We start from the raw sequence: 71,993 nt of genomic DNA, 5'->3' as shown, positions 1-71,993 counted from the left end.
ATAAGTTTTATGTTCTTTGACACATCTGTGTTTTTGGTGTCTTATCAGTCTGTGTGCCGGGCACATAATGAACACTAATATAATGTAATATGCCTAATAGTTGATTATATAGATAATTGCTGAGTTGGACATTTTGGAAATGTTTTTAATTCCATAACTTTGCCAGTCAAACACAAAGTGGTGCTGACAGACAAATGGATGGGTAGGAAAAGAAGAGAAACAACATCACTGATGTAAAGACTAGCAGCTGTAGCAAACTTTGCGGCCTCAAACAGAAACCTCCATGCTGGCTTATGTTGAAAGCGGGCAGAAAAGGAGGACTAAAAGAAGAAGAAGAAGTAGAGCTCCTGTAAGGATGAGCGTCACCGCTTTCCTCTGATGTTCAATGAGAAACAAATGAGCTGACTTTGCAAAGCGGGCCGCATGAAAAGGCCATGAGGTGAGAGTTTCTCTGTGATCCAGTGCCTTTACTGGCAGAGAGCCTTCCAGTCTGGGTTTTATTCAGACAGACCGGACTGATGAAAAAGATTCCCTCCTGTTTAAATAATATGGTTTTTTTCGATTGCTAAACGACCGTGGGCACAACTGGAGCTACATATGCAAAACTCTAACTACAGTCTGCACAGCAGCAGTTCATGTGAACCAAACTCTATTTCGTTTTTCATTGCTTGAACACACAAACTCTACAGACTTATCCCATGGCTTTAACCACAACCTGCACAACACTGTGGATTTACAGCACTTTGTTCAAATGCTAACACACTGCTGTCAAAACTGTTAACCACGCATTCAAAACAGTATGAATTTCAGCCTGGTGCATTTCAAACACTGCTGATTGCAATGGTTTCTTGTTTTAGACTTGTTAGTGAACACATACTGTATATACAGTATATAGGGAAAGCTCATTACGCCTTTTTTGGAAATAAAGAAACAACAAATAAGAATGAAACAGTTATACATTGTACCGTTTGAGAGAAACAGTGAACAGGTAAAAGAGCAAGGATACCAATATGTCCAGGTAAGATATCTGAGGTTACATACACAGTTGTGAAAACGTGAAAACACTACGTTTACTATAGTAAAACTGCGCACTTACTGTTTTTTAGAACGTAATGGAGGTGGAAGCAATGGCAACACCACATTCATGGCAAGAGAGGACATCCAATGTTCTTTGTTATTACATATCTTTAGTTTTTTACCTTTTTTCCAGTCATTACATAAACTACTACAGGCAAAACAGAATGATATATCTATTGAAGCAAACTGCTGATTTTCATTTCTTTTTGTTTCCTAAAAAAACTGGTATGTTATAAAATAAAAATGTTCATGTGAAAGAATTTCACTCTTTTCTTAAAAGAAACTATGATTAGTGTGAGCACTTAAATTGTTCAAACTGTAAAGATGAAAAGTGTTTAAATTTCTGTATTGGTGTTTGACGCTAGTGTTTTTACTCTCAGTGTGTTCTGAGTGACAGTGTGTTAGAACACGACCAATATATCGGCGGGCCGATATTAGGCATTTTCCAAACTATCGGTATCGGCATTTATAATGGCCGATAAATGAATATTTAAAAATAAAATAAAAACGGACGAAACACCATTCAACCATGTTTGTGTTGCATAGTTTGTCCACCAGAGGGCACTCTACAACGTCCCTGTTGGCAACACTCGTGTTTAACCCTTTAAGTTTAATATCTTAAGTTTGTATTTTTATACATTTTATTTATCAGAACTTTGATATATTTGATGTTCCTCTGTTTTGTTGTGACAATAAAACACACGTTTATTTTTAAACTGCATTATCATATTATTTTAGTGAGGACTCATAAATAACGTTGAAATAACTAATGTTAGGGAAATCTGTTTATGTTTTGTTACGCGTTTCTGGATTTTTTTTTTAATATATACCGGCCGATATATCGGAATATCGGATTTTTAAATCACCAAATATTTGTATCGATATTGGCCTTAGAAATCCTTTATCGGTCGGGCTCTACAGTGTGTGTAATCTCCGTGAGGATTGTCCATAGTGTTTGGCTGCATTGAGCCTGTTTTGAGTGTTGTGTGAAGAGTTGTGTTGCTTGGAATGAGTTTTGCAGGTGATGTGAACTGTTTAGTTCAGGTGACTGTTGGTAATGCAGACTGTAGTTAGAGTTTTGCACATGTGGCTTCAGTTGTGACCACTGTCATTTAAAAAACTGTATTATGATTTAATTATTATGATTAGTAAAAGCACTGAAATATACAGTTCATATGAGTACACATTCTGAGAAACATGAAAACAAGCATCATGGAGAACAGTGTCATTGCTACCTGTAGGAGGCTACAATTTGCATTGACAATGTACCAACAATGTCGAGAGATGAGTACATGACCAGTTTAAACTTTCTGGTAGATGTTTCCATGGCAAACAACGCTCTCTTTAATGAAGCAATAATCCAGCAGGGGACTGAAACAGAGAGACAATATGGCCACTGGCATTTAAGATTTTTAGCACAACATAATGTGTGTGTGTGTGTGTGTGTGTGTGTGTGTGTGTGTGTGTGTGTAATCAATCAGATTGTCAATCACAGCACAAGGCAGGAGAGTCAAAACTTTTTGCTGCAAGGCTCTTACGTCTGAGTTATTTTAAAAGCTGTCTGGCATCTTGCCTCTATAAATCTGTCATGGAGCACATGGAACGAGAAGGGAAATATACATCATATGACTAACAAAAACCACAAATGAAGAACCATGGACTTCCTCAAGATGAAGAACAGACTGAATACATAGAAGTGCATCAGATTCTGCAAGGCAAGCTGTTATAATACCTTAAAACGATACAGTAATACCCCCTCGCTGGTCCAAGGAAAATGCAGTTCTGGGTTGTAGATTTGCAATATTCATATTGCGTATGCATTTTTGACGTGTCTTACCTTAAAATATTAAAAATGTGTTTCACAGTGTGAAAACTTTCAATTTTTAAAAGACATTGGCATGATGATAGACACACAGGCGATCTTTCTGCCAAAAGCAGGCAAAGCACACACACTCACACACACACACACACACACACACACACACACACATGCACACTCACGCACACACACACACACACACACACACACACACACACACACACACACAAACTAACTAAGTGCGTGCGTTTCACTATCTTTGTGGGGACCCGTCATTGACATAATGCAGTCCCTAGCCCCTTACCCTAACCTTAACCATTACAACTAAATGCCTAACCTTAACCCTTACCCTCACCCTAACCATAACCTAATTTTAACCCTAATCCTAAAACCAAGTCTTAACCCTCAAACAGCACTTTAAACTTGTGGGGTCCAGCATTTTGGCCCCACAAAGCTGTATACTGTATTCCCGGTTTTTGGACCCCACGAATATAGTTAAACGAGAACACACACACGCGCGCACACACACACACACACACACACACACACACACACACACACACACACATACACACACACACACACACACACACACACACACACACACACACACACACACACACACCACAATCCCCTGTAGTAGACGTGAAGTGAAAGATACCACAGATCTATTTAGCAGATGCCTGACATCCCACAGTTTGGAGCCTGGAGCCTTGGAATTAGCTTAGTATGTACTCTGTACACTGGAGCGCTCCACATTGTCTCCACTACACAGCTGAAACTGCCTAAATCTTGATAGAAGAAAAAAAATTACGATTTAATAAATTTACTGTAAATACATTTTTGGATTTTAGTGAAATATCTCAAAAACTATTGGATGTTTTGCCATGTCATTTACTAAATACACTGCTCCCCTAAGGATAAATTGTAATACCTTTTCATCAGGTAAAGGTTTGAATTTGTTGGGTAAGACCACATATGTCCAAAATGGCATTCTCATCAGCCTCAACTTTGTGTTTAGTGCTAATTAGCAAATGTTCGCATGCTAACACGCTAAACTAAAACGGTGAACATGGTAATACCTGCTAAACATAAGCATGTTAGCAGTCTTATTGTGATATTGTTAGCATGATGACTTTAGCATTTAGTTTAGAGCAATGCTGAGCAGAGCTGCTAGCAGGATACATGGCTCAGAGGGTTCATCAATAATGTTAAAGTGGATAGATAGATAGCTAGATAGTGATGGTGAGTGAAAACAACAGCAAGGAAGTGATAGTTAAGGCATCGTTACACCCTGAAGCTACTATACACTGTAGTAAATGCTAACAAATATGACAGATGTTTATGGAGGTGGCACTCTAAAATGCAAACTGCTACAGATAATACATGGTGTGTTTATTAATTTCAATCTAAAATCACTACCTCTGATCCATCTGTTTGGCATTGTCCCTGGCTGTTTAGCCTTTAGTCATCCTCTAAATGTAACTTTATAGGCGGAAATAGACTAACAAACAAAGTGTCGCCTTAAGGATCTCTGGGTTGTGGGAAAACAAACTGACAGAAGAGTAACAGGTGGTGTATGAGAGAAACTTAGCAGCAACTGATTCAGTGGATATTCAGCTTGATATTTCCCAGTGTTTACATTCATTTTTAATTACTTTATTCTCTCCTAACTCTCATTAGACACATCAAGCTTTACTGAGATGATGACGATTATTGTGAAGGTGATCTTTTTCCTGGTAAATTTACAAGCTCCATCTAACAAAGTGCAGAGCTATTGCAGTATACTTGAAATGATTTGCATCCTGATGGAGGACAGGGAGGAGACTGTGGTGAATGAAAATAGCGACTAATTCGCTATATCCCAGGACACCTGCAAGGAACAGGAACAGCCTGTGACACGCACACACACACACACACACACACATTCCCACTTATGACATACAGTACGTAAACTTGTTGCCTAAATGATGAAATGGTTTGTTGCAGATATTGATTAGCCTACCAATCACTTGTGTGTGTGTGTTTTTCTCTCCTCATCTCACTGTAATCAGCACACGCAGCTCCCAGGTGGTTGTGTGTCAGTGAAATTGAGATTGACTTTCACTCTCTTGCATCACTGATAGTAAGATAGCTAATGGTTGACATCTCTAGAGGAACAGCTGAAAACCTTATCTACTTGTATATTTGTGTGAATTCTGATTCAGCAGCATTCACAGTATTGTTATCCGATTCTTCTGTACGATTTTTGGTTGCCTACTACTTCTGCATACTTTCAGCTACAAAAAACATTCAAATATCAAAAAGTTCAGCTCTTTAAGGACATTTGTGCTTGTATTCAACTTTTCGCCACCAGTTATAGTTTTTTAAATATTAAGCTTTTTTTCTTTCTACATTGAAAGTCAACGAAGCAATCTATATATCCTCTTCAGGCTTCTTCCACTTCTAAATGCTACTCCTCCCACATACTTTCACCTACAGATGTCATTCAAACTTTAAACTATTTCAAAAATATTCAGCTGTTAGAAAATGATTCAGCTTTTTGATTTCTTTTACAGTTTTTGTGTTATCACTGTTTAGTGCTTCTTTCAGGGTTTTCTGCATTTATAATGTGTGTTTGTCTATGACTTTTTTTTGACAAACTATACTATGACAAACTATACTATGACTTTTTTTGACGTACTATACCATGGCTTTTTTTTCACTTTTTTCGAGATACTATATTATGACTATTTTTGACATAATATCCCATGACTTTTTTATCCCTTTTTTCGACATACATACATTACTATGACTTTTATTGACATACTATACAATAACTTTTTTATCACTTTCTCTAATATACATTGCAATGACTATTTTCGACTTACTATACTATGACTTTTCTATCACATTTTTCGCTATACTATACTATGACTTTTTTTCGACATACTCTACTATTACTTTTTTGTCACTTTTTTTGACAAACTATACAATGACTTTTTAATCACTTTTTTTCGACATGATAAATTGACATTTTTATCACTACTATTCAGTGTCATGTAGGATCAGTGGTTGGCAATGCTGCAAACAGCACCAGCCAGAAGGCAATGCAGACCTTAACCCCTGGATCGATTCCCAGTTGAGGCTTATCCTTTTTGGGTGGAGTTTGCATGTTATTCCAGACTTTCTTTGACAGACTATACTATGACTTTTAATCATGTTTTTGGACATGCTATACTATGACTTTTTGTCTGACGTACTATACTATGACTTTTTATCACTTTTTTTCGACATGCTATTCTATGACTATAACTTTTTTTTACATATTATACTGTGACTTTTTATCACTTTTTCTGACATAATATACTATGACTTTTTTTCGACATACTATACCATGACGTTTTAATCACTTTTTTCTACCTACTATATATTTTTTTTGCTACTATTCGGTGGCTCAGTGGTTAGCAATGCTGCAAACAACACCAGCAAGAAGACATTACAGACACTTACCTCTCAAGGCTTACCCTTTTTAGGTAGAGTTTGCATGTTCGACCAGAATTTCATTGACTCACTATACTATGACTTTTTTAGTCATACTATACTACGACTTTTTCATCACTTTACTCGGCTTACTCCACTATGACTTTTTATCACTTTTGTCGACATGCTATACTACACATTTTTTCGACATAGTATACTACAACATTTTTATCACTGTAATACACTGACTTTTATCACAGTTTTTCGATATGCTATTCTATGACTTTTTTCGCCGTAATATTCTATGACTTTTTTCGACATACCTTGCTACGACTTTTAATCATTTTTTTCCAACATGGTATATGGACTTTTTTAACACTACTGTTCTGTCATGGTAGCTCGGTGGTTAGCGATTCTGCGAACTTTACCAGCAAGAAAGCACTGCAGATGCTGACTGCTGGATCGATTACCAGTCAAGGCTTAACCTTTTTGGCTGGAGTTTGCACGTTCGTCCAGAACTTCTTTGACATCTTATACAATGACTTTTTATCATTTTCTTCGACATGCTATACTATAACCTTTTTTCCGACACACTATACTATGGCTTTTATGACTTTTTTTGACATTGTAAATTGACATTTTTGTCACTACTATCCAGTGTCATGTTGGATCAGTTGTTGGCAATGCGGCAAACAGTAACCACAAGAAGGCACTACAGACACTGACCACTGGATCAATTCCCAGTCGAGGCTTATCCTTCTTGGGAGGAGTTTGCATGTTCTTCCAGACTTTCTTTGACACACTATACATTTTTTATCACTTTTATCAACTTGCTATACTTTGAGTTTTTTATCACATTTTTTTCGACATACTATACTATGACTATTTGCGACATACTATACTATGACTTTTTATCACTTTTTTACGACATGCTATACTATTACTTTTTTTCAACATACTATACTATTTTCGACATACTATACTATGACTCTTTTAATCACTTTTTTTACATGCTATGCTGTCTTTTTTATCACTTTTTTTCGACATGCTGTACTATGACTTTTTATCACTTTTTTCAACATGCTATACTATGACTACTTTCGACATACTATACTGTTACTTTTCATCACTTTTTTCAACATGCCATACTATGACTTTTTATCAAATTTTTTCAACATGCTATACTATGACTTTTTCTATATACTATACAATGACTTTTTAACACTTTTTCGACATCCTATACTATGACTATTTGCGACATACTGTACTATGACTTTTTATCACTTTTTTGACATACTTTACTATGACTTTTTATCACTTTTTTGACATACTATACTATGACCTTTTATCATTTTTTTCAACATACTATACTATGACTATTTTCGACATACTATACTATGACTCTTTTAATCACTTTTCTTTTACATGCTATGCTCTGACTTTTTTATCACTTTTTTTCGACATGCTATACTATGACTACTTTCGACATACTATACTGTTACTTTTCATCACTTTTTTCAACATGCCATACTATGACTTTTTATCAATTTTTTTCGACATACTATACTATGACTTTTTATCACTTTTTTACGACATGCTATACTATTACATTTTTCAACATACTACACTGTGACTATTTTCGACATACTATACTATGACTCTTTTAATCACTTTATTTTACATGCTGTGCTCTGACTTTTTTATCACTTTTTTTCGACATGCTATACTATGACTTGTTATCACTTTTGTCAGCATGCCATACTATGATATTATATCACTTTTTTCGACATGCTATACTGTTACTTTTTTCAACATGCTATACTATGACTATTTTCGACATACAATACTATGGCTTTTCATCACTTTTTTTAACATGCCATACTATGACTTTTTTTAAATTTTTTTTGACATGCTGTACTATGACTTTTTTCGACATGTTATACCATGACTTTTTTATCACTTTTTTTGAAATACTATATTTACTTTGTATGCCCTTTTAAACATACTATACTATGACTTTTTCTATATACTATACAATGACTTTTTATCACTTTTTTTCGACATGCTATTCTATGACTTGTTATCACTTTTATCGACATGCTATACTATGACTACTTTCGACATACTGTACTGTTACTTTTCATCACTTTTTTCAACATGTCATACTATGACATTTTATCACTTTTTTCGACATGCTATACTGTTACTTTTTTCAACATGCTATACTATGACTATTTTCGACATACAATACTATGACTTTTCATCACTTTTTTTGAAATACTATATTTACTTTGTATGCCCTTTTAAGCATACTATACTATGACTTTTTTTCAATTCGTTTTTGACATGCTGTACTATGACTTTTTTCGACATGCTATACTATGACTTTTTTCGACATGTTATACCATGACTTTTTTATCACTTTTTTTGAAATACTATATTTACTTTGTATGCCCTTTTAAACAGACTATACTATGACTTTTTCTATATACTATACAATGACTTTTTAACATTTTTTTCGACATACTATACTATGACTTTTTTTATCACTTTTACGACATACTATAATATGACTATTTGCGACATACTATACAATGACTTTTTATCACTTTTTTCGACATGCTATACTATGACTTTTTAATCACTTTTTTTCGACATGCTATACTATGACTTTTTTTTGACATACTATTCTATGACTTTTTATCACTTTTATTGACATGCTATACTATGACTTTTTATCACTTTGAATTCGACATGCTATATGATGACTTTTTGTCACATTTTGAATTTACTTTTTCAATACCACTATTCAGTTTCCTGGTGGCTCAGTGGTTTGCAATGCTGAAACAAGCACCAGTAAGAATGCACTGTAGTCAATGACCTCTGGGTTGATTCCCAGTGAAGTCTTGTTTGAAGTTTGCATGTTCTTTTAGACTTTCTTTGACAAACTACACCATGACTTCCTATCACTTTTTTGACATGCTATACCATGACCTTTTATCACGTTTTTCAACATACTATACTATGACTATTTTCGACATACTATACTATGACTCTTTTAATCACGTTTTTTACATGCTATGCTCTGACTTTTTTATCACTTTTTTTCGACATGCTATACTATGACTTTTTATCACTTTTTTTGACATGCTATACTATGACTACTTTCGACATACTATACTGTTACTTTTCATCACTTTTTTCAACATGCCATACTATGACTTTTTATCAATTTTTTTTGACATGCTATACTATGACTTTTCATCATTTTTTTCGACATACTATACTATGACTATTTGCGACATACTATACTATGACTTTTTATCACTTTTTTTTCAATATACTATACAATGACCTTTTAATCACTTTTTTCGACATGCTGTACCATGACCTTTTATCAGTTTTTTTCGACATGCTATACTATGACTTTTTATCACTTTTTTCGACATGCTGTACTATGACTTTTTTCGACATGTTATACCATGACTTTTTTATTACCTTTTTGAAATACTATATTTACTTTGTATGCCCTTTTAAACATAATATACTATGACTTTTTCCATATATATTATACAATGACTTTTTAACACTTTTTTCGACATACTATACTATGACTACTTACGACATACTATACTATGACCTTTTATCACTTTTTTCGACATGCTATATTATGACTTTTTATCACTTTTTTTCGACATACTATACTATGACTTTTTATCACTTTTTTCGACATGCTGTACTATGACTTTTTATCACTTTTTTTCGACATGCTATACTATGACTTTTTATCACTTTTTTTCGACATGCTGTACTATGACTTTTTTCGACATGCTATACCATCACTTTTTTCAACATACTATACCATGACTTTTTATCACTTTTCTTCGACATGCTATTCTATGACTTTTTTTCCGACATACTATTCTATGACCTTTTATCACTTTTTTTGACATACTATACCATGAATTTTTATCACTTTTTTTCGACATGCAATACTATGACTTTTTATCAATTTTTTCAACATACTATTCTATGACTTTTTATCACTTTTATCGACATGCTATACTATGACTTTTTTCCGACATACTATACTATGACTTTTTATCACTTTTATCGACATGCTATATTATGACTTTTTATCTCTTTTTTGACATACTTTAATATGACCTTTTATCACTTTTTTGAAACATACTATACTATGACTATTTTCGACATACTATACTATGACTCTTTTAATCACTTTTCTTTTACATGCTATGCTCTGACTTTTTTATCACCTTTTATCGACATGCTATACTATGACTACTTTCGACATACTATATTGTTACTTTTCATCACTTTTTTCAACATGCCATACTATGACTTTTTATCAATGACTTTTTGTCAATTTTTTTCACCATACTATTCTATGACTTTTTATCACTTTTTTTGACATACTATACCATGAATTTTTATCACTTTTTTCGACATGCAATACTATGACTTTTTATCAATTTTTTCAACATACTATTCTATGACTTTTTATCACTTTTATCAACATGCTATACTATGACTTTTTTTCCGACATACTATACTATGACGCTTTATCACTTTTCTCGACATACTATACTATGACTTTTTATCACTTTTTTTCAACATACTATACAATGACTTTTTATCACTTTTTTTGACATACTATACCATAACTTTTTATCACTTTTTTTTGACACACTATACTATGAGTTTTTTTCGACATACTATACTATGACTTTTTATCACTTTTATCGACATGCTATATTATGACTTTTTATCTCTTTTTTGACATACTTTACTATGACTTTTTATCACTTTTATCGACATACTATGCTATGACCTTTTATCACTTTTTTCAACATACTATACTATGACTATTTTCGACATACTATACTATGACTCTTTTAATCACTTTTCTTTTACATGCCATACTATGACTTTTTATCAGTTTTTTGAAATACTATATTTACTTTGTATGCCCTTTTAAACATACTATACTATGACTTTTTCGACATACTATACTATGACTATTTGTGACATACTTTACTATGACTTTTTATCACTTTGAATTCGACATACTATACTATGACTATTTGTGACATACTTTACTATGACTTTTTATCACTTTGAATTCAACATGCTATATGATTCATCCAGACTTTCTTTGACAAACTATACCATGACTTTTTATCACTTTTTTTGAAATACTATATTTACTTTTTATGACTTTTTAAACAGTACTATACTATGACTTTTTTCTATATATTACACAATGACTTTTTTACGACTTTTTTTCGACATACCATACTATGACTTTTTATATCACTTTTTTTGACATACTATACTATGTTTTTTTATCACTTTTTTACGACATGCTGTACTATGACTACTTTCGACATACTATACTGTTACTTTTCATCACTTTTTCTATATACTATACAATGACTTTTTAACACTTTTTCGACATACTCTACTATGACTATTTGCGACATACTCTACTATTACTTTTTATCACTTTTTTCGACATACTATACTATGACTTTTTATCACTTTTTTACGACATATACTATCACTTTTTTTCGACATACTATACTATGATTTTTTATCACTTTTTTTCAACATACTATACAATGACTTTTTATTAATTTTTTTCAACATAATAATTCTATGACTTTTTATCACTTTTTTTGACATACTATACCATGACTTTTTATCACTTTTTTTCAACAAGCTATACTATGATTTTTTTTCGACATACTATACTATGACTTTTTATCACTTTTTTCGACATGCTATACTTTGACTTTTTTTTGACATACTATTCTATGACTTTTTATCACTTTTTTTGACATGCTGTACTATGACTTTTTTCGACATGCTATACCATTACTTTTTTCGACATACTATACCATGACTTTTTATCACTTTTTTTGACATACTATACTATTACTTTTCGTCACTTTTTTCAACGTGCCATAATATTTTTTTTATCACTTTTATTCGACAAACTATAATATACTATGACTTTTTATATCTCTCTTTTTGACATACTATACTACTACTTTTTTTCAACATTCCATACTATGACTTTTTACCATTTTTTTTTGACATACTATACTATGACTTTTTATCACTTTTTTCGACATACTATATTATGACTATGTTTGACATTGTATACTCTGACTTTTTATCAGTTTTTCGACATACTATACTATGACTATTTTTGACATACTATACTCTGACTTTTTATCACTTTTTTTCGACATGCTATACTGACTTTTTATCACTTTTTTCGACACGCTATGCTATGACTTTTTTATCACTTTTTTCAACATACTATACTAAAAGTTTTTAATGTTTTTTTTGTCATGCCATACTATTACTACATATACTATACTATGACTTGTTTTTATCACTTTTTCGATAAACTATATGACTTTTTATTACTTTTTTTGACATACCTACGCTATGACTTTTCGAAAAAAAACTTAAAATATTCCACTTTATCGAATACATTATTGGTATTATTCAACCTTTCAATGAAATTAATTCTAATGAAAACCATTCTCACTTTTTCAACTCTTCTCACTACACACCGTCTTACGCAATTATTCCTGCAATCCAGTTTAGCTTCAGCCATTTACTTTTTCAGCTTCCACAAGCATTTTCTATTTTTTTGTCTATTCCTCAGTACCTCCCCCCCTCTGTTTCTCTTCACACATTTAAAGGTCCAATGTGTAGGAATTTCTCCATCTAGCATTGAGATCTTATATATCGCAATCAACTCTCTCGCACCACGCAGTTCAAAGTACGTATTACACTACAGTAGCCTTCACGCTTCAAAAAGCTAGTCTTTTGCTCTTTTCAATATCCTTTTTCTTTTTCTAGGCGAAGAAGAAGACTCCTGTTCCAGAAATTTTGATTTTGAATACGTGTGGTCCTCCGTGTTTCCTTCTTCAAATTTTCCGTGGCCGGGAAGCTACGATACCCGTTAGCAGCATTAGCAGCACCTGTGAGTTTATCATGTGACAGCGAAAACACGAAAGGCGGAGCAGTATGTCCTGTATGTCAATTACCGGCTAACGTATTTCAAGATGGCGCATGAATATGGAGCGTCTAACCCAATTCATGCAAATGCAAATAAAATTTCAAGCCAAAAGGAATACTTGGAATTGATGGTTGTGGTAAATATTCATGAAAAAGGACAAGTCTGTGAACGGGCAACACAGATTTTGATAATGAACAATTAAACACGTTACACACTGGGCCTTTAAGCAAACATGATTGCAAGTAGATTTCCTGCTGCAGCATTATTCATGGTGTTTAGAGTGGAAGCAATGCAAAATGAACTGTATTGCCACATTTGCCCAGAGGCAGAGCAATTGAACATAATGAACAGATTTGTTGCTTTATTTAGGCTGTACTGAAGAAAGATTGTTGTGTTGTGTGTTGTAGTGCCCCCTCCTGACCAGTATTTGCAAATACAGAAAGAGAAGAACCAGTGAGGGATATATTTTTTTCATTCTCTCTATATAGTAATATGCATACAATATTCCTGCTTCTATATGTTTTTTAAGGTTGACGTTTACTGTTAATGTACTCAATTTTAGAATATTCTTTTCATAACATTCTGTGTTCTAATAATAAAGTACAAAATTTATGTAGCATATGTCCTACACAATATAGCTAGAAGTGCAAAACAGAATAGAGCACATAATTTAAACAACATTTAAAATATTAATGCATTCATAAAGAGGAAGGTAGAGTTTAAAAAAAAATAGAAGAGAGGGTTTTTCACACAAAGTCATACTGTTTCTTATTTGGAAAATGCTCCAAATGTATTTGTAGTATAACCCTCTATATGCTATATATAATCACATTTAGGAAAAATGAGAAAACACAAAAAAAGAAGACAGCAACAAAAAATGTTTGCACAATAATTTACGTTTACTTAAGGATTAGCATGTCTAAACTCACATTTCACATAATGCATAATAGTTCAAGTAGAAAAACAGTAATTTTTTAATGCATACCAAAATATAAAACTTAGCTTTGTACAGTCATGCGATAATATAAATGAAGTAATGGAGATCATATATATGTATATATTCTGTATAAATGTATAGGTTCAGCTAAAGTTCAGAGTCTCAGAGTTTTTGCCAGCTTCCTCTCTGTCTGGGTAAGAATCTCATGCTGAGCTGTTCGGCCTCCTGCTGATGCTCAACTGGCTGCTGGGAGAGGTTGTTGGTCTGTGGGAGGCAGTCCAGGGTCAAGCCCTCATGAGGGCAAACAGAGTACTGGGAAAGCAACGTCACTAGGATGGACTTCATCATCACCATGGCGATGTGCTTGCCAACGCAGGCGCGAGGGCCCGAACCGAACGGCTGGAAGTAACGGCGGGGAGCCTGAAGGAAGACAGAGGGTTACAGATTAGAGAGGTAGTAAAAGCCCCTGAATCAAATTTGTCAAAATAAATAAATTAATTACTAAATAAATAAATATTCAAGAAAGAACAAAACAACCTTCGATATTAGTCATAAAAAAACACTCAAAACTCATCAGGACTGTGTGGGTGTGGTTTGATCAGATTTAACTGACAGTGGCAATATAAACCACCAAGTGTCATCACATTCTGATTCAATTCTGTGACATCAAATTTTTCAGCCAAGCCTTGCCCACTTTAAAGAAGTGAGAAAAGCAAGGACGAAAAAAGAAATGCAGACATTTCTCGTGAAATATCCATAATTGTTCTAACTTTGGTAGAAAATTGTCTGTTCACATGGGTCTTTATTTATTCACTTTAAGTTATTTTATCGGATACTTTCTGAGTCCCAGAACCTCAGTTTGGCAAAACATTATTCATCTACTTACATTTTTTTTAAAGTTTTCCAGACTGAATTCATTGGGTTTGAGAAAAAACTCTGTCCGGTGCATGTGGCCGACGTTCAGAATTATATTTGTGCCCTTCGGTACCCTGTAGCCATCTATGATGTCATCAGATAGGGCTCGACGCATGGTGAAGTCCACCACAGGGTGGAAGCGCAAGCATTCGTTGATGAAGCTTTCCAGCACCTGCAACTTCTGACAGTCCCCGTTCTGAAGCTGTCTTTCACCTGCAACGAGACAATGGCCATGAGATATAATTACGTTGAAATACTCACTAAATCTAGCATTGGTAGACAGCTCTTAATCTCTACAATATTTCATCAGTGTCAGTGTCTTTAAGTCTTGATTTACCAGCTACTTACATACAACAGTGTCTATCTCCTGAAGCAGCTGCAGCTCCACATCTGGATTCTGTTTGAGGAGCAGCAGCATGAAGAACAGGCTGATGGACAGAGTGTCTGGTGCCGCGATCACCATCTCCAGCACACACTGTCTCACATTCTCCGCAGACAGTTCACCATGGTTCTGAAAACACATGCGCACAAACACACACACACACACACACACACACACACACACACACACACACACACACACACACACACACACATACACACACACAAATGTGAATAAGCCGCTTTACTTATTTCACCATTAGAGGATTTCTGACATAAGTGTTGGAGGAACCTGAAAGCCTGAAGAATGAAAAAAGGGCAAAAAAGGGATTGGGTTTTCTTTGAAATTGAAGAACTCTGAGTATTTGCAAAAAGAAGTGGCAAAGATTGAATTTCTCAGACTGACCTGTGCAAATATGAGCTCTGCGGTGAAGTTGATGTTGTCCAGCTTATCTGCCTGCTCCATAGCTCTCCTCTTCTGTTCTACAAGGCTTTCTATTGCATCTTGCAACTCCTGGCTGTGAGATGACAGATATATAACACTTAATTTTTAAACAAATCAAGTCCAATGAAGAAGCATGATAATAAGAATGATAAAGTGATTGAGTGACTCACGCCGCTGCCTTGTGCCTCTGGTGAATCCAGTCAAATTTGAAGTAAATGTCTGGTTTGATCAGCACAGTTTGCCACGTGTCAAAATACTTCTGAATCTTCAGCAGCAGCTCTTTTTCTGGACATAGAGTTAACACAAAGATATCAAGAACACTGTATTTTAACTGAATTAAACCACATGTGCTTGATCCATCTTTCCAGACAAAAAGGTATATCTGATTTACAACTTGCATGATAATATAAATTAAGAGATTAATGCATGCCTACTTACCATTGACAGGTACACCCAGGAAGAGTCTGTTCGAGATGTCGACCACGGTGCAGCGCAGCAAACTGAGAACATCCACATGGTCCAAACTCTCCAGGTCGTCCAGGTGAGTCAGTGTGGAGGAGATGCTAACCTCAACTGTCTGCTGCAAGCCCGGACCTGTCAGCGCTGATACAGAAAATCAAAGTTTTTGTGATTGAGGTTAAATCAAATACTGCAAGATTTCAAGATTTAAGATTTCTTTATTTGTATTTATGCTGCACAAATGTTTCACACATCCACCATGCAGTCAGTAAACAATATATATACAAGCTTATCATTTAAAGCACTTAATAAATCATTTAAGATTATGCTGAAATAGAATAAAATAAGTAGTTTTAATAAAATATTTTAGAGGAACAGTCTTTTTTGTGCAGTTCACATTCTCTGATTGCTATGGGAAAGAAGCTGTTTAACAGCCGAGTAGTCCTTGATCTAATACTTCTGTATCTTTTCCCGGACTGCATGAGTGTGGACATGCCACACAGCCTCCTTGTATCTGAAATCACGGAATAACTGGATCAATCAGTTAATCTGCAAAGCTAAAGGTTGAAATGCTACCTTTGGTGAAGTAGGTGCGAATCTTCTTCCACAGAGGTATGTTGCTGTTAAATATGATGCCTCTTTCATTCATGCCCATGCAGCTGAGTCCCTGCTTGCTCCCAAAACGTGAAGTATAATGTCCATTCTTCAGTACATGGTGCACCGCTGATGCTCTTATGTTGAAAAAAGAAAAAAAATTCAGATTATCAATTTAAATTTAAATTTAAATTAATAAATGGTAACTATATTCATCAGCATTAACAGAGATAACCAACCTGCTGAGAATGAGGGTCTCCTCTCCATTGATCCAGACTCTGACAATGTCTCCGTACTTGTTGTTGTAGTAGTTGCTGGCTGTGCCTATACCGGTCCAAATGAATCTCACATATGACAGAAGTGGCCCCAAACCCAGACAGAAAGAAGGACCTGTCGTTTAAATAAAAATAAATGTGTTTCGGCTTAGACAAAATTCAGTTATGAGTTTAAAATAGTACCAAAATTAGCACCAGCACAAAGAAAGACATTGCAAAGTGTCAAACCATTGAACCTACCTGGCACAGTTTTCTTGTCTTTGTGGCTCCATGCAAACAAGAGAAGACAGACAAGCAGGATAAGGGTTCTGGTTGCCATGGAGATACCCGGAGATCCCACTGCAGTGGCGTTCGGGGACACGGAGACCAGGTCTGCCACTTTGGCACCCAAACCTACAGGAGTCATCGCCCGTTCACAAGCAGAGATCAGATCCATAAGAAGGCAGATTTAAAACAACCTGCACAAACACGACAAACTGTCCGAGTGATGAGAGCTGCCTCAACACTCTGGCTTTCTCTTTATATGAGGTCTGACGCTGAGCTGGTTACGAGCCAGGTCAGGGTAATGCAAAAGCCACAACAGGGAAGGGAAATGGTAAACAATACACTTGGAACCTTGAGGGGTTGGATTTGTGCCTGCGCCCTTGAGCGTACAGGTTTTAGTTGAGTGAGTACATGTGGAGCAATCCAATGGGTTCATGGGTTGTATTTGACATTTTGGTGATGAAAAGCAAGTTTTGCTCTCCCTTTGAACATCAAAAGAATCTGATTGCAGTTCCTATAAATAAAGAGCACCTGGCCTGTGAGAATATGTGAAATCTGGTTATTGTAATTGTAATTGTAATTACGTTTGATCTATCTTGCATGATAAAATTCTGTTTTTTAAAAGAAACATCCATACTTTAATTTACTTTGTTTTTTACTATAAAAGGAAGAAAGACAAGGGAAAGCTGAATTTAAATGCTGCAGTTAAAAATGCAAATACAGTTTTTTTTAAACAATTAGCTCACATTACAATTTCTTCAAATTACAGTATTTGTGATTACTCTTAGATTCCTCCATCAGACCACCAGCAGATGGAGAGGCAGAGCTGTGAGGCATTAAACCAGATCTTTAGATTTACTGCAATGATGAATTAATGAAAACAAAATCATACTATTATGAGATGACTACAACACAAGATCTGTAGCAGCTCCTGTGTCTCACTCAGCACTGAAGCTACCGTTGACACCAGGAAGTTATGTGAATTTGTTAATTAATAGTTAAAATAGTAAAATTATACATACACTTTTGTAGACCCAAGACCATTAAATGTAACTATTTTTGGCCCAAATAAATAAGGAAATACATAAATGAATATATACTGTACATTAATGCAATACGTTTCATCACCAGAATTGAACATCAAGTGAATTGGGGGAATCAGCTTTTTTTAAATTCAATTTTGAATTCAATTTTTTTATGAACTGTTTATGAAGAGAAAAGTTGAATTAAAAAATCAAAACTAATAGGAAATTTTAGAGACTTTTTTCAGGCTCAGATTTATGACCTCAGAACTCTTGTCTACGGTGCTTACACTACTACAACTTGTTATTATGTTTTGGTTATTTTTGGTTTCATCAAACCTTATTATTTGTGTACGTACTCATCTGCTGTATCTTTCTTAACATATCTTACACATGCCCTTGTAACTTGTTTGTGACGGACACATCTGTGTTATTTGTCAACACAACAACTTGCACTATGTTATCCCAGACTTTATTCTGAAGTGTGTAAACAAAACAGAATGTGTGTGTGTAAGAAAAGACATTTAAAGAAATGCATTTTTAAAATATTTTATATGTATATTTAAAGTCTCATTTTTACTTAAGTAATACTGTTAAAGGTATTACTTTTTGTTAGTCTGCCCTTTTTTGCATATTGACTTCTATGATCTATGAGCTCTGTGAACTGTATCTCCTACCTCTACTTCCTTTTAAGCAGGTGGATGTTTTATTTTATTTTATTTTGCAATTTGTGACAAATCCAATTGTGTTTGGCTCTGCCTTTGTTCCATCAGCTCATTCTGTATAAAGGACTCTATGAATTCACTCACCGCCCACATTCAAGTCCAAGAATGTGCATAGTTGAAATGGCCGACTGTGTGCTGAGGCCCTGCCTTGATAACGATGCCCTGTATGAAGGCTCGAACTAGATTGTTCTGCATGATTAAGCAGCAACAACCCCCCCCCCTCTGTTTCTCCCCAAAACAGAAGTTAATGTAACCTTGTCTCTGTGCTTTGTGTTGTGGTCAACCACATCTTTGTCTCCACCACATGTGTAGGGAGTTGTTCAGAAGTGAACAAACACGATTGATAGAAAGCTAAATGGAAAGTGGTTAAATGTCAGAACATGTATGATGTCTGAACAGAATGTATTATGAGGCATAACATGCAGCAAAAGTGAGTGGAGCAGACAATACATATAGGCTTTATGCTATGTGACCTGCCTGAACAACCTTGAGGGATTAATCTCACAATTCAGATTTAAAGGAGCTACAGGGTTGGAAAAGAGATGTGATTACAGCTAAAACATGAACTCCCCAACCACTTCTCTCACAAGACACTTTTCGATATAAAGTAAAGATTCTGATTAAAGTTCTGTTTCATTTTGTAAATATTTTTTATTAATTCTTTAAACTTTCTTTGATTTTATTAATTGTACCATTTTACAAATGTATTGTTCATTTACTCTCAATGACTTTTCCCAATTGTGGCATGCCATGTTTACCCTGGGAAACTTCATAGCTATAAAGTTTCCATGGGTAAACAGTGTAAAGAAAAAAAAGACTCTTGGACAGAGAAAAGAAGCGGGTGGGAGGATAAAGTTTGTAGGAAGACCCGTGAGGTCATCTGGCTCTCCTTGGCCTGCAGCAGTCGAACGGACATGGACCTCTCAGCCCGGTGCTAAGAAGAGAGATAAGGCCACTCTCCCAGCAGCTGCACCGCAGAAAGGAGGAAACAGAACCAGAAAAGTTCAATAACAGACCCGAGGAGGAGAAGATTTTGAGGGCATACCGACATATTTACACCATATGGTTCATTTTAATGGCTCCTCACTTTAGCTGAATCATTTAGCAGCGTTAAAAACATCACAGTGTTCAAATATAAAATATTGGAGATATTGGAATCAGAGATCCATGTAAGAAATGGTTGCTATAGCTCTGCTTTTTGTTCCCAGTCTTAACTGGTCGAGCTCAGAGACCAGTGAATGAGAGACTACAAAGGAACGACCTCAATGCTCTTAAGATTGTACTGTGTGTGCGTACACATCTACACATCTGCTGGAGCAATTCAAGCTGTCCAACAACTGGCTGTCAGTGACCTATAGCCTCAGGCAGGAACCCACACACTACAGACCCCAACAGAGCTCAGGACCGAAATCTAACAGTAATGTTGCATGTCTACCCTCTCTCTCCCTACCTTACTTTGTGTGTGTGTGTGTGTGTGTGTGTGTGTGTGTGTGTGTGTGTGTGTGTGTGTGTGTGTGTGTGTGTGTGTGTGTGTGTGTGTGTGTGTGTGTGTGTGTGTGTGAGAGGGTAAAAGTTATATGGGGCATAACATGGCTGCAAGAGCATGTAGGTCAACTACATAAATCCTGCACTGCTCCATGTCACCAATGACGCCAATTAGCCGACTTATTGAAACAAAGTGTATTGTTATTGAAGTAATTACTTCAATGGTTACAGAAAATGGGCCAGCTACACCTACACTTAAGTCAAAAGAGGCAATAGCAACTCCCTTTCACAGTGAAGAATGCTTCAAATGTCTTTTTTCCTGCTGTCATTTTATGCAGTGTAATATCACTTTTCTGGCCCAAATCAAACCGATAGAAATGGGTCATTGTTGCAGTTGGTGGATGGAAGTTGTGAGGAAGTGACATGGACCATCGCCTGGGGAGAAATAAAGGGACGATACAGGAGTTGGGGAAGAGAGGACATGAACCAACTCAAAAGAAACTATAATGATGTTAATGCATTTTGATGTCATGTATTTTCTTTTCATTCAAGATTAGTTTGGTTGTAATAATAATAATAATAATAATGATATGTGTACACTGTGTACATGTATGTAAACATCAATGCCCAGTCAGTTTGTCTGGTGTAATGCATGCTTTCATGTGTTATTTATGTGAGTGCTTTTGTGCGTACATCATACATATGTGCATGCCTGTGTGTGTGTGTGTGTGTGTGTGTGTGTGTGTGTGTGTGTGTGTGTGTGTGTGTGTGTGTGTGTGTGTGTGTGTGTGTGTGTGTGTTTGTGTGTGTGATGTCAGTCTGCCCACGGCGCTGCAGTAGAATGGGTTGTGCTGAATATAAATCAGGTGACTGAACAGGCGGGGGTTTCTTCCCAGACAAGCCCAGAAGATTGTGTAATGCCCACTCCTACATTACTGGTTTGCACACACACACACATATACACAACCCCTTCTCCACTTGGCGAAGAACACAACAAGCACTGTATTTACCAGTCTGCCTTCAGATAGACCACCCGCTTGGAGCTCGGACACTGAAGCTGACTGGACTCTATTCGGAGCTTTCAATAATCTGGACAGGACCTTGAATTCCTTCCTGTTGGTTTTAGTTTAATTGGATGTTTGGTGGCAGTCTTCTGGACTATAAGAAACTTGGACTTTCTCTGTCCCGTTTGGCTTTTGCCCTTTTATATTCACTGCTGTACTGGAATTGTATTCCGCTGTGAATGCTGAAGGTGGTGGGTGACCCTCAGAGAAGAGGAGCTGAAGTGGTAACAATGTGGATCCCGACCCCCAGCATGACTCTCCCTCAGCGCATGGTGTTGTACGGGACGTGTGTTGTGGCTTTGATGAACTCTGTGGGCCTCCTGGTGCTCTTGGTCCAGCAGAATCAGCAACGCGTCTTGCTGGAGCAGACAGAGGTGAAGCTGACTGAGGTGGAGCAGAGCTCCGTGGTGGAGTTCATCCAGGAGGTGCCGAGAGGAGCGGCGGGGATGCGGGCGAGCGCAGGGGAACATCCGCAATACCAATACCAGTACTCCAGGAATAAGAGAAGTGAAGAGCTGGAGAAGGAGCTACAGCAGGAGCTTCACCAGGAGGAGGGACAGGAGGTCAGCCAGGAGGTGGGAGAGGAAGCAGAGAAGAAGATGAAGGATGAGATGAAGCACAAGCACAGACACGGCCAGAGTTACCACAAGGCACACGTGCAGGATGACATGATGATGATGATGACCTACTCCATGGTCCCGGTGAGATGAGAAACCTGCTGGTGGATTGGATATGAAAGAGTGCAGGAAAATTTGATTTATAAATACTGTACACAGTCTATAGTGTCTTACATTATCTTGGTATTGCTGACTAATGCTGCATCACCAACCGGTCGAAATGGAGACTGGTCCTGGGGCCCATGGCCATCAGGGGGTCTAAAGGTTCCAGGTCCAACTTGTGGTCATTTGATTAATTGCAAATTTGTTCGGTTATGCTGTATGCCACACTGGCACAATACGAACTGAAACACCTGCATTATAACGTAATCCCAAGGCCCTCAAGTACATTTTCCTATACTTGTACTGTATGTACTTGTACTTTACAGTATTTCAGAGGAAGTGGAATGTAGGTGGTTAATCTGGCCCTGTTGCTTACATTTATTGCATTGCTACAGTATATATACCAGCTGAGATCAGTTGCATTGTTTTTTTAATCAGGGCAGCAGTTTTCAGATTACATTATGTGCTTACATAATTGCAAAAGGGTTCTTGACTGTTGTAGAAAGAAGTGGCTGATCCTTAATGCAATATCTACATTGCCCATTATCAGCAACCATTCATCCAATGTTCCAAAGGCACGTTCAGTTTACTAATCTGATTATCTAGATTTACTAATCTGATTAATGATCATTTTAAAAGTCTAACTGAGAAAACATTGGAGAACCCTTTTGCAATTATGTAAACACATAATGTAATCTGAAAACTGCTGCCCTGGTTAAAAAAACAATGCAACTGATCTCAGCTGGTATTCTGTCTATAATGTGGAAGAGTGGAATGGAAATTTCTAAGTGACCCCAAACTTTTGACCGGTAGTGTATATTTTAATCATGTTTTGAAATGTTCTCTTTCTCTTCAGATCAAATTGTTGATCGACATTTGCAACAGCACCAAGGGAGTATGCATCGCCGGTATGTCTTACTCATATACTTTAAACTACCTGCTCATGTCCAAATTATCACTTTTTATTTTCTAACATCCTCAAACCTTCTGTTGCAGGACCACCAGGACCGCCTGGTAAGTAAAGTCTTCATTCTGGATCCAAATAAAAAATCTAGCCATACTCTATGTCTCCTTTGTGGTTTAGTGACCCATATCTTAGCTGAATGTGTTTTCCATTCAGCCCATGGTGAGGACTTGTTTGTATTACTGTAGGTTTGCCCGGTCTGGATGGTATGCCCGGCCACAATGGGACTGATGGCATCCCCGGTCTGAATGGACTGCCCGGGGCTGATGGGAAAAGAGGAAAAAAAGGTAAGGAATAATGAGGCTCTATTCTGTTTTTACTTACCATCCATTTTTATCAATGCCTTGAGCAATGCTGGCCATTTTAGCGAAGAACTACGGGTACACAATGTAACAGTCAAAGGGTTGAGTATAACCTGAGGTTAGAAATACCAAAATACCAAGAAGCAGCCACTTAAAATCATGCACACACACAAACTCAAAACATACCAACACATTACACACACAACACATCTATCAATTTATCCTAATGACGTCAGATTTGATTCCCAGCAGAGGACTGAAGAGGTTGAAACAGCTGCCTTTCTCTCATATTCTTAGCTAATATTATTCATCTCTGTGGTTTTAGGCTTCAGCTAAATGGACCGGAAAACTCATACCCAGTATTCTCCCACTTCACTGCATGATTCACCCTAGGGAATCAATGGAATAATTCATGGTTTTAACAATAGGGAAAAGTGTATTGAGTTTATGAATGCAATCTTGGAGCTATTTTGCATAATGTCCTCTGTCAGGTGAGAACGGGGAACCAGGTGAAAAAGGAGAGCGAGGAGAGGCTGGTCCGCCGGGAGAGAAGGGACAACCCTCCAATGATGTCATCATTGAGGGCAAGTAAAACTTTTGACTCATTACTTATAACTTATAACTCATAACCATTTTGCATCCCTAACTTTAAATTAAAATGACGTTAAGAGTTTGAAGAGAAAAATGTCTTTAAAAATGCCCAGATCTGGGACACAAAAAAACGTTTTCATCCAGAGGGTTTAGATGTTGTCCTCTCTTCTTTGTACAGGTCCTCCTGGCCCTCCTGGCCCCCCAGGACCTCCTGGTCCCCCAGGACCTCCTGGCCCTCAGGGGCCTCCCAGAACAAGGCACCACAGAGCCAACCTTCAAGCTGCTCATACCCTGGGTATAGAGGCCTTTGTTGACTTATATCAAACATGTACTCTGCAGTTGAGATTGAAAGTTCATTCTTGACATTGGAAACAGTAGCTGGCAAAGTCTGTGTAGTCTGAAGCTTTCAAACGCATCACACAATCCACCAGTTTGTACAGTTGTCATGGAATTGTATTTATTTTTCTGAGCAGTTTAAGGACTTGAATGAAAAGTCCTTTAAGTGAGGCAATTTGAATGTCTACTGTAGCTACATATCCATGAAAATCCGGGCAGCTCCATCTGGCAAAGAAGATATGATAAAAAAAAAAGCTCCAGAACATCTAATACATGGTCCTTGTTGTGAGATAGTTTTGTTAAGTACACACCGTGTGTGACCACAGTGAATAACGTAAGATGAAATTGTTTCCAACAGGGCTGTTACATGCAATTCCAAATGATGAAACCTCATCAGTAAAGGAGGCTGTAAAACTACACGGGAAGCCTGCTAAGAAGAACGGTGTGTTTTCAAAGAAGTGTGTCTACATGTAGGCTACTATATGTGCCATGTGGCAGAGATGTGACGCATGATGTTATTTTGTTTCCCCTCAGAGTGCCTGATTAAGTCTCTGATCAACCCCAGAAATGTGACAAAGATGGAGAGCACATTTGGCACATGGATGAAAGACACCGCTCAGCTGAACGATGAGCGAATTTGGGTGGCGGAACACTTTTCTGGTAGGTTGGTTACAAAGGACCATCAGCGTGGATACTGATGTGTCAAGGCAATGCAGGGATGTTAGACTAGAAGAAGGTATACTTTATTATTCCCGCAAGGGGAAATTAATAAAGTATACCCTATACTTCTTCTATAGGAGCTCTAATAGGCTTGACATTATTTTCTTAGCAGTGAACATTTTGCTCTTTGTTCCCCAGGTCGTGCTGTGAAGGAGTATAAAAGCATCGCCTCCTTCCAGAACAGCAGCAGCGACACTGTGGATGTCAGAAAGTTTTACCAAGGCTGCGGCCACACTGTTCACAACGGTTCCTTCTATTATCACATCGCTGGTACTTCCAGCATTGCCAGGTAAGCTGATAGTACAGTGTAATGCAGAGTTAGAAGCTTTGCTATCATTTCCATTCCCTCTAGTTAACAACTCGCCGCTTGTTTGTTCACAGATTTGACTTCCATACCAAGAAGCTTCACACTCTTACTATTGACAACGCGTTGTACCACAACCTCGCCTACCTGCTCCACAACTCCAAGACCTATTTCAAACTGGCAGCAGATGAGAATGGCCTGTGGCTGATCTTTGCCTCCAGTGTGGATGAGAGCATCACTGTGGCCCAGCTGGACCAGAAGACCTTCTCCGTCACGTCCTACATAAACACCACCTACCCCCGTACCAAGGCCGGCAACGCCTTCATCGCCTGTGGTGTCCTGTATGTCACAGACACCAAGGACACCAGAGTCACATTTGCTTTTGACCTGCTGAAAGGAAAGCCGGTCAACGTGACCTTTGACCTGAGGTCTCCAGGCGGAGTGCTGGCAATGCTCTCCTACAGCCCGAAGGACAGACACCTCTATGTGTGGGATCACAGTTACGTCAGGCTCTACGTGGTCCACTTCATCTCTGACGAGTAAAAAACCTACTGTCTGAACATGGCAGACAACCTGCAGACATGACTGTTAAATAGTGAGAGCAAATGCCTGCTGACTACCAACTATCCACTCCATTGTTGGATATTGGTCATATTTAGATTTTCAAGAGAGATACGTACACACGTCACTGTCACCGTTATTTTCCTGTAGAGCATTCCTGTCAGTAATGGGTTGTTGAAAATTCAGTTTCACTGAAAGAAATCAGTTTTTGGTCAGTAATTATTGTAATATTGTTAAAAAATAAATCCTGCTGTATTTGTATCTTATTTTACATCTTATTTTATTTTACAAGGTGGAGTTACTAACAGTGTGAAAACGTTTTATCATTTTGTATCAAACAGTTCATAATTTATACAAATTGAACTTATAACTTACTTTTGTGTCAAACTGTGTTGTTACATTATTTAGTGTATTTGCATGACAATGATCTTTTATGTATTTTTATATAAATGTACATGTTATCCCCTTGATATTCTGTACATACAGTCCACCCGCCTTTGTAATGAAGCAGCACAGTCCCTGCTGGTTGCTTATTCCTCTGGACAGAAAAACAAAAAAAAAAAAAAAACAGCTTCAAATCACCCTGATGAAATAAAAAGAATTTATTCACTTTACAAAGGTAAAACTCTGACCATGACCTGTTCTCTCTCACACACCTCCAGGCTCAAGTGCCCTAGTAAGCATCTACCCATGATATTGGCTTCTTTTGCATTATTACATGCACACACACACACACCAGTAGGACCATTGGTAAAACACTTAAGCTACATACAGTACACATAGTGGGCAGAAAGAGGGAGAGAAACACAAATCTCTTTAATAAATACCATACATACACTTAACAAAAGTTACAACTAATCCAGCTGGTATGATACAAACCAAAAAATAAAGAAATGCTTTCATGTTTGTACAAGCTGTTGTGGTATTTCATATATATATATATATTTATATCATTTATATATTAAAACTATTTCAAACGTTTTACTACTAGGCCAAATAAAGCCAGACATTCATTTGTATATAACAGTTTCTTCTTCAATATCCTATTTATTTGAAATAAACGTTTAGTGTCTCCAGAATTTGAGTGCAAATATCTATTCCTTATGGATAAAACAGTAAAAACAACTAGCGAGGTAACACACACTTACATACAGTAGACTGTGTTGCACATCTCCCAGTCAGATACAGTAAAACCCCTTACATTCCCTAAAATAAAAGGCAATACGTTAAACAGGAATGGTCAACCAAACAAACACAAACCTATAAATAATTTAAATACAATAAAAAAAAATATATATATCTTGTGCAAAACCAGAAGTGAACCTTTGTGTTTCTGCTCTTGGGGGTGGGGGGGCATTCAGGTTTGGACCAGACGGATGGAAACATTGAAATCACAGTCACAGGAGTAAAACACATCATCTTCCAAACAGGAATGTTCTAGCAGTGAGTCAGCCACACAAACAGGCATCTGAAGGCAGGTGGGCGGGCAGGCGTACAGATGACACACACACACACACACACACACACACACACACACACACACACACACACACACACACACACACACACACACACACACACACACACACACACACACACACACACACACACACACACACACACAGGGACCAAACTGAGCCGGGTCGAGCCCAAACCAGAAGAGGCCAGAGTGGGTGAAGGGCAGCAAGTGAAAGGGGGGTGGGGTGGGGGGGTGTCACTATAGGAGCAATGCACCATCAACTCTTCCATAAGGGCTGAGAAAAGCCGGGCAAAAAAGCGGGGTGGGGTGGGGGATGTAAAACCATTGAAACAAAATGCAGATTCCAACAACTCGATTCACACTGGAAACCACTGACTTAATAACAAACCACAGTGCTGGTTACAGTAGATGCTAAGAGATTTCAGCTGTGGGCACAAAATGACGACAGTTAAACACTTTTAAAATTTTTGCTTGAGCACTTTTACAGAGCACTATCAATAGACCTGTGATTGCACCGCGTAACGAGAACAGGACATGCATAGCTTCCCTATGGACACACTCTAACAGTAGAGATTTTTCAATAAAATTACAATAAATCTAGCTTTAAAATCAAGTATGATACCTTTTGCTTGTAACTCTGCCTTCAGCCTTTGGGGGGAAAAAAATATCTGCAGCTCTGGTTTCCATTGTGCATATGATTTACATCAACAGTAAACCCATTACACTCTGAAAGATGCCAAAAGCATGGTGATCTTTTTGACTAACTCTTCCCCGATCAACTATACTTTAGCAAGTGTTACGTAAGCTTTTTGTGTTTTTTCTTCTGTCTCGTTTCTCTTTGGACCCTCAGAAGTGGAAGTAGGCGTTACAGGATGTCAACCAAGCTGCTGGGGATATTGTAGCGGTCAGGGAGGACCCTCATCTTTAGGGTGCCGTCTGCTCCACAGGTGAAGATGCGGTTACCGGGCCGCGTTTCCACCTGCATGACACCGGCACCGATGTTGCGGAAGATAGACTGCTTGGAATGCTCGGTGCTAAAAGAGTGCATGAGTCCATGACCGGATAACTTCCACACCTGGAGACAGAGAAAATGGAGGGAGAGAGGATGGAACAGGGGTTAAGTTTCTTTTCCTTCTTTTTTCTTCTTTCAAATTCAAATTTAGTGCGGTGACACTTTCTCAAAGTGGTATGTTCTTTATCAAACAGCATCCAATTTATTGAGCTGACAGCTGATTTCAAAACTGACAAATGCCTCACCGTAACCAGCATTGTATCACAAGCATTAAGAGGCTGGGGAAGGCTATGCCTCCCCAAAACGGTTAAGGTATCATGGTGGAAAATGTGCTGCCACTTCGGTGATTTTATCAATAAGAGCAAACTAAATACTTGAAGCAAATGCATAGAAAGAATAATGCTTAAAAAGTAAATACGCTATTTCACACTCTACAAACAATAGCGTTTAAATCAGCATCAGAAACAACATTTAATGTGGTTAAAGCAGATGAATCAGTGAATCAGTCTGCATTTATCTATAAATTAATATAATAGATTAAATGTAGGTATGAGAGAGGATTTTCAGATGTTATCAAGTAAGTCTGAACCTAGAAAAAGACAATAATCCTCTGTACACAATCAAAGTATGACTACAAATGCGTTTTCGCAGGCCAGTGAGGGAGTGATGGAGCACCTTCATGTTGCCCTCTGCAGAGCCAGTGACGAAGAAGTCCTCGAAGGCATCCAGTGCAAGGGCCTTGATGGCTGAGTCATGGGCCTGGAAAGTGTGTAGCAGCTGCCTCTGGCGGATATCAAACACGCACACAAATCCCTTTCTTCCTCCAGTGATGAGCAGCTGCTGTTTAGAAGCATACTGCAGCACAGTGGCCCCGTTCTCATGGCAGGGGAACGCTGTAGGGGAGGACAATGTTGGAGGACCATGTGACATTGGATCACAAAACAACTTGATATACAGGGAAATAATTAAATTAGGCTTGTTTTTTTTTTTTTAAGATTATTTTTGGGGGGCATTTTTAGTATTTTCATATGACAGATGAAGACATGAAAGGGGGAGAGAGAGGGGGAATGACATGCAGCAAAGGGCCGCAGGTTGGAGTGAAACCCGCGGCGTCGAGGAGTAAACCTCCATATATGGGCGCGTGCTCTACCAAGTAAGCCACCCAGGCACCCTAAATTAGGCTTGTTTGACGCATTTAGGATTTCTTACCATGGACCATGGTATTGCTAGGTGAAATCAGAGTATCCCACAGGCAAACATTTCTGTGGACAAAGTAAACCAAGGATAACATTTGTCAGTTGATACCAACCATAGACTGTAGACACCAAAAGAGAAAAATTAGCTTAAGTGTCTTTAATAGTGATCTTCTTCTGTGCAGATGCTGACCTGTTATCACTGGACTGTCCGGCAGTGGCGATGAGGCTTGAGGACGTGATGAAGGCAAAATCCCCGCAGGTCTTAGTGTGGCACTGCCAACTCTGTCGGCAGGAACAGGACAAGAAAAACAAACGTATCCATTTTAATGATTCATATTTAGTTTTTTGTCTAAATATGTGTATGTGTGTGCTGGGAGGGGGGGGGTGATTAAAGAGGTGGGAGGTGATCTCACCAGGTAGGGTTTGGGGTTGGAGGATGTCTGGTTGACTTGCCAGAGACTGAGGAAGCCCTCTCCGTCAGCAACTCCACACTACAAGCAGAGTACAGAGCAATCAAAACAATCACACTGAATAGACAAAACACAGACGGTGCGGTGTAGAGTGTGTGTGTGTGTGTGTGTGTGTGTACCTTATTGCCCTGGGAGTTGAAATAGAGTCGGGTGACTCTAGCGTTGCCTGCTTGTCTGAAGCAAATGAGCTGCTGAGGTCTGTTCCATTCAAACATTCTCACACTACCGTCCTGAGCCCCTGTCATGTCTGTAACACACACAGAGAGAGAGAGAGAGAGAGAGAGAGAGAGAGAGAGAGAGAGAGAGAGAGAGAGAGAGAGAGAGAGAGAGAGAGAGAGAGAGAGAGACACAAAGTAGGGAAAGGGAGAAATGAATCGAAAAACAATCTAAATTAAAATGTATACTGACGATGACCTCCTATGCAGAGGCTTCAATGTAGGCACTTACAATACTGATATATGGGATGGGATGTCATTCTCTTCACATTGTTTAGATTCCTCTTCATGATCTGAAAAAAACAACAAACAAAATGTACTGTATATTATAATGCATGATGTCTAGATGATGAATTATAGCTTTTAAGGTGTAAAAAAACATTCATCTGTGTTCTGTGGGAAACCTGCAAATAGGGCTCACAGAACCAATGTTCACGGATGATGTTGTTAAAAGTCAGAGTTTTGTCTTGTTGTATTGGAAAAAATAAAAACAACAGTTCTGTTCTATACACTGATCAGTGTATCACTGCTCACTGGGCAAAACAAAAACTACAGGATGTGAGCATAAACATTTGAATATTAATATGCAAAGATGCTGGGTTTGCAGTGCTTATGCCTGCATATTTCAGTGTGAGCGAGCTAACTTACATTTCCTTTAGAAAATGTTGCCTTTTCTATTTTATTTCTGTTATGATTTATCAATCCTAGTTCTATTCATTACCACTTATTTGTTATTACACTTACTTTCATATATTAGAGGGGTGTTGGACAATGTCTTACTGTGGTAGTTCTTTACTGCTGAGTAATACAATGCTATAGACTCAAAGTCCATTAAATGGCTGGGATCTTAACTAACCAGACCCTACTGCCCACTTAAGAAAGCCTCTTCAGTATTCCACTGAACCTGTATGTAACCCTCTGTCCTGCCTTGCTCAGTGTATCACACACACCACCACCACAATTTATCAACGTGGCTGGGACAAGGAGAACCCTCGCCGTGTGCCATTGTGACGCAAATCTGTACCTTGGGTTACAGGCTGAGAGCTGCTGCTATCTGTGTTTATAAATGTCCATCTCTGCGATGCAAACACACAACCCTCTCTGTATCAGCCTCCATAGACTCAGCAGGGCAGATGTTTAGTCGGCATGGCTCAGTTTGGCTCAACATTGATAAGAATTAAAAATACAAACTTCTCCTGAAAATGTGAATGGAGCCACAGACTGCAGAATTAAATCCAAATGGCAAATTGCCTTTTTAATTTTGCATCATATGTTTTCATCATGTTTACATCTAAAACATTACTTATGCATCTAATGCATGTTATGAAAAGAAAGACTGCAGAGTGATAGCATATATTCTATGCCATCTATAGGCTCCAAAACAGAACTTAGTTCCCCCTACTGGCTATTATTGAGATTTGCATACCCATCACTGCCTGGTCTGGCTGTATTTTTGTATATCTGTGTTTTTTAGTGCATAGATAGACTCGTACCACACTGGCTCCCATGCTGGTCTGCCCACTGCCGAGCCATGGCATGGATGCAGAGACTTGCATCTGCGGTGGTGCAAAGGGCACAGAGCTTGACTGGGCGATGTTGGATTGAGAAGAACGGTGATCTATGTCGTCAGAGCTGTGAAACAAAACACAACCGTAACCCATGACTGAGAATGCTTTGTAGAGGTGTTTAAAACATATACGATGCACAAAGACTCTGCTATTCACATATTTCACAGGATGTCTGCAGGGTTCACCACGTTCAATTTAAGACTTTAATACCACAAAGAAAGCAATTTAATACCTTTTACAATCATATTGGCCAAAGTATGAAAGTATGATGGAAAACCAGTAGGGACAATATGGCCTAGAATTATTTATCATTATATCACTTTTTTTTCATTACTTCCCAGCAGTATATAATAATAATTCCTTAAGATGTAATCAGTTAAATGAATGTGACCTGTACCCAGAAACGCTGCAGAAAATGGAAGATGGATTAACCAATTATTTATAATAAATGCATTCAAGTTTTTGCTAAAATTGACATTTTTTACCCCGATTCCAATCTGAACCCTCTAACATTAGATATCTGCCGTTACCAAGTCCGATCCAATAATTATATTCATTTAATGGGCTCGATACGATTCATTAAAATATGTACGGATCGGCCCTGATGCTGATTCTAAAGATCAGCCCGGGACATCCCTAGTTAGGACTGGTGATTTGCTTTTACTTTTGTTTGTGTGCAACCAGAACGTGCTACATTTCTCATGCTTACTAATTTAATTTAATTTAATTTAATTTATACTGTTTATTGATCCCCAGTGGGGAAATTACAATTACTATATAGCACCATGCCAAATATTGATGCAGAACTTGAAATTATGATTGAAATAGTTTCTTTGAGGACAGACAAATGCCACCAATAATCTGCCCTGAATCTCACCTGCGGGACTCCTTATCCAGGTCGTCCCCTATCCAGGTGTAGGGCTGGACAGCCACCAGAGTAGACACGTCCACCTCCTGAACATCATGAGTGGAGGCCAGCACTATCTCGTTGGAGTTAGACTGGAAAAGGGACAGAGAGGGACAAGGAGGGAGGAAGAGCATTAAAGGTAGACTTGGCAAAAGTTTCCTCCAATTTCCTAGAAAGAAAATTATATATATGCATACATTTTAGAGGAAGGTTCCTGGAAAGGGTTATGTAATTTGCTACTGTCCCAAAACGTCTCTATTTACCCTTTACTTAGTGCCAATTTAAATAGTTCTTTCTAGAAAATGTCCTAGGAAATAATTAGGAAATTATGGACGCACACAACTTACCTTATTGATGGCAAATGCCATGATTATATCAGACTCCTTATGAATGATTTTAGCTTTGCCTCCTGGGTAGCCCATATCTGCCTCCACCTGGAAAAGCCAAGAAAACCAATACATTAAGGTTCAAAGGTTAAAGCTACAGTAGGGGACTCCTAAGCCTATTTTTCATAAATTCAGTTTCTTCCTTGAGGAGTAGGACGGAAAATATATATATACTTCCAAAACACTTGCTTTGGGCCATCAAGTTACTCCAAACATAATTCCCACTTTATGTAAAGGTAGCGTAAAGCCACATTCACCAGTGGAGATGAGTAATCACATGTAAAAGGCAATTAAATATTGACAATTATTGATTCAGGATTTCCTGGTGATAACACTTTCCATGATTAGCAAGCCTTTCACAGCCCTGACAGTGAGCATGCAAGTTAGTAGTTCTACTCTATGTGCCAACTCTCTTAAGGGGAGCTTTTGTTTTGGGCCCAGCAGAATCAGTCCAGCTAAAGAGGAGAAAGGAGTGAGAAACAGAGGGAGACGTGTTATTGCTAGGTATCGGATGTCAGGTTATGTGAGTGATGTCATACTGTAGGTGTCCCAGTGAAAGGAAATTATTAGATGTTAGATTTAAGCCTTGGAACCTGATTTTATGCCAGAAAAATGGCCAGAGCAGTCACTATCAGGCCAAGCTGGGGAGGAGACATTAAGAGCTTCACCCAAAAGGTGCTACCTCTAACCGTAACATGCAAACCCTGTGCAATTGGTGCACACTACTTCATTTAAAGTTTAATGCACTTTCATGCTCCTTCAAGCTTGGCTTTACAGTGACTCTCCCAAACAGACAGACGGACAGACAGAGCTAGGGCCTTGGCTGGTACAGTAAATGATACTACCTTATAGGGACTGCTAGCTCCTGCTATGCAGTTTGGGCTTATACGGTCCATATGGTTCTCTACAGACTACACAACACACACACAGGCCATATAGACACAGAACACACCAACACGGCACAAGACAAAACACATGCACAAACAAAAAATAAAACATGGAATGAAAAGAAAATGTAAAAAGGTTGACATGATCTTTGATGTACACTTCTAAACACAGTCGACCTCATGTAGCAGGATAAGTGGAAATATCAACTATGGATCTGGGCACTGCAGTTTAATTAAAAGTAATCTGGTAATTTTGTAAAATTAAGAAACCAAGCATATGGGACCATAATCCATAGGATTGTTGTCTAATTTTGGATGGGCAGCTACAGTAGCAGTCTGTCATGAAAGTGATTACATAATAATGACATCTAAGAAGGCAGTGAACTGTCCAATACCTGGTTTAAGAAGTCTAAGGAGTCAAAGCAATGATAATGACGATAAAACAAATACCAACAACAACTGAGAGATAAATGCTCAGTGAGCACTTCTGTGTATTACAATATATTCATTTACTGAGGCAAATGATCAAAGTTTAAGGCCTCGGATAAAGACCTCTATAAATCACCATCTCCAATCTTAAGTGTCTTGCAATGCAAAAGACTGTTGATAGTGTGTACATTCTGTTTTGCATTCTTATGGGTAACTAGCGATAGGCATGCTGTGCAAAAATAATTAAAGTGAAATTAAAATATATACTGAATTGGCCCATATATAATGTCCCTGGCTTTTGAAATACCTTTCATATTCAAAAAACAAATAGCAACATTACATTCTTATTTAGGTATTTCAATAAATAACACCTTTAATAATAAACAGGACTTTGTTCTGTTTTTAGTCACATATTTGCACACTTCACATCTTTTCTCTGACTGCATTGTTTAGGCTTCTGCTGTCTTCTAACATGACATGCTGTCACTACATTTCTTGGCTGCATGTCAGTTGTTTGATGACTATTACATTTCTCATCAATCACCATCATCAAGATAATCTTTAAGCTACTTTTTCAACAACTGTCACAATGTCTCTTAATAGGTCGATCCTGGCAATTTAGAGTTTAGTGACAGTAACTAGAGCCAGTCAAACGGGTCATTTTGTTTCATAGATCACTTTTAAACCGCTTGTAGTTAAATGTGAGACAAACCCACTAATAAAAATGATAGTCTTATTTTTTTGAGGCAATGCTTGTATTTAGGCCAATATGGTAATTGTGTTAGGGGAAATAAAATAAAAAACATCAAAAGCAAACATTTTGGTGTAAATATGAACTAACATAACTTGTTAAATAAAACAATGGTGGGTTTAATCACCATGGCTAATGAACAAAAAAACAAGCAGATATTTGTACATGCATGTGGACTGCTGACCTCACTCTGCTTCCTTTTCTTAGTAAAGATGTAACGGATCAAAGTCTCCTGAAGAACTTCCTGTTTGACCAGGAAATGCCAAAGACGTCGGGCTGGAAAGGACTGATGGTTCTTTGTCCTGAGAGAAAATATATGGACAAACATACGTTGGTCACTTATGAGGGCATCCACTTATGTCATGGTTTATTTTCAATTGAATGGAATACGATATGATCTGATATGGCATGAGTGACTGAAATCTGTCCTGTGTTATGTGAAACACATTTAAGCATTGTTGATGTGGAAAGGGCAAATAAAGCCAAAATTATTTTATAATTGTAGTTTCCTTTCCTCTGTATCATCTAATATAAGCCACCTACTTAAACCATGTGGACTTTTGTGTGCCGTACAGTATTTAAATAACTTGTTTATTGATCTAATTCTTGGGTGCATCATCTTTGATTGATCTATTTGTTGGTGAATAAATTCTACCTAGGTGGGCTCCTGAGCTACACTAAAGTTCTTTTGGAATATGAGTTAGTTTGTGTTAGCGTTAGTATTGCAGTGGTAGTACAGTATATCTTTCATTTGTTGTCATTCACTCTTTCTAAAGTAGTGTTAATGATAGGATTGATTAATCTATTCTGAAGTCAAATAAAAATGTAAAATGCTCTTGCTTACAGCCCTAGCGTGTGAGAGTGTGTTTATATTTTTGTATGTATGATTTAATATTCACTTGAAGGGTGTGTTGTCTGGCTCCAGCATGGCCTTGTGTCGAAGTATGGCGGGGCCACCTCCTGCGCTAAGGTCAGTAGGGTAAGTGTTGATGTAGTTGGGAGGTGGCCCATCAAAGCTGTTCATTCGCTCCAGCAGAAGCTGCTCCCAATTCTCTATAGTCTTTAACACAGCGTTGCTAAGAGGGGAGATGACTGGCAGGTCTGTGACACAAACACATATAGACTTACAGTATATACTCTGTACAGGCAGCAGCAATGACAATGATTGTTTATTTATACAAATGATTATCAAATTATACTAAAGTATTTCAATGTATCTTCATAAAGAATAGATCTTACTGTATATTAGATTTAAGGATCTGTTTGGGATCAATGGGGAGGATAGTGTGTACCTGTGAAGTCAAGGCCAGTGAGAGGGAGGAAGTTCTTGACGTTGTGATGAGCCAGTTTCACCATGACCAGGCGGATCAGAGCCCAACTATGTACCACACAGACAGACATGCAAGTTTAAAATCTAAAGCAAAGTCTCCGAATTACATGGCAGAAAAATAAAACAGGGTGAGCCCCACCTGTAGGAGTTGGGGTCAGAGTGCTCCGTTATCTGTGTGTCAGAAAGGAAGGCGTCGTCATCATCATCTTCATCATCCTCTGCGCCGCTTTCATCTGAGTCACACAGAGCATTGCTGTCTGACAGCGGCAGGAAGGGCTGAGAGGGAGGAAATAATGAGGGAAGAGAAAAAGCAAATGAAAAAGGCAGATGGAGAGTGAGAGATTGAGGAATAACTTATTAATAACCTTCAGAGTATGAGTCACAGATCTCATTAGTCGATTCCACATATGTGGAATTTAATGTCTTACTTTGGCCACAAAGTAGTCCCACATGCTCAGCTCTGGGGGAATGAACTTCTCCCTGTATGCGGGTCTCTCTGTGGGCACAGGAGGTGGGGTGGCTGGTGTTTCCTTTACAGGGCGTCCAGGAACAAGCATTCTCATGTTGAACCTACGTCTGTATCGGTCCACATCCTCCGCTGGGGGCTGTGGGGGAGCCACTGTGGGAGGAGAAGAACGAAGAGATGGTATCTTTCAAACACAATGAACTCTGATAAGGTCAGTTTGCAGCAGACCGCAGTATGCTGCACTTTTGTACAAATGATGAAGTCAAGCTGAAATTCATTTTAAAGCCAAAAGAAGGTCAAGAAATAGATCAGGAGGAATTGAACTGCACCCACACCCTACACAGAGGACAGTATAACCTCCATCCACAATATAGCTGAATAATATACTTTTACTGTTAAAACTTTTATTTCTATGACTTTGATGAGTCATAGCATTCAAAAAAAAATGTATAGGACTTGGAAAAGAAATCCAGAAAGCACAAATACAGACATTTAAGATGGAAGCAAAGGGCAAGACACACTATGTTGTGCACAAACCTGCACCATTATCCTGGGTGACATATTCTGGCATTGCACCAGACAAAACAAGACAAGACATAAACCAGAGTAGACAGTGCAGTTAGACACGGATACTACACATAATGGAATCAGTGTATATTTGATGTAGTGCGTGGCACAAAATACACACAGAAAACACATCAAACAATGATGGCAAATTTGTTAAGCAGTCATGTGCTAAGCGTTTTCTTGTATCCACAGCACTTTAAGGGAGACAAACACGATGACATTGGTGACTGTAAGATGTTTATTTTGTTTTAAAATGAGTGTTAATTGGAACATGATAGGGAAGCAACTGTAGCCCCTTGCACTGCAACCCTTATATTATCTAGACATTACCTGGATGAGCTGTATGTGAGAACACAAATGTCTGAATCAGTTGGACCGGACATTAAACAGACTTTACCCTGCCAGCTCCCTAGCACACAGTCTGCGTAATGTCCGATTGCGTCCATACTGTATGTGAATAGAGCAGGTCATTGCCCGGAGAATTCAGAGCGACAGAGTGGGCATGTTGATGACATTTACAAAACAAACCGAAAATCCGAGGATGAAGAAAAAGGATGATTTACCCAAAGATGGCAACAAAAATGTCTAACTGGAACATCTGTCGGTAAGGGCGGGTGCTGATTGTATATTTATTGTTTGTGACCAAATAAAAAAAAAACAGCTATGTGACCGCAGTGTAATCTGCGTCATGTCCTGCCCTCTACCCAGGTGCCACGCCTTGCCTAAACCAAACAGGGAATTTCCACAAAGTGAAAGCGCGTCTGACACGGACAATCTCCTGTCTTGTGCTACATGTGTGAAAGGGCAACTTCGAACAATGTCCCAGCTGATTTGTTCGACATTGTTCGGAGTTCGTATGAGAAAACGTGTAACATTTGTGTATGGCTGTGTCTTTAAGACATGCATGTAATTCTGCAGGGGCACTCAAAAGGACAGAGTTTTAACATTTGTCAAAGTGATTCCAATCAATGGGCTGGCATTTAAGATCCCCCTAACCAGCTCTATAAAGGCTCTTGGCTGAGAGCTATCTTAGACTCTGCAGTGATATTGAGTCTAAATGCCAGCCCATATCTTCCTCCCCCACAAATACAACGTGAGCACAGATTACTTTGGCCTCATGAATATGAATGAACAGTGTCAAGTTCAGTCAACACATTCGTATACAGCGCAGCTACTCAGGAAATAGATTAGTTTTTACAAAAAATCTGATGCAGACTAACAGCTATCACACAAAAGCTACTATCAGTTTATGATACAGCTATTACCTCTACTACAAACTACTGATATACAGAAACTTGAGTCCATTCACATTTGTTTTTAATTTAACGCTACAAACAAACAAAACAGAACTAGTTATGCAGTTACAGCTCTACAATAGTATTTCATTGTCTAATAGCCTCTCAAGGTGTACCTGGTTCAGTCTCAGATTCAGATTTAGTCTGAGAGGGCTGATCAGCCTTGGCCTCTGAACACTCCTTGCTAGGCCCAGCTGTTGCTTTGATGGCACAATAGGAATGACACAATGAGATGAGCATGGAGGACATTAACAACATCTACATGCAATGCAGTACACACACACACACACACACACACACACACACACACACACAGCTGTTGGCTTATCATAACACAGACGACAATGTCTTCATAGCATTAGTGAGCTTTGTTGTTTGTTATGGGCATTCAATAGTAGCTGCACGAGAGGGGGGGGGGGGGTAAGTCAAGCATCTGCAACAATGCAAACCTGTACAACTACCATGCACTGCAATCCTGCAAACCAGCACTGCAATCCACCAGCCCAGTTACTCACAGCTGGCTTTAGTTGCTGGTGCCACAGTGCCCAACCCCTCTCCCCTTGAAACGGGAGGAGGGGGTCGTTTGGGGCGGTGGGTTTCAGTGGGGGTGGGAGTGGGGTTTGGGGTGAGGCTGCTCTGCTCAGTTCTTCCTGCCTCTTGAGAGTCCTCTGGCCTGGCTGCCTCAAAATCAGCTGGCACTGGGACACAGGGCAGAGGGCACACTCACACAAGACACTACAAAGCAGCAGCATCTTAGGAGCATCAACAGGACACAACTAGGTGTATGTATACGTAACTATGTAGACAGGTCGGAGTGATGGGAGCATTGCCTTAGATCAGAAATAAGTCAGAATGTAGAAAGTCAACAGATGAAGTAGAAGAGGACAACGGCAAGGAAGAGTATATGGACAGGGACAGATTATAAAGACCAGGAAGGCGGACAAAAGACAACAATGATGGTGATGATGGATATAAAGGTATTAGTAATTAAAAAAAATAATAACAAAGTAATAATTCTACCTGGTGGGGCCTCAGGCCTCTTTGGCTTAATAACGACTTTGGCCCCTCCCCCAAAGACAGCGGCCCACATGCGGTTGTTGAGGGGATGTGCTGCAAGGCGGAAGAGTTCATTGCTGCTGTGAGTGCCCAGGCCATGAATGAGCAGTGCAAGATAAACAGCCATAACCCCTTCACACAACAGCACGTTGAGCCTCGGCTGGTCCTCCTCTCTGGCAGACGTCAACAGAGATATCAGGGATGACACACCTGCAGAGAGAGGACACACATACACACAATATGGTATTTGAGTAAAAGATAGACGACACTCTATAACACTTCTTCAACAGAACAAAACACTATCTCTGCACAATACAGAACCCGTTTATGGAACATTTGCAAGATGGCGTGATCAGTCTCTGTCTTTCTGTTTCCTTCCCAGAGGCCATGAAGCTCCTATTATAGAACACCATCTGCCTCTCTGCATAAACACAGACTGCCTGCTTTGCTCTGCTCTCTCTACTTTTTATATTCACTCTGAATAATGTCTTTGATGCTCACACATATGTAATTTGCCATGTCTATGCATTATGTGAGGCTTCTGGAAAATGATATATCTTTAATCTCATTAAAACAACTCTTGAGAGTATAAAGACCAAAATGTTATTCAAGAACATTCCCCCGATAGCAAATTTGTCACTTTTTTAAATAGTATTTCTTATTTTCTGCCTTAAGTAAAGAGTCTAACTCAATCGAACCCCAAAAAATGCCAGTGGTTGGTAACACAACGACTGTTACCTGGCCACTGTGCAGGAGCAGAGTTGGGAGTTATATGTTCTTCAATGCTTTCTGTACGGAGTCGTTTCCTCTCACTGAGCAACAGGCCCTGGTACACCATCCCTGTGAACTGGTTGGTTTCTGTCTGGCTGCTGAAAAGCCAACAACAGAAAGGTAAACTGTGAGTCACAACAACCATACAAAGAGTATGTGCAACATTTTAGGAAACACAGTCATTGGCTTTCTTTTCTAGAAGGAAATGAGTACATACATTTCAATCTCTTTGTTTGTGATAGATTCTGGGTGCGGTTAGCTAAGCTTAGGATCAAGAGCAAATTCCCCAACATGTTTAACTACTACTTTAACTTACAATCATGCTGTATAGGAGAGAGAAAAAGGAGCAGTGAGATTGTACTTTGGGGAATAAATAGTGAAACCAATACACACCAAAAAAAGCCCCTATGGTGATGTAAAGACATTTTTGTTTTCAGGAAGGCAAATAAAATCTTGCAGACTGTTAGGCCTGTGGCACTGCACTGCAGAGGCTCAGTTACCTGTAGCTGTGGCTGTCACACAGTGCTTGATAGATGCAAGCAGACAGAGATGCTGCTAGAGTGTGCAGAGCATTCACCTGGGGTTGAAAGACAGACACATTTACCTTATTAAACATTAAAATGAACAACTTCAGATGACTGTAGAAAAAGGCTGCAGAGTCTATACTTAGTCTATATAAAGTTAGATTCTTATTTGAGTTCTGACCCGATCATCCATGATGTCAGGATGCGGCGGGGTCTCCATTAAGGTGACGGTGTGGAGGATGTCATGAATGTGGTTGCTGAGGTGAAGAACTGGATTGGCTATGACCGTCTTGGTGGGGGCAATGCAAGCTGATAGCAGAGGCAGTGTAGTAGGCAGAGGCAGAGGAGACTGCAGCTGCTTAACTGTGGTCTCCTACAGAGTGAGACAGGAAGATGTAGATTTTATTTTAGCTGAAGAGAGATTTTTTTTGTTGTTGCATTAATCCAATAGAATTACATAACATATATGTTTTTATGAGTGTGTATGTGTACCTGCTGGCTCTCCTGCAGAAGGAATAGAAGCTCCATGCGAACAGAGGTGACTCCTCCTCCCTTGGCTCCGTGAAGGCTACAGTAGGACAGAAACACCCTTAGCAGGGCCTGGTTCTTCCTCAGCCACGCCTTGCGCCTCTCAGAGTGCTGCTGCTTGGCCTGAAGACGACGTCGCTCCATCTGGTGACGCTCGTAGGCCCCGGCCTCTGTGCGCTCCAGGGCATCGTCTGATATGTCCACTGATGCTGTACGCTCTCTCCAGCGCTCCACCTCTGAATCCTCCTCCTTCCCCTCCACCTTTGTGTAAACACAGTTTATGTTGAATAACCATGGTCAACCAGGAAAAAAACAACACACAAGCGAATATAAAGTTGCATACATCACATCAAATATGATCAAAGTGTACCTTGTAGTTGCAGATTGTATGCATGGCTGCTATCTCCTTCTCTAGCCAACTGTAGAGCTGAAAGCGGAGCTTCCCTCCATCCACCTCAAAGCCTGTGGCCAAAGTACGCAGCTCTGTCATCAGGATCTTCAGACAAGCGCGGAACTTTAGCTGCTCTGCTATCACGTCCACCTCTGACTCACCCTGAAACATATGAAAGTTGAGTTTTAGGAAAAGGGCCGCACCTTGCAGACTCGCTGACCTTACAGGAGCATTCTTGTAAAGTGTAGAGTCTTCAGGGCTCCAAATCCAAATTCAACACAATTCAAGTCTTTCTACAGGCTTCCATAAATCAGATCTGTGTGCAGACTTCACCATTAAACATTTTTTTAACATTGTGAGGCTTTATTTAGCAAATTACTAATTTGAATTCCATTAAGAACCTGAGGGTCAATACCTCATTATTTGTCATATCTATAGCAACGATTGAAGTCTTACAGGAAGTCTTATCTCCTAATACATTTTAACCCCTCCTGGCCCAGTGTCATGCCAGTCCCGCTACTTTTGTCTGAGATGTTAAATCTAAATGAGTTTAATTTGAATGCCAACATTCTGGGTTGTGAATCACTTGATGCCCCTACTGTGTATCCCAGTTAAGTCAGCATAGAACATTTTGAGTCTGTGTTTGCTGTTCTAGTTAAAGAGAGACAGGCTGAAGTTTATAAATTAAAACTGAACAATAACTTTGCAGTTGTTTGGACAAGCGTTCAACCAAAGCAGGTGACAGCCCGGACCAGACTTCCTGTGATTTAAAGGATGGCTGCGCACGTTACGGCAAACTCGACGACTCTCCACAAACCAATGGGTGACGTCACACATGCTCTGTCCATTAATATTAACAGTCTATGGTTTAACCCGACGTATCACTTTAGCTATATCAATATGTCCGATAGCTTCTGTGTGTTCCACTGTGGTTCATAATTTATTCATTAATACAAATGTTTCCAAAGAATGTTTTGATTTAACTCTGTAATGTTAACCAGCTGTTAGCCCTTTAACTTAACTTAAAAACTTGCTAGCTACTAGCATGAATCAATCTAGACTTAACCACCACCAAAATAACACGGTTGATGTCCTGTTATCACATATATTTGTTTTTTCTCCAGGTGTTATATCTCGGTGTCTTTCACCCATCCTGCAACGGCGTATTGATAGGCATCTGTACTCCTGAAAGCCTTCAGACTATCTCTGGTGGGATATCTACGGGGATGGATTATGTACAAGGTAAAATACAGTTGGAGGTAATAAATATGGATCACAACCAATAACCAATGTTTTTTACCAAATAACTATGTATTTCTGTCTCATTTAGATAGCGCTGTTGCCATGACTATCTAAAAACTTCTGTATCTGTAGCCTAGCTCTATCCCTGTGTCAGGAACAAATATGGCGGCGAGCATGTCCGAAGTAACGTCTTTGGTACCCATGAATATTATTCCTACCTGTGGGTCCTCTCTCTGCAGGTTGGGGCCGCCACTCCCTAAAACTTTATCTCCTTTGGTCTCAGCCTCTGGTTTCTTCATGGTCAAACCATCATCATCCTCATCTTCATCATCTTCCTTGTCCTCTTCCCAGTCCAGCTTCAGAATGTCTTCCTCCACCTTGACCAAAGGCTGGCTCCAGTCCAACCCACCCACACTATCATTTCCTCCCCAGGCATTGGCTGCAGGGGAGCCCCATTCCACGCCTCCCTGGGTGCCATTTTCCACGGGTTGGCTCGAGTTCAAGTTGGCTTTGGATGAAGCTTTGCTGAGAGGTGAGGAGCTAGATTTCTTGGTAACTTTGGGTATTTTAGAAAGCACTTCCAGAGCCAGAACTGGGCAGCCCACCTACAGAAGATTTAGATATGATTAAAACCATGACTAAATAACATTCTAACTATACAGTAAAATACAAACACAAATACAAACTAACTATATAACATTCACATGTTTTCTTTTGTAATTAACATTTTATAAGTCTGTAAAACAACTATAATATAAGAGATAGATACAGTACTAGGTCCCAACTGTATCAGAATAACTGGATTGGACTGAGTGGCCATATTTTTGATGAGCCCACCTTGAAGTGTGCATTGGCAGTAGTGAAGAACAGTTTGCGCTCTATAAGGTTGATCTCAACTGCGCTGCTTTTCTCAGCAGTGAGGCCCACAGTTGCAGTACCCTCTGGATTTGCAAAGTGGCGACGGATGATCAAAGGGTGTGTCCTCAGATAGTTATAGAAACTAAACACCACAGGGTTGCAAGCCTTCACCATCACATCTATCACAGAGGGATGAAGAAAAGGAGAAAGACAAAGCCTTTACACAAAGCACACAATGCAAATAATGAGCAGAGGTTTTACCGGTTTTAGTGGATCTTGCTGTGCAATACAGAAATGTGCAACCAACTGACCAGGGTTCTCATCATCCTCTTTGGGGATTCGTTCCAACAGCGTGTCCAGGGCTCGGGTATAATCCTTCATGATCCAGTAGGCTATGCTGCGGAGGAACGGGTCAGGGTGCAGCCTGGAACAGTGGTAACCACTTCCATCCTTGTTACAGCCCAGGACCTTCTCATAAAGGAGGCCTTGGCAGGTGGATGAATTCTCAAAGTCAGCCTCATACAGCCTTGCTACTATCATGGCTAACTGGAGATCCTCCATCTTCTCCAGCAACACCTACACAACATGGAACAGCAGAGAGGTAAGACCTGATTAAATCTGCAGTTTAAGTAAGAAATGTAAAGTATTTAGTATTACGTAAGCAATAAAGTGCAGAACTTTAAGGAAGTGTGAGGTAGTAATTTGCACTGTAACCAATATATGGAGATGAAGCATTCAAAGCTCATGCTTCCATTTCCTTTTTTTGCTATCTGCATATTTTGACTGCAGTATGAAAACCCTGGCTAAGGGAAACTATACAGGCTTTGCATCTTATCATTGTAATTTAGACTTCTCTCTAACATATCTGCACTATTAGTAATGGAGTGATTAAACTCTCATACAAACACACGTGAATACAATGACAATGAAGTGTTGAAGCAGACTCAACAGAAATAAGCTATGTCTGTGTATTTTGGCTGCTGTTTAGTGTAAAAATGTGTGTGCTGTTCACACCTCTATAGCGTCTTTGAGTGATCCAGCCAGTAGGAAAAAGGCAGCGGACTGTTCAAAGCGCTGCTTTCCCAGCAGGGAGAAGGCATTTTTCAGAGCTGCTTTTCGCCAGCGGTCTTCAGTGAAGTTGTTCTTGAAAAACTGAGTCATCTTCTCATCATGCTGAGACCTGAGAGAGAGAAAAACTACATGGCTCAGTATCACATAAAAGGTTTTGTGAGAAACTTCATTGAAACTAAACAGTAACTTAATTAAAAAAGAATTATGTGTTCAGAAACAATGTCCTACCTGAAGAGCCCCCACAGCACAGCTTTCTTCTTCATGGCCAAAAAGAACAGAGCAGCATCTAAAGGATCGTTGTGTCTCTGGAACGCAGCTTTACCTACCTTATTACACACAAACGTTACAGTTACTCAATCAATAATTACAGTTATCACTTATTTGCTGGAATGATGTTAAATTATCCCCTTATTTAGCTACTGTTAAAGACCTATGTATAATAGCTTTGCTCTTCACAATAATCATAGGTGCTTATCATTATAACAGCGTGCTTCCTGTAAAAACAATGTACAATTCAGTTGGTTAGTACAGAGAGTCACGCTGCCTTTTAATTTTGCAATCAGCATAGGTTTGATGGCTGAACTACAGGGGGTCTACATATGAAAGACCTAAATGCTCTATTTTTAAAGATATATTTTAAAGCTTTAGTGCGTAACTTTTTGATATTAATGAACGTCCGTTACATTCAAGCCATTGCCAAATGAGTTGCTACAAAGCTAATTAAGACTATCAGCTCCACACAACTCTCTCTGTATTTCTCAGTATGGCTATGTTCAGAAGATTGTGTCGTCCGGTGAATTTCCCGCGCAGAAACTAGAGAGTAATTACCTCTTTTGAAGAGTCCATCATGCTTTTTTAATCCTGCGTGTCCTCCTTGGCTACTAGCAACTGGATGGAGGGGGGGTGCACGGTCATATAAGGCTTGTATCACGTGGACGCGCGGACAGATTTGTTGTCATTACTTAGAATTCCTCATGGGGGCGGCAGAAACTATGCACTAAAGCTTTAATATAAATCGTTTTTTTTAAATGTCTTTGTTTGGTTGAGACATGCTTGTTCAACTGTGATATTTCTAAAAGGTAGCTAATGGCAATGTTCTAACTGACTGCATTTTACTGTAAAAGTACTACAAAAAATGACTAAGATAGCTGAAACTACAACCTATCTGAAACAATAAAAGGAAACATTTTAAGCTTTACAAAGCTGTTTTGAAGTATTTTATTAAATTGTTGGTAGACCTTTTAGGTAGGTTTTTTGTCCACCAACCTTCCCCCTGTGCAGAATGTTTTGGTTTTGGTCTAAAATATCACAGTTACCTTTGTTGTCCATAGCCCATAGAGTCCATATTTTCATTTTCAAGTTGTTTGCATCACTTTCCTTATGTTAGAAACTGTCAATTTTGTCTGAATTTGTCCTAGTACCTTCTCCACCATTTTCCTCAGAGTGTTGATGTTGCGTATCCACCATCCCACTCCAACAGCTCTGAGCTCAGACCACTGTGGGTCGCCTCTCTGCATGGCTGGGACCATGTTCAGCAGCTCTTCTTCGGCCTCCGAGTGGAAAGCCCATGCAAAGTGGCATGTTGATAGGCCTGCCACAGAGATAGAGAGATAAGGAGAGCGTGAGATGTCTGAAATTCATTCTAAAGATTAACTGCACAAGAAGTCTGTATCTCATCACTACACAATCTGACAATATAGTGGTATTATTGTCATACAAAACAATGTTTTTTATTTGTGTCACAGCAGCAGTATAATGAGCAGTGTGGTTTACCCTGGTGGAGCAGCTGCATGCGGTAGAGGGGGGGCAGGGAAGTGAGCAGGCAGGTATGAAGACGCATGGCCAGCAAATACCTCAGTCCACACTCATCGAGAGCCTCGCCACCTACACAAACACAACACCAGGGAGCTGTCAGCTTTGTCATTGTTATAACCACTCTATTAAAATGGCACAAGGCAAAGCCCTTCAAAACTCCAGTATCACTTGAGTTTATGCGATCCTGTCAGAGACTGTCTCTTGACCCTGAACCTTCTTACCCTCTATGTGCGTACTTGGCCCTGGAACAACCTGCTTATGTCTTCCTCTCAAAAGACTAAATAAAAAGAATGGAAAATTGAAGAGAAAGACAAAGATAATAGAAAAGGTGCAGTGTCTGTATATATACAGTTAAAGAGGAACATGTGTGGAGTATAATCACGGGTGTTTATGTTAGTAAAGATTTGATGGCTGGAGATCAACTATATCCCTGAACACACAATCAAGGAAAACTATGCTTAGCTTTTATGTCTATAACCTTTAGTCAACTTTAATACAATCTCTTACCAAGGGTAACAGTTAATGGACTGGTAGACATTAAGGCAGGCCAACATGCCAAATTACAATACAAGCCCACTCTGCAGGTATGAGTGCATCTTATATCTTACATACAAAGTCCAAAATAATTCATCTGCAAAGGATTTTGTAGCAAAATCGTCTCGTAGCGACAGCTACAGAATGATGGCTCTGGAGCGGGTCCATCTCTTGCTAAAAGTCACTTCAATGGGGAGGATTCTTGTACATAAAATAACTCCTAAATGTTAGAGCTTAGATTGCCACCGGTGACTGTCACATGAATGTGAGCATTAAAATCAACACTTGAAAATAGCTAAGAACTAAAATGATTAAAAGCAACAAGTTGTGTGGACACTAGAAAAAAGAGAAGATGTCAGCAAACCATGATCTTTTGTTATGTCACTAGTCACTATAAAACAGAGATAACTGTGATGAGAATCAAGCATCAGAAGTAACCTAAAGACATTGTAGATGGTTAATTTAGTGATGTGTTACATTATAAGGCAGAAGACCCTATTTTAACGATCTAAGCGTACGGCGTGAAGCGCCTGGCGCAGGTGTGTTTAGGGTGTGTACCAATCCACTTTTGCTAGTTAAACGGCAGGAAAAAATGTCCGTGCGCCGGGCACAAGGTTCAAAAGGGTTGTACTTAGTTATCTTAATTAATCATAGGTGTGTTTTGGGCGTAACATGCAATAAACCAATCAGAGTGTCATCTCCCATTCCCTTTTAAAGCCAGGCGCGTTTGTACCTTGACGTGTTGCTATGATGGCAGATTTGCTAAGCAGGAAGGAGAGATTTTCAGGAGAAGAAACTGATCTGCTTGTGCTTGAAGTGAAAGCGGGTGAGCAGATCATATCATAATACAATTTCACATTGTAATATTTTTATTTTTAATCTTTTGCATGTTTGTGTGCTGCTGTGCGTCCCTGTGTGTGCGCCTAGGTTCGCGCTGTGCACGAGCCTAGGCGCATTTTACTAATGTGCTGTTAAAATAACAATGAAATGCTGCGTTATTGACTATAGACCAGGTTTTTTGTTGGTCAATGGCGCGATCACTTTCCGCTGACTCAAGATACTAATATGCCAAGAATGCACCTGAACACACCTCCCTATAAGACCAGCACGCCCATGGGCGCACAGATTAGCCCAGGTGCATTTGCTATTTACAAAGACGCGGGCGCTGGACGGTCTTAAACTAGCAAAGACACTTGTGTCGGGCTTTGTGCTGCGCCGGGTACAAGATAGGGGCCAGAGTGTTTATTGTGGTTTGAAATAATGTGGTGATGACTCCTGTTCAAGGAATACTGACACAGCAGTCCTTAACCCCAGTAAACCTTGGTGCAATAGGTTATATTTACTCTGTTATACAATCCACCGTCCATATCACAAATATGATTGGAACCTATATACACACACATATGCTGACCTGTGTACTGTTGATCAGTGGAGCTGGTGACCTCAGCACTGGTGGTTGCAACAGTATCAGCCAAGGCCACCAAGAACATCTGCTCTAGTCTGGTCAGTCCTGGTAAGCTGGAGTGCATGAGGTGACTGGACAATACCTTGACACACAAAGGAAGAAAGAAAGCAACCAGAACCTCAGAATGATGTTATAAATTGTCTAGATTTATGGTGCAATTTCCTTTCTTTCTTTTTTTAAATGGGATCCTCTTCTAAAAAAAATACAGCAATACCTGAGCATGCTCCGGACCAAAGTAGGTAGGTCCATATTGAGATAGGTTGATAACTCGTGACTTCCTCTCTGGCTTGTCGGTGGCAAAGTTCACAAAATCATCTGTGGTAACTGTTTGCACCTGTTAACACAGTAGGAAAGGAGTCAACTGTATTATTGGACTGCACCATTAATACCATAATCAGAGCTCTCTTAACTCTACCTACCTGGAAGAGGTCAGCATACTGCCAGGCCTGTCAACTGTATTATTGGACTGCACCATTAATACCATAATCAGAGCTCTCTTAACTCTACCTACCTGGAAGAGGTCAGCATACTGGTCCTCTGTGGACTTCTGGGATCCCTCACCGTCGGTCCCCTTAGTTCCCTTAGCAGCCTCTTCCGCTCCCTTGTACGAGGTGTCTAGGTCAGCCAATATGAGGGAATAGAGGGGCAAGGGAGGGATGGAGTTGATCTCTGTGTAGTCCCTGCCCCCATCACGGCCAGCCACAATGGTGTCTTTTGCTGTGCTACCAGTCACACTGATGGTACGGGACAGATGTCTCCTGGCTCCGCCCTCACCGGCCTCCACATCCCTCACTACAGCAACTTCTCCGGCAATACACTTCACCAGGTGAGCAAGGATGGCCTGATATACAGAGATATACAAAGATCAATGGGTATACAGCGTATACAACAATGTGGATTAGATGTGGATCACCACATATCCTTGTTTTTGTCTAGAACAGGGCTTCTCAAAGTCTGGACCAATGTCCGCATGCAGGACCAAACGTCAAGTCAACCCATTCGTCGTGTTATAAGTTTGAGAACCACTGATCCAGACAGTGTCTGTGGGCATCTGTCTTTTTGGTTAGTCTGATCCAGAAAAAGGTGGGCCTCACTGTACTCTACCCTACAATACATTTTAATGATGTTTTTAAATAAACAAATGAGAGCTTTAGAATAATCATTTTGTAGCCTGGGTAAACCCTGATGAACTTCCGGCAAATTTGAGATTTGCTCTGCAAGTCAGTCTGGCGAAGAGCCCATTCAAACCCATTTCCAATGTCCCCAAAATCGAGGCACCAATCACAACCGCTGAGGCAGGCTTTACACCAATCACAACTGCTGAGGCGGGCTTTACACCAATCACAACCGTTGAGGCGGGCTTTATGCGACGACGATAGCGCAGCGACGGCGAGCAGCTTTTTGTTTACATTCAACATGACGGCTACCGAAGAGCAGCGTCACCCGGATCGTTGATCTGATTGGTTGGACTATCCAATGCGCCCTCGAGGCATTTGAGCGGCGTCCGTTGGTGACGCCCCTTTGGAAATGAACTGTCAATGAACCTTTCCCAGACCCACTCTCAGTTACAACTGAGAAGGGTCTGGTGTCAACCAGGCTAATCATTTTGCAGTAGCAGAAACAAACTCACCTTTGCACGGCGAACCTTGCCCAGGTCCATGAGTTCCAGCAGCTGGGTGGGATGGTACTGGGGTAGAGTCGGAGACAGGGAGTGAGCAGCTTCAAACAGTCCCCCTTCCTGAAGTCCTGCCGGGGCACGAAGGGCCTCATCCACTGCAGCACTCCCTTCAAACACACTCTTAGACCTAGCTCTCCCTTCAAAGACCGAGGAGGAAACCATTGTGGTTTGACCTCCAGCAATGTCTGCAGATGATAGGTTGCCCTCCTCTCCCTCCCCAGGCTTCTTGTCCTGATGCCACTGGGCATACACATGCATTTCACAGTCCATGCCCACCACCAGGATGCCATCCCTCACCCAGGACAGGGAGACTGGCAGAGATGGCGTGCCGTCAACGGAGGAAAGGAGGTCCACAGACCGAAGCAGGATCCAGCGTGAGCGGATGCCCTGTTTGATACTGCCCCCTAGGGGAAGGGTGATGACAGCCACCCCCTCCTTGCTGCTAGTCGGCTCATTTACCACGCCAGAGATACGGCCGTACATGAGAATGTTGGATCCAACTCCCACAGTGAGGATGTGAGATCCATCCTCCTTTGACAGCCAGTCCAAGTGAACGTAGTGCTTAATGTTGGGGGAGCTATGGTCTCTGCTCATGTACAGGTCAGACCTGGCATAGAGAAAATTATTAACTTATGAGACACTCATACTGGTAAACATACAGTGGCTGACAGAATATGATACAAACAAGAAGTGCCCTCCTGACCTGCTATAGACAAAGAGGTTGGAGTCCACACTGACTCTTGGATCCAGGGTTGACGAGGGTCTGGTAAAGTCGTCCAAGTGGAGAGTTTGCTCTAAAACCCACTCTGAGCCACCAGTAGATTCACACTCATAGATGGACACATGCATGGAGAAGTCCTCTCCAGAACCCTGCAGCTGAAGACAAGAAGAGACCTTTCTTAAAATGTCTGATTTCTCATAAAAATACCTCATCTGTGCCCACACAGACTTATATCCTGTAACATATCCTAAAGTACACCGAAAACCCAAACCCAAAACTGACTCATAAGCCAGACTGCTGTTCATAGACCTCAACTCAGGTTCAGTTCAATAACATCCACCTCCACATATAGAGTATTAGAATTAGATCCTCAGATAGTCAGGTTTCATCACTTCCTTTTCACTAATGGCTAATGACGGTTAGCACAAATTGTAAACACACACTGCAGTGTATAATATGCATAATGTATGTTTATCTTATTTATTTCCTTCCTCTCTATTCTCAACTTTACATAAATATGTATTCAAATGCTAATATATGGAACGGTTTTCTATTTTTGGAGGATCCAGGCTATACCGCCAAATTATGTTTACTGCATTTACATTTTTATTGCAATTTTCAACCTCAAGGTGATGGCAACATTTAAATGAATTCCCACTACACTATAGGTTTTTGGTACTGAACAATACACTAAAACACCATTAAAAAGCCAAATTGAAATTCCCTACCTGCCCTTGTCGTGGCTTTTTAAAGGCTATGGCCAGCCTGCCAATGTAGGAGCAGGACACAGCAACAGGCCGTCCAGACACACACACAGCACTGTTGTTGTCTTCCTCCTCATTCATCAGGTCCCAGGGCTCCCAGCGGTACGCATGGTTGTCCCGGTCCTCCTCGCTATACCCGTCATCACCCTCCACAGCACAGCGCCAGAACCGCACGCGAGAGTCAGAGCAGGTAGTAACAATCAGGTACGGAGCCAGGCACACAGGGTAGATAGAAGAGGAACTCAGATGACCTAGCAAAAAAGAGGAGGCAGTACGAAAACAGACAACATTTTAAGCATGTTATGCATTTTCTTGCGTTATAACCTGATTTCTTGGTTTCTACATCACATGGGGCAAAAAGATTGCCCAGGTACTTCTTAAAATCTGCCTGACCTGACTTAAAGAGGGAAACCAAAGAAATAGAAGCACCTTTTAAATTTCTTATTTTATTTCTAAATCAATTGTCAACATACGCTAAAATAAATTAATAAAAAAAATAAAAATAAAGACCATTTTGGGACTATTTCACCTAGTCAACATTGGGGGGGAAAAAAGGGTTTTACACGTCCCTTTTAATTTGGAAACAACAATAACATGATGTGAGTCATTTGTGTGACAACTAAGTGCCCATCCCAACCTGCAGAGGGGGTGGCCCTGGTAACCTCCACCCCGTGGGGCAGGTCGAGCCTCTTGCTGTACACCAGCTTGGAGCTGAGGATGAGTTTGCTGGCTGATTGCAAGTTGGCTGTAGAGGCTGACCGAGGGAGTGGTCTGATAGGTGAGGTCTCTGGAGAAGAGTCAGCATTCACACCTTGACTGGGAACCATTAGCTGGCTCTGGAAGCTAAAGTCTGGGCTCAGCTCATCTGGAGAAAGAGACGCAGGAATATTATAGCTGGCCTACACCTCAGTAAGGGTAGTTTGATGTAGGTGATAAAAAGTTAGGTTTCACATTTAAGATGCATGCTTGCATAGCTGTGTGTAATCTACACCTACCAACACAGGCCTGCACAGACTTGAGGTGCAGGTGCCACATCTGCAAGACAGAGTTTCTGTTGAGATCCTTTTCTATCACCACCAGGAAGAACTTCTCAGAGAATGGGGCAGGTTGGTAATCTGGATATAGTAAAATGACATTATCAGGTTTGAAAAAGTCTGGGGAAACAGATGTAAAAAAAAAAAGTTTTCACTTGAGCTAGGTGCTATACCTTCACCACATGGAAAGGCCGGTGTGTATGCCTCAGGTTCATTCTGAGGCTTGTAACCTAGAATGAAGTCCTCTTGGAAGACATGCAGCAGCTGGGTGTTGGCGCCACACTGGATGCACATGGAAAAAGCATAAAACAGGTTACTATGTCTATTTATCAGAAGGTTTCAGGATTTAAGACACTGAATTTATGTACACCACTGATCTGAGGTGGGTGTGAAAAACATAGAGCAGCTGCTAACCTGGTTTGTTATGACGTCCAACTCTATGATACATCCAGGTCTGGCAGTGGACTGCTGGCTGACAATGTTGAAAACTTCGCCCACCAGTTTCTAAACAGAGACACACGTGAAAAACAGTAAACTATCCATTTAATGTACTGCATTAGAAACCACCAATGTGGTTAAAACATATTGCACATTAAGATTTGAAGTACAGGGTAATGTAGGCTGGTGGTTGTTGTGAAGTGAGATAGAAAGATTAGCTTTATGAAGAACATAGATCTGTGTGCTTGATGTAGACACAGTTTTTGCTTGTATTTTGGTAACATTTTTAAATAAAGGCAGCATAAAAAAAAAAAAAAGAAATGAAAAGCTCACAGATGTTGAAAAGCTGGCCTATAACAAGAAGTTAATATCTGTGAATGATATGTTATATCGGATTTGTGATGTTTCATGGTTGATGTACACCCAATAGCGACCCACAAGCCTGCTTTGGACTCGATACCTGGTCCTTTGTGACAAAAAGTTTTAAGAGTCATGGTGTGAGAGATGAAGATACACAGATACATAAAATTCACTGAAGAGAGACTCCACACAGAGATGATCACAACCTAATGAGCAAAACATTGTTTTTGTGTGCAGTGACAGTTGAGTGTGTCCACTCACAGATGTTTCAGGGTCTGACAGCTCATCCAGTAGTTTTCTGGCATCCACCACAGCTTGATAGAGACGCAGGTTTTTACCATCTGATGCCACAAAACAGGCGCTGGCGCTGTTACAGTAAGATCCTGAGGGACACAACACAAAGTTAGTTGGAACACCTACGGTGCCAAATGATGTATTAACTCTTATTTGGTGAATAAAAGAGAAAAAAACTTAATATTTGGTAGTTGAAAGTTGAAGCATACTCGTAAATTTAGCCTAAGACTATCAAGAGAAGACATCTCCCAACTTAAAAAGAATTACTTTAAGGATTCCAGAGAGAGCCGACTGAGGAAACTAGATCCAGGTTGAATCTTAATTGGAAAAGGTATATTGTTGGCAGTCATGAAAATATGTTTATATCTGGATAAGCAATAATAAGGCAAGGAAGAAATAATTATCTTTTTAGTACAAATCTTCCATGCAAAACTGGCTTAGCTTGACTACTGCATGGCATTGGAGGTATACACTTTAGTGGCCTGAAGGCCATTATACTGTATAATGTGCGTACGTTTTGCACAGTTTAGTCCTGACAAATACCAAATACCAAAAGCAGAAGCTCAGATGATTCAGCATTCAATAGTGAAACTTCTGCTTTCACATTAAAGTTCTTGGTAATTATTTACTCATAACAAGAATCACTCTGGTTAAAATTGACATTCATATTAAACATGCATGGTGTGTTTACCAAGTACAGAGCTGGGTACTAGTGTAGGTAGCCAAGCAACATTGCTGAAGGCAGAGGTGTGCAGAGAGTTAATACGGGCCAGTTCAGAGACCCCACCAGTGCAGGACAGGGGTCCAATGTGGTCCACCCTCCACAAGATAAGCTCACTGTAGATAGCATTGGGGTCATGGAATGTCCTTGTAGCTGCATTACGAAGCTGCTTCCTGGTAATGGAAAAGTAATGCATTGTCAGAACTCATGTTTCATGCAGACGACAACAAGTCCATTTTTGAAAGCGTGTCACAGCGTGTTGCAATAAGCAGCAGCTAAGGCATTTCAACCATGTGCTCTATGCATTTTCTTTCCTCTCCTCTCCTGTTTGTTGTACTGCCTCACTGCTCTTTCTCTGCCTTGCTATACCTGGGAAACCCCTTTGGTTGGGAAAAGGTAGGAGGTTGCTCATCTTCCAGGCTGCCAGGGGCTGAGGGAGGGGTGAGCAGAGCATTATGGTGAGAGGAGGTCAGCAGCAGTGGCAGCACTGTGTGGCAGGCTTGGTCGTTCAGATGGAAGCGGTGGCCACAGTACCGGAACTTGTGTGACACAGTCAGTACGTTGGAGAAGGCAGAGCGCTCAGCAAATGTCACTGCCCACTACAGACAGAGGGAAACCAAAAAATTAGAGAGGGCTGGGAAGGCTGAATACACACAAATGTTAATTTACATGAAATTATGGTGTTGGTGTGAAATTTTAGAAAGCATTCAAGGAATACAAGAAAAAAACATGCATGCATTGACCCTGGAAGAAAAAATGCATCCCAAGCTCTCCGTTTTGTTTCTAACAATCTTTCACCTGATTGAGAGATCCATCAACATGCTTTGAGACCATCATGACAGCAGGACTGATACCACGGCGGGGGTTGGGAGAGGAGACCAGTGCGGGTGAACCGAGGCCGGCCGAGGCTGAAGCAGAGTGGGAGACACGTTGGACCATCCTCCCCTGGTCCCCTGCACTGGTACTCTCACCCTCAGTCAAAGTAAAGGCGTACATCAGGATGTTTTTACTCAGTGAATTGGCATCACCTGTAGGAAATGCCACTTGAATACGGGAGGAGAAGGACACCTAATGGGAGAGATAGATCAAAATAAAAAAGATTAGGACCACAGGCGCAAATTCTCTACAGTCCTCCGACCCTATTAATACCAACGTGATGTCAGCTCTCTAGTTCATCAGAAGCATCATTAACAATATGACATTTGGCTTGCTAGTTAATGCTCACACAGCTTATTGCATATTACATATATACACTACCACTTTCTACAGTATATATGGACTTCATGTGTACATAGCATAATAAAGCTCTTATTTTACAATGCCAATGGGTGTTCTCTTATTATGATCATAAAGACAAAAAGCTATGTCTCTGCATACAGTACTGTATCATTGCAGCCTGTGCAAAGTATTTACAATAAATAAGAACCTGTGAACTTATTTGTAGGAGCTAAAATAAAACTAATCAAATTCCAATCCTTTACTGTACTCTACTGTGTTTCTCCTCAGCCTGTCTGTGTTGCAACGTCACCCTCCTTAAGGACAGCCAGGCTCTACAGTTTGCTGCATATCCAAGTGTGTGAATCATGTGAAAATGTATTTGAGTGCACTAGTGAGCAACACTGAGTTCAGAGTTGGGAGTTGACAAAATACACAGATTCACTAAACTCCAATGCTAATGTTATCTCTTTTTCTTTCTCTTTAGCAAAGAGCACAACATTCAGGTAGTAGGTTCTCATTTTTAGTAAACTGGATTATTGTACATACAGTATGTGAAAACTTTCAAATAAGGTGTGAAGAATTATTGAATTAAATGTTAATAATACGCATTATATTTCGAAATATAAAATAAATAATACTCAGGAAAGATCACACGATTTGTAGGAAAGTTTTATGAATCATGACAAAGTTTTTTTAGCCCACATGCACAGAGGCGCACAGAGGAAAGAAGAGGAATATTCAGAGTCTTACATAACTCTGGGGGAGTGCTGAGTCACCTTACATTTGAGACAATGTTTAACTACAGTTCCACTGCTGCCACTATGTGTGTATGCAGGTTATTCACTATTGAATGTAATGCAGAAGAAGAAGAGTTACTTATTTGGAGAGAAAAAAATGCTTCTCAATTGCTTGTGGAAATTATAAGCAGGATGCAAAAACACATTCTGCTTGTACCGCATCCTGCCAGATTTTCTGCTCACCTGAACCTGTCTAAAGATGCCCTGGTTGAATTCATCCAAGTACTTCACATGCCAAACCAGGAAAGATCCATCGGTAGGGTGGATGGTGAACAACATATCTGGGCTCTTGTTCCACTCTGTGATCAGAGTCTCCATCTTCCTCTCCAGCAGCATGGAGGGCAAAGGCATGCTGGAGCTGGATCCTGGGGAGGATGCCTTGGTGCTTCCCTGCTCCCCTGGCTCACCCTCTTCACCGTGCTCTGAGGACCCCTTTTCAGACATCTCGTCCAGGTCTAAAAAGACAGAAATAAATATGTGTTGATGACATAATGTTACTTTTAAGCTAATGTGTTTTAATGTGTGAATGTGTGTTGGCCTGGTTGTGGGTTGTACCAAAGTCAAACTTCATAGGAGATCCTTCGGGGTCCAGGGGGTCCTCAGTAGTCTGGTCCAGCTGCTGTTCAGAGAATTTACGGAGCTGCAGCATAAAGAGGTCCATGGAGGAAGTGAAGCTGAGGTCCTTATTGTTGAGCCAGTGAACGACAAAGCCTCCACCACCAGTGCCATCGTCTGGGTTGAACACTGCAGAGTCAGGCAGCACTGATGGGATATCTGACAGAAGAAGAGATATATGGATTATGGATGAAAGTAGTGAAAAGGCAAACAAAAGGCAAGCTTAGACTAGTTTCACAACTGCACTGAGTTGCTCACTGATGTGATCCATTTATTTTTAGTCACAGAAGCCATTTCTGCCGTATCACTCGCTATTGCACGACGTGCATCATATGCAAAACAAATTCTGTTTTGGATTGCCATTTTTGTTTTGTTTCACAATGAAGCCATTTCTTTAATTATTCAGTTTTAAAACAAAACAATCACACTATAAGACAATCAAAAGCTATAATCAAATAAATCTTAAAATTATCAACATACAGGATCTCTGCAATTAACTAATGCAGCAGACATATAATGTGGTTTTTCAATGACATCGCTATTAGAGAGGAAGTCATTAAAAACCTAAACATTATAGAACACCCTTATATGGTCAATACTATGTATGGCTCTATGGTAAAGAAATAAAGAAATGCTTCTGAGCCAGTTTCAACAAAGACACCCTACCTGTGTTGGGGTTAATACTGGCTGAGATATGGAAGTGACACAGGGCATTGGCATGATGAGCTATGTGGCGGTGAGTGTGTGCATCCTGCGTGCCAAGCTGAGAGGGCAGCAGCTCACTGTGTGCCACCAAAGCAGAGGATCGTCGCCGGCCCCGGCGCAGATGCTTCAGGTGGTGGATTGACTATTCACAGAAATAACACACAGGTTTATGTTTATCAGAAATACTACACATTTTATACTTTCTTGTATGAATTATTTCTGGTCAGATCTGACTAAGTAAGTACATAAGTGTACCTCCAAAGCATGCTGGATCTTGTCCTTATTGCCTGCCAGGCCTGGCAGGCTGGAGCTGAAGGAGTGTGTGTTCTCAGAGATCTGTCCCCCAAGCAGGCTGTCGTCTGGTAGCACAGTCTCTGACCACAACCTACACACACCATCCTCGCAGGATGTCAGCAACACATTGCACACCGAACCCCTAGAAAACAACAGGAGAATGCAACTCTTACACAATCAATAATTACCATTTCAAAGGAAAGCCTTAAGTGAAATATAAGGAGAGTCCAGATTAAATTGATGAAATCACTGATTCACTTAGTGGAACAGACCTCTGAGTGTCTGCTTCCACCACCGATTCAACTTTCTTAATCTGCACACATGGCACTTGTGGACACAAAGCAACTTGTGTTGATGGTCAGCTACAGGCACTCAACAACAGCTTCACAACTGGCAGACTGTCCGCTTTGTGTGACAGGTTTCTAAGGGAAGCTATTCAAAAGTCAGTAACACCAGTATTGGCTGGTGTTCTGGGAATATTCATGCAGGTGTGATTTTGTTTTTACAGTGACAAGCTTAATACACAAATTATGCGTAATTAATTATACATTTCAGAGGACTGACTGCTTACTAAGAGTGTGAACCATGGGTGAATCACAATAATTTGCAGTCCTGCATAATCTACACTTTAGATAAATAGAGCTTTTTCAATGTCGCATATAAGAACATATGCTGAAATCACTGTAAACCTGCCATAAAATTATAGCATGCTAGGTATTTCAATACTGGGAATCAGGGTATTTTTATTATCCATGTTGCAACTTCCAATCCTTCAAATTTACCCTTACAAATACAGAAATGTATAAGAGACAGGATGAAAACACTGTCGTCCCTATTAGCATTGTACACAGTAAAGAATTTTAGAACTTTGTTCAGGAAACATACTCAAAAGAGGCAAAATCCCTTTTTTTGAGCCAAGAAATTATGTCATGCTTTAGAAGACAAAAAACATGTACTTATAGATAAAAATAAATAATAATAATAAATAAATAGGTCACTGTCCACCCTGACCATGTGATTGTGTGTGGGCTATCTTACTTGGGCATGTACTTGCTGGTCTTCCTCCAGGACACACCAGTGACCGATCGAGGATGGGCCAGGTAAATAAAGGAGAAGTGAACAGGAAGAGGCTTTTTATCGGAGGGGTCGTGGACCACCACTGCAGAACGCCAGCCCGTGGTGGGATACCACACCTTAAGTAAACAGTCATCCTGCGTATGGAAACACATGCATCAACATACATTATATAAAAACACCACCGTTCCAACAATTTGTCTTTTTGCAACATGTTGAATCATATACCTTCCCAACTGTTGCAAAGTACTCCCCATCAGGAGACCACTTGGCAATGTGAACAGATGCAGCAGTCCTGAGAGAAACACAAACATAAACAATTGTATCAGCTATATTCACTTCTCCATGGGAAACTTTCCAAGGAAGAAACACACAAGTGATTCATCTTTCAACTGTCAAGGAGTGTGTGTGGTTACTTTGTGCATGGGCTAATGCCGGTCATTTCAAAGCCTGCACTTCCCTGTTCTAGTGGCTTTCCTGGGCATGCACGTGTCATCAGATGCCAATTACTAACATGGTATTACATGTCTATGTCTGTTTACACAGCTTAATAGGACAGAGCAGACTCAAAAGAGTGGCGTACAACAGTGCATCTAAATCTTTGAGGCTGTGTGCAAATGAGTTTGGATGATCAGTAACTGCCTATACGTTTATATCAGTAAAAATTAAGTATTACCACATCCTTCAAAAGGAAAAATGAAAGTTAATATTTTGTCTGCACAGGGCAAGGACTAACTCTTTACTACATGACTGTAAATCATCAGCTGACAGAAAAAGAGAAAAATGTTACTCATGTTTCACTTTCAATTAGCAAAAGGGAAAATGAACAAAAGTGCACACATGTAATATTCAACTGTTCCTTCAATGAGCAAAGTATTTTTTTCACTTACAATTACCTGACAATCTTGGCTTAAGAAAGTTTTTACTGACTTCATATTTACATGACAACAAAGCAAGAGTTGAGAGAAGGAAGAAAATGAAGACAGAGAAGTCTGCTTGACACTTAGTCTAATCTTATTCCTGGTTAGCTAGCTATCGGGATATTTACATATTTGCCTCATCAAGACAGCACTACGAGACCATCAACTTCAAAAGTTATTGGCCTTTACAGCACATTAACTTTGGATTTTGATTCTGCTGTTGACCTAATGAACATAACCTGGAAGCACAAGGTTTTTTTTCCATGTCAATCATGTGGGTTGCTTTTACACTATGTGCAAAAGCAAAAAACTTACTTGCACTGCCAGACACATTTCCAGTCATTGAGGACAGGGTGGGGCTTGTCCTCATTCAGCTGTCCATCCTCCTCCTCTATCAGGGCATCTGTCAGTGGAGGAGCCCACAGCTGGAGTCGCTCAGTTGCTGCTAGGATACGGTTCCCTGTAGACACAAAAGCACTATGTTACACACCTTTCATCTAATGTTGACTACTACAGTACACGGAGCCACATGCACACTGTGACTGTTACATAATGCACGTCGTTCCTGACAAACTACAGGGGGCTGTAATAGGAGCTGTGCCTAGTGTGTATTCATTTAGTCATTGAATCAGTTAAACAAAGAAAGCATTGGCATACCTTGTGGGTCCCAGGCCAGGTTGTAGGTGATGGCATCGAGAAAGAACTGTCCTGTCTTTTGCCACTGATAGTTAAGTTGCTGTTAGTGATAGGGGAGCGACACACAGCATGCAATGTTATTGGCACACAAGTGTGATTAAGCTCACTAGATAATGATTTAAACCACTATGTATGTCTAAAATACCAACATTCATTCTCACCTTGTGGCGTTTGTTTGGGTTGGTAGAAAGAGGTTCAAAGATGCAGACTGTGTTTCCGTACGATGCAGCAATCTAAAAATAAAGAGCTGTGTTCATCATCACAACATTACTCACCCCATCAGTGCTTTTGCACAGCCATTCCCACGGGAGAGGGGTAGGTGGGGGAGTGGTGCGGGAGAGCAGCATAGCAAGGAGAGGAGAGCATGGGCAGTACAAGACAGTAGCAAACGCAGGGCTAAATGTACTTTTTTTGATCAGTGTAATTGATAATGTCTTCTGGCTACACGGAAAAACAAAAACTGCGTGTGGGAGTGTGTCTGAGTGTGCAGTCAACACTTACCCTGCCAAGCTGGTGGGAGCACTCCACACAGCCCACCTGTATGTTTCCATTTTGAGCTCCCGGGATAATCTGCACACACTCAAAGTCACTGGCCAAGATCACTACATCACAACCTGAGCCATAGGCCTGAAAAAGAAATGAACACAGGAGAAGGAACCAAATCAGATTGCGCCACAATAAACAAATGAAACCAAACCACAAATATCACTGCTAAATGCATCAATGATGTAACAGCTCCATCCAGTTTTTTTTAATGGTTTCCATGTGAATACATTTAAATTGAATATACAATATAATGTCATATCAATGGCTAAAAGCAGACCATCATAACACTCAATGGTATTAGTATGAATATTGCATTAGCAGATTGAGATATTACAACAGGATTAGAGCAGCATGGCAGTTACCTTAAACCACGGCCATAGCGTTCATGTTTACATGCGGGCGCCATCTTGGAAAACAGTCATGACCAGTCGAACCACGAACGCTGTGTTTGAGCTATGTTACTGGTTACTGGTTGCACAGCGTTCGTCGTTCGACTGGTCATGACTGTTTTGCAAAATGGCGCCCGCATGTAAACATGAACGCTACTGTCTTTATAATCTATCTTTTTAATAAACTGTCTGTACACTTACAAAGTTCTCAATGCTTCGGTTTACATGTAGGGACCCTCATTATGCTACTGTTGAAGTGTGGTGCTATTTTGAGCCTTGTTAGTGGTATAGAAATAGCGGTTTAACCTCTAGCGTTACAAGCTAATCACCGGTTTGCGGTAGCTTGTTCCAAGCTAGAGACACATTCGATTAGCATGAAAACATATCCCAGAGAACGGTCGACTCGGTACACGTGTTATTAACCCCTAGGTTCATTTTGCGCCGGAATTGTCCTTTAATGGAAAAACCTGTTTCAAGATTTGGATTAAGGGCAGCAAGGTAAACTGATACAATGGTGTTCACTGGCGGTTGGCAACCATGTGTAGAATTGCAGCAGCACCTGGGAGACAGGCAAGTTGGCCTCAAAGTGACAGTACAGTCAGGATGACAGGTTGTGTCTTTCATTATTCAGGAGAACAGAAGGAGAGGCTGGGAACCACTGGGTCACACAGCGGGACAGCATTACAGCCAGTGGTATAATATAAAGTGACAAAAGATAAGTAAGAGAGTTCTGCGCTTTACTATTACTGCGGCATTTGCTCCCGCACATTATAGCTGGAATTAAAAGCGGTCACCGTCACACACTGTCTAGGACTGCTTTGTACCTCTGTTTCTCTTTCACTCACACACACACACACACACACACACACACACACACACACCTTAAACAGGATGACCTATCAACACTGCTTTGTTCTTTTGGTTTGGGCTTGTGTGTGTCCTGTATTTCATTCAACATCCACAAATCAACATGCATGAGCACACAAACACACAAATTACAAAATTAAATTTCCCATCTCTAGCATCTCAACAATGGTGCGCTTTGGTCTTGACACTAGATTTTAAGAGATCTGTCGACAAGACTGTGTTTATCTACCAGAGTTTCTGCAGGTTTCACCAAGGCAAATTTAAGACTTTTTAAGACATTTTTAAGACAATTATGAATGATATTTAAGACCTTTATTACAACATCAACTAAGCCCTAAATTCAGTCTTTTCAAGCCAAGCATCGCTAAACTTGCACTTCCCCATAGCTGAAGAATAAAATCCATTTCATGTCTGTAATACAATCCGAAAGAGACTCGCACCAATAACACGAAAGCTGATTCGCTGCAATAAAAGTGTGTAGTTGTAATAATACAGTGAAATTATATTTGGACTAGTGAAATAAATAACTACAAGACCACAGAATGAAAAAAAAGAGCATTAGAGGTAGCGTTACATGGACATAGGAAAATTAACAACTGTTTAAAAAAATGTAAGACCTAGAACACAATACTTCAGTTAATTTAAGACTTTTTAAGGCCTGGATTTTTGATTTTGAAAGGTTATACTTTTTAAGACTTTTTAAGACCCCGCGGAAACCCTGATCTACTGAGGGGCAATAATATTAGAGAGACAGATATCTTTAAAGTAAGTCAAGTAAGAGATTAGAATCCTTATGACTATTAGCCAATGAAGAATTTATTTCAGTCAAAGGCAGGCAGCCTATCAAACAAATAAAATGAAGACATGAAGGCCTGCTGGATGCCCATTCTAATCAATTCAATGGTAAGCTAGCTGTAAGATTTGCTATATTTGATTCAGCAACAGACAACATTAAGAGGCTACTGATTCTGTCTATGAATGTACTTGGATGATCTACATGTACACCCAAGAATCTGTAGCTCATATATCTGCTGACTTAAGGACAATTCCGGCGCAAAACGAACCTAGGGGTTAATAACAGATGTGTACCCACTCGATCGCTCTCTGGGACATGTTTTCATGCTAATCGAATGTGTTTGTAGCTTGAAACAAGCTAGCGCGGACCGCTGATTAGCTTACAATGCTAGTATTCGGGGCACAGGGAAAGTAAAAACAAATCTTATGTTATACCACTAAAAAGGCTCAAAATATCACCACACTTCAATGGTAGCATAATGAGGGTTCCTAAATGTTAACCGAAGCGTTGAGAACTTTGTAAGTGTACAGACAGTTTATTAAAAAGATAGTTTAGAAAGACAGTAGCTCCCAAGACGGCGGCCGCCTGTATACGAGAACGCGACTGTCTTTATAATCTATCTTTTTAATAAACTGTCTGTACACTTACAAAGTTCTCAATGCTTCGGTTAACAATTAGGGACCCTCATTATGATACTGTTGACGTTTGATGATATTTTTAGCCTTTTTACTGGTATAAAAAGCAATTTGTTTACTTTCCCTGTGCCCCCGAATACTAGCGTTGTAAGCTATTCAGCGGTCCGTGCTAGCTTGTTTCAAGCTACAAACACATTCGATTAGCATGAAAAAATGTCCCAGAGAGCGATCGAGTGGGTACACATCTGTTATTAACCCCTAGGTTAATTTTGCACTGGGATTGTCCTTTAATGAGTACATCCCTGAAGCAAGGTTTCCTTCCCGTCAGTCATGTAAGCTGCTTACATACTGCTTAAATATTACCTCTCTGTGACACATTAACATTGACAAAGCAGTTGCATCTCAGGTGAGCAAGGAAACAACTGCACTGTAATTGTACTGTTTTGTAGAAAACTATACTTATTTAACTACTGTTTAGCACGATCTTTTACTTGAATTGCTTTTTACCTGGCACTTTATTGGGAGCATGCTATACCTATACAGATCTTCAAGATATATAAGCTAGATGTCCTAATACTGCATTTTCAAGTTAGAAAGAGATACAGTATGTGAGAAAAAGGTTATTATTATGATATTCTGTGTTTTACTGTCTGATGTAACAAAAACATCTCTCACTGAATCATCGATCTGGGCTGGTTTCTTTAGCCCAACTCTGGGAAAACCCTTTGTATAATGCTTTAAAAAGGCTGTCAGAAAACTCTATTTCTAGTCTTTTTGGAAGACAGCATGGTGATCCCCATGCCATGTTTACTGATGAGAGCTACAGAAATCAATTCACATCTTGCTATTTATGATCACCTTAAATGCTATTTGAATAATGGCAACCACAGTGAGGCAGGGATTTAGCTGCTTTAAGTGTAAATGTATTTTAGTAGAGTGAATGCAGTCATGTGCAGTGATAATGAAAATAGATAAGAGGAAGAGAGAGATCACTTCTCCCTTTCCATATAATGCCACTCATTTCCCATGCCTTATGCAATCATGTGAGCATGTTCCACAGCTGCTACCATGTGTACCAATTTTCCTGTTTGTGCTAGCTGGCTGGATTTGAGCTGAAGTCAAAAGCTTTAGCTACATATATTTAAAAACAGGAATTGATCAATTTGGGCCTGTAGTAACCTGGTCTCACTGTCAATCTTAAGGCTTTATCCCAGGCAAAGCCCATAGCACAGACTTGTACTTTGATCCCACTGTTATTCTCTGCAGTATGACTGCAGTGAAGCAGTGGGCATTAAAAGACAAACTACACCAAGTCCAGCTCTGATCCGTCTCTGTTCTGCCTGTTGGTCATAACATATCCAACTTAATCAATGTATTCAGCTAGACTAGATGCAATTGCAGCAACTTTGTGGATCTTAAAACACAGACAAGCGTTATAATGTTCTGTTTATTTGTCTATCGTTAGCTGGATAATAAAACTACAGAACAGATTTCTATGAAATCTTGTAGACAATTGCGCCATGGGCTAAGGAAGAGCTTTTAGCTTGGATCTGGAGCAAACGACTCTACCATGTCATCATCTATAACGCAAAGTACTTTTTGGCTTATAATTCTTGAACTGTAAGATAAAATAATATGGATTTGCCTTAATTTCTTTATTTGGTATAGGCTGCCCCAATTTCTGCCATATCTTGTTATTTAGAATTCTGGTACATAATTGATAAACTTGGAAAAGGTTAGTCATTAACGGGTTTTTTTAAAGATTATTTTTTGGGGCTTTTCCCTTTATTGTAGTGACAGTGGATAGATGTGAAAGGGGGAGAGAGATGGGGGATGACACGCAGCAAAGGGCTGCAGGGCCGCTGCCGGACTCAGCTAACACGGGGCGAACGCTCTTACTGGGTGAGCTAGAGGCCACCCCGTAATGTTTTTGATATGTCATGCTCATACCATTGTTCTGCAAATGGTGGCCAAAATCGTGTATGCAAAGGCCATTTGACAAAAACTGCCATACCTACATTCCTGAATGTGCAATTGCAACCAAATGCAACTAGGACACGTGAAATATCTACCCGTAACAATCCAACAAAATGTGGTAGCATTCCGTCATTAGACTAGGTGTTACTACAGTAAAATGTAAAAGTAGGTCATGAGTCTAAAACACTTTCAACACAAAACAAATTTCAAACTTCCACAATACATTGAAACTTTCCCAGACAAGATGTAACTAATCTCAGAAAAAAAGTCTGCCTTCAGCCAGTCGGCATCACTGTCTTACATTATATTGCGATATCTGTATTCTGCTGTAGACCAAGATCCACAAGAATAAGAGTCAGAGGAATATGGAGCCTTAGTGGGAGTATGTAGTCTCTCTCGCTGTGCTTTGTAGTTTACACAAGTCTTCTATTTTTAGTGAATCAAACATCAGCAGCTCTGCAAATCAAACCCACTAGGCAGTCTACATTTACAACATCAACCACAGATCAAAAAGCACTGCAATAGGTCATGAAAATACTGTACTGTAATATCTAATCATGATGATTTTACAACCTCTCAAGAGCACATTATCATCGAGTCTTCAGTGTTTAACTTTCACAATGTAATCAACAGACACAAATCACACTAAATACACAAAAATTATAAACAGTTGTTCTGTCATATTTGTCATTCAACAGACAACAGACCATTTTGATAAACAAAACTGAAATAGCAATGTATGTAATGGCAATTACTGTATTATTGAAAATCAACTAACATGTTTTTATTGTGAAAAAAACACAATTGTCTTTGGCCTAAATAATGAATAAATCTCTTACTTCATGCCATCTTTTTCCTTAATATTCCTACTCATCGTTACGACTATATTAACAAGGGTTCTCAACATAAAACTATATCCACCATCCATTGGCCCACTGGACTGACTGGCAACGGCAGGGCACCTGTGTTTCACCGTCCACTATTCAAACTCCATTTAAATATGTCTTTCAATTTCTGTCAATATGCCAATGCACAAAGTTGAGCATGCAACATAGTAGGGGCCATCTTGGAGCACAGAAACAAAGAGCATGAGGATGAAATGATTCCATATCCAATGACACTCTAGATTCATGCTTGCTCATTTGAACTGCGTGCGTGTGTGTTTGTACTAGTGTGCGAGTCAGGGTCTGGCCTATGATCCCTAGGGGTCAGTGTGAGTGTAACTGCATTGGACATGATGTCTAGTGTTCTTCAAATACCCTCTCAGACACACAAAGAAAACACCAGGCGTAGAAACTGGGGCCCTGTGGCAACGTGCAAGGCCTTAGCTTCACAACCAACTCTGTCCCATGTTGTTGAGCAGATATGACCAGAGGTACAGCTTGCCTGTTTACATTCAAACAGCCTTATTCTGAGGTCAGCTTAAGGGGAGAGGGGGACAACTCCTCTCTATAGTTTGAACAGGACAATGAATGAATTATTGCACTAATGTACAAATATAACAACAAAAACAAAACACCACTTCACTAATACGCAGCAGGAACAGACCAAGCCCAGATTTGGCAGCCATTAGACAGACTCAGTGTTCTCAGTATGAGGAAATAGTGCCGTGCAACATAGCTGCTCAAGAATTTAGGGTGAGTCTGCATTGGCAGAATTTAACATATGCATTCACATTACTATTGGTATGAACTCAGGTCATAAAGACTGACATGACAGCTGCAACCTCTGTAGTCATCAACAAGGCAAATATAATGACATAACGTTTCCATTTTGAACCAATCCTAAACTGAACGGAATGAATGACAAAGTAAAAAGCATATTCTCTCATTTTAATCTTTGTGGACAACAAACCCTAAGCTGTTAAATGCTATTCTAAAGAATGTATCTCTGTTGTACATATTTATGGATTTTGAGGGGTGAGCCCAATCGGATGTTATGAAAGATCATCTAGCTATTAACAAAGTCATGATCATTCATCTTCTGCTCTCAATACAAGAGCTGATCACACAAGAGGCTGTAATATTATAGGTTCTTCCCGTGTCTTGCTTATCGAAATGAAATATTGACTTGTCTTCTCAGTCCTGTCAACTTGAGGCACAAAGAGAAATGTTGGGAAGTTGACAGACCTCTGACAGACAAAGCGTATAGATAGACCAAAGAAGTCAATAAATAACGGACAAGATTTGGTTCAAGGTACGTTAGTGTGTGATCAGCATACCTATCAATACATGAAGTCTAAATGACTAATTGTATGAGCTGATAAAGGATTGATAATATTGGTAATAAAAATGTAAGCAAATTATATTTCACTAAAGTCAAAATTATGGACGGATGGACCACGTTTTTGAATATGTTATTTTCAACAACAAAACACTGCCCATTCAGCCCTCTAGCTCATGTATCCATATATGGCTCTCTACGTCATGGCTGGCGCAGCTGATGCTAGGATGACAGCGAGCTAATGATCCGTGAGGAGGATTTAACGCCAAATGGTAGCAAGCTTAGCTAGTTCTGCAACCAGACTAAACACAGCCTTTTCTTCTGTAGCGGTGCGCAATTTTGTCAAGCCATAGACACCTGAAGTGTGCACTGCGAAATGTTGTCAGAGCGTGTCCCATTGCAAATATTTGCCAATAATGTTATGGCTGCGCAGAGGGATTCCCTTGCAGTAACGTTACTTCTAATGTAACCAGATGCAGCTAAAGGTCATTTGAGTGGCTAGCGTCAACTGTCTTGGAGCGATAAATAATACAACGTTAACGTTAACCTAAAATAATAGATGCAGACATTACCGTTGAGCATCTAGTTGAGAATGTTAGCTTGTCAATGTCTGACTGACTGTCAAGGTAAATGAAAAAAAGGGTGCTTGTGATAAGGATGCCCCAAGAAGGCTCGACTTATTTGTGAATCTCTCAGTGCGGCAGTATGGCTAGCACACTAACGTTACCCGGCTAGCCAGTGCTTTAGCTCGCTAGCCAGCCCGTTTACAACCAACATAACGCTAGCGAGCTAGCTAACTATCCAGCTAGCTAGTGTTAGCTTCAATGGGTGTTAACTTGAGAAATAATATCAAAATAAAACCTCACCGTGAAAGGAATGTCATACACGCTTCCCACCGAATAGCAGGAATCTCCAGGGTTTACCGCTCCCGTCAGCACTTGATGCAGATGCATTTTCCTTATATTTTAGCAGCAGATGGGCTTTTTTAATTATTAATAACGAGTCCACCCTTTCGGTTTCTCCATCTAGCAACGACTGGGAATTCCATCAGTAACGTCAACGGTGTCCTCGGCCTGGCAGCGTCGTCTTCCTCAACAAACGGTAAGGTTGCAGTGAATTTGTGTTCGACCCGTATAAATGTAATTTCACCCGGTCCTGTCATGTATGTAAACATGTAAAACTGGCCGCCCGTTGCCTCTTGCTGTCAACGCCATCCCTACGATTAATCGTGAGAGCCGAGCCAGCGGGATCTCTGCAGCGAACCTGACATGCGCGTTCCCGACGTTGTTCAGGCACGACTGAATGGCCATAGAAATGTGAAATCTAGACTGGGAATATCAACTCCTGACTTTCACTTAGTGCCTCAGTGGCTCTTTTTTTTGACTAAAATACAATAATAATGTCGTCGTATATATTATTTTAACATGACTTACAAACTTCTTTTAATTATTAACTGTGGTTCTTTTTGGGGCACTGTACAGCTGCTCTGGTACTGTCTTTCTATGTTTACGGCGCGCCAGTTTGTAGAGCACACCTCTATGGACGATTTAAATTCATTGATCACAAATGTAGGGTCTAGGGTAAAACCAAAACTGATTGGGTATTTTGTCAGTGACCGAAAATAAGTTACCGAATGAGAGGATACTGTAGACATAAAATACAGCAAGGAGCAGCCATACTTTAACCGAAAGTATGGCGCTGTTGTGTTATTATGTGGTATTTGTGGTCTCCTTCTCTTGTTGTTCAAGTTTCAAAAGGTCACATAAATGGTTGTTTTTATTATGCATATAAAATAAAGACCAATATTTGGTTCCAACCTACTTAGAGTTTAAATTATTTAACTGGACACTTCATTAGCTTGTATCTTTGGGTAACAGGGTATGTAGAACTGAAACAGTTAGTTGATGAATGGGTTAGCTTTATTATGGATTAACTTTTGATAATCAAATAAATTATATAATTTTTCAGGCAAAATGCCAAACATTGGATGGTTCCAGCTTATCTAATGTAATGGTTTGCTGCTTTCCTAGTCATACATTACAGCAAATTAAATACCTTTGAGTTTGGGACTGTTAGTCAAACAAAACAAGCAATTGGAAGGTGTCACTGGTGGGTTCTGGGAAATTATGATGGGCATTTTTCTAATGTCATGGGAAACAGCTGCTGTCACAACTACAACATAAGATATGAAATGCTGTGACAATGATGTCCACAACTGTTTTACAGAGAAGAGAGCATGAGTGAGCTAGACTTGGCTGAGGTTCATTGTAGCTGCAACTGTCACCTCCTTATCTACCCTCATTCATCTCATTGATGAGATTCAATGGAGCATATCACCATAATACTGTTTATCTTCATTCCCTTTTGTACCCCCTCTTACATATCCATTGTCACTCTTGCTCCTTCATTGTTTCTACATAAATGATGAGAGGACTGAAAGGGATCTATAGTGGTGATACACAACCAACCATCATGGCATTGGCCTAGTTGTTTAAGCCACACTGACATCATCAGGCAGGGCCTGCCTGCTAGCCAC

At 39.8% G+C, this 71,993-nt stretch overlaps 3 protein-coding genes and 1 long non-coding RNA gene across 10 annotated transcripts; 1 reads left to right on the top strand and 3 right to left on the bottom strand.

The window, feature by feature from the left end:
- Window positions 1-6,852: 6,852 nt before the first annotated feature.
- LOC116054657 lies at window positions 6,853-9,656 on the bottom strand. Its single transcript, XR_004896893.1, has 2 exons — window positions 9,617-9,656; window positions 6,853-6,900 (listed from the first exon to the last, which is right to left on the bottom strand). It is a non-coding gene; the product is annotated as an uncharacterized LOC116054657 (long non-coding RNA).
- A 4,712-nt stretch (window positions 9,657-14,368) lies between these two features.
- Window positions 14,369-17,931, bottom strand: LOC116054646 (aromatase). Its single transcript, XM_031306306.2, has 9 exons — window positions 17,665-17,931; window positions 17,389-17,539; window positions 17,132-17,286; window positions 16,535-16,699; window positions 16,267-16,381; window positions 16,058-16,169; window positions 15,619-15,781; window positions 15,242-15,483; window positions 14,369-14,775 (listed from the first exon to the last, which is right to left on the bottom strand). The coding sequence occupies exons 1-9, from the start codon at window positions 17,858-17,860 to the stop codon at window positions 14,518-14,520; spliced, it is 1,557 nt and encodes a 518-aa protein (XP_031162166.1). The 5' UTR covers window positions 17,861-17,931; the 3' UTR covers window positions 14,369-14,517.
- Window positions 17,932-21,935: 4,004 nt separating this feature from the next.
- Window positions 21,936-27,106, top strand: gldn (gliomedin). The gene is made up of 10 exons (XM_031306304.2): window positions 21,936-22,685; window positions 23,560-23,611; window positions 23,700-23,717; window positions 23,856-23,954; window positions 24,461-24,553; window positions 24,739-24,855; window positions 25,255-25,338; window positions 25,431-25,556; window positions 25,755-25,905; window positions 25,998-27,106. The coding sequence occupies exons 1-10, from the start codon at window positions 22,164-22,166 to the stop codon at window positions 26,461-26,463; spliced, it is 1,728 nt and encodes a 575-aa protein (XP_031162164.1). The 5' UTR covers window positions 21,936-22,163; the 3' UTR covers window positions 26,464-27,106.
- A 1,414-nt stretch (window positions 27,107-28,520) lies between these two features.
- On the bottom strand, window positions 28,521-70,728 carry dmxl2 (Dmx-like 2). 7 transcript variants are annotated; one of them, XM_031306273.2, is made up of 56 exons: window positions 70,324-70,728; window positions 62,526-62,651; window positions 62,186-62,257; window positions 61,986-62,064; window positions 61,644-61,788; window positions 60,637-60,703; window positions 60,373-60,545; window positions 59,296-59,476; window positions 59,002-59,182; window positions 58,276-58,494; window positions 57,904-58,175; window positions 56,504-56,773; window positions 56,075-56,304; window positions 55,676-55,881; window positions 54,952-55,073; window positions 54,307-54,396; window positions 54,066-54,174; window positions 53,854-53,973; window positions 53,496-53,723; window positions 52,823-53,109; window positions 52,077-52,249; window positions 51,326-51,980; window positions 50,207-50,536; window positions 49,910-50,029; window positions 49,642-49,777; window positions 47,655-47,765; window positions 47,303-47,472; window positions 46,110-46,207; window positions 45,825-45,990; window positions 45,122-45,386; window positions 44,790-44,989; window positions 44,171-44,557; window positions 42,690-42,872; window positions 42,284-42,580; window positions 41,973-42,164; window positions 41,768-41,844; window positions 41,235-41,365; window positions 40,461-40,706; window positions 39,956-40,138; window positions 39,557-39,640; window positions 37,541-37,731; window positions 37,252-37,388; window positions 37,075-37,160; window positions 36,682-36,883; window positions 35,967-36,084; window positions 34,561-34,626; window positions 33,677-33,763; window positions 33,300-33,421; window positions 32,348-32,486; window positions 31,087-31,147; window positions 30,759-30,886; window positions 30,583-30,660; window positions 30,360-30,451; window positions 30,183-30,235; window positions 29,649-29,866; window positions 28,521-29,036 (listed from the first exon to the last, which is right to left on the bottom strand). In XM_031306273.2, the coding sequence occupies exons 1-56, from the start codon at window positions 70,408-70,410 to the stop codon at window positions 28,827-28,829; spliced, it is 9,456 nt and encodes a 3,151-aa protein (XP_031162133.1). In that variant the 5' UTR covers window positions 70,411-70,728; the 3' UTR covers window positions 28,521-28,826. The 7 variants fall into 7 exon arrangements, with proteins under 7 accessions (XP_031162133.1, XP_031162134.1, XP_031162136.1 ...); XM_031306274.2 differs by having other exon boundaries at window positions 55,676-55,878; XM_031306276.2 differs by lacking the exon at window positions 34,561-34,626.
- Between the last annotated feature and the right edge of the window lie 1,265 nt (window positions 70,729-71,993).

This window comes from Sander lucioperca, chromosome 3, assembly GCF_008315115.2.
Source record: "Sander lucioperca isolate FBNREF2018 chromosome 3, SLUC_FBN_1.2, whole genome shotgun sequence".
Lineage (NCBI taxonomy): Eukaryota > Metazoa > Chordata > Actinopteri > Perciformes > Percidae > Sander > Sander lucioperca.
The sequence above is the reverse complement of the archived record's forward strand: the minus strand, read 5'-3'. Positions and strand labels throughout refer to the sequence as shown.

Bases quoted from the DNA above. Each gene is read 5' to 3' on its own strand.
- LOC116054646 (XM_031306306.2), bottom strand. From the start codon at position 17,860: ATGGATCTGATCTCTGCTTGTGAACGGGCGATGACTCCTGTAGGTTTG. The intron at 17,540-17,664 runs GTAGGTTCAATG...TTTAAACGACAG, and splicing joins AGACAAGAAAACTGTGCCAG to GTCCTTCTTTCTGTCTGGGT. The intron at 16,700-17,131 runs GTAGCATTTCAA...TTTCTGTATCAG, and splicing joins TCGCACCTACTTCACCAAAG to CGCTGACAGGTCCGGGCTTG.
- gldn (XM_031306304.2), top strand. From the start codon at position 22,164: ATGCTGAAGGTGGTGGGTGACCCTCAGAGAAGAGGAGCTGAAGTGGTA. The intron at 22,686-23,559 runs GTGAGATGAGAA...CTTTCTCTTCAG, and splicing joins TGACCTACTCCATGGTCCCG to ATCAAATTGTTGATCGACAT. The intron at 24,554-24,738 runs GCAAGTAAAACT...TTCTTTGTACAG, and splicing joins CAATGATGTCATCATTGAGG to GTCCTCCTGGCCCTCCTGGC.
- dmxl2 (XM_031306273.2), bottom strand. From the start codon at position 70,410: ATGCATCTGCATCAAGTGCTGACGGGAGCGGTAAACCCTGGAGATTCC. The intron at 45,387-45,824 runs GTGTGAACAGCA...CATGTTGTGTAG, and splicing joins CACTCAAAGACGCTATAGAG to GTGTTGCTGGAGAAGATGGA. The intron at 39,641-39,955 runs GTGAGTAACTGG...GTGCCATCAAAG, and splicing joins ACCAGCAACTAAAGCCAGCT to CAACAGCTGGGCCTAGCAAG.